A 66,301-nucleotide genomic window follows, 5' to 3' on the forward strand; every position below is an offset into this window, starting at 1 on the left:
CAATATGGCTTCAATGTGGCGTCCAGGATAACCTTCGATAGGGATTCTGCCGGCAGAAATTTGGCCTTTCGAATTGTTGCGGAGTGGCCGCAATGACTTGCCGTAGTCCGGCGGTCATGGTACCTTGAAGTCTTGGCGATCGAGGTCCAGCAAATGCTGCATGTTCACCCACCGACGATTGTCTAGACCGTGTTAGCACAGCTTAGCTTTCTATGCGAGATACGAGGGGTTGCTGCGACGCGCTGTACCTAGGTCCTCCATTTGCCAGACAACGACAAGCTTCCGTACCATGGCGCGGTGTTGTTCACTCGCGAGGACGAGGGTCTGGATGAGCGAGAAGACTCGCGCAATCCCGATATCCTCTACGATCAGTAGCACAATCCCGAAGCGGGCCAGATCTGGCGGTCGCCCGTACGGTCCCAGTACGAGCGCGCTGTGTCGAACGCTGTGGAGACGCTCGGCATTGTAGAGCGCGGCCATCAGGGCTGAAGACTGCGGGCGGACTAGCACACGCAGCGTTCGGTGGCCCCTCGCAGTATTCCACGAGGTCCCCTTTCTCGATCCATGCCGTTGACTCGTAGTGTGTGCGGCTGCATCGGGTCCTGCCGCTGTCTCATCCTGTCTCCATTCCTCCCCTTGTTTGGCAGAGCGCAGCGACGTATTTTCACTCAACGTGTCATCGTAACTGGCAGAGTGTGCAGACGCATCGATCTGTGCGTTCTGACCGGGCAGGTGTACTGGTCCAGGAGCCCGTGCGCCTGTGTCGTCGAGCCCCGGCGTATCATCCCAGCATGAGACATAAAAAAGCCAGTTGGCTAGCAATTCGCAGGCTTGCCTGTGGAAGCCAGAGGTACACATATTGACCGGGTTCGACTTTCCACCCAGAGGGAACGGTGATGTCCATACTGAGAAGCTCACCGTGCCGGGATATGACAACAGAAGGCCAGGAGTTTCCCCAGCGCCTTCGTAGGGGAACGGCCAGGGAAACCAGACTCAGGAACATCCACAGAGCCGCTGTCGCCACCAAGTACCAGCGGCATTTTGACCGGCGCGTCCAGACATGGTAGGACATCGCAGCCTGTCCGGTTGCTCCCAAGAGATAGTGACAGTTCATCGCCAGCTGCGGGTATCGGCGAACCACCGCATGCAGCGTCACGGGAACGATCAAGATCATCGAACATGCGGCCTGTTTCTGGTAAGCGGACGATCGATATTCGGGAACTGCACATTGAGGCCTCCAGGAGTAAGAGCGAGTGCCTCACCAGAAATGGAACGTAGTGCTGACGGATAGCTTGCACCGGTTGGCCGTCACCCAGGATCGCAATCGCTCCGTGGAGGACGGAGTGGATGATGACCATCCGGCCGATCCATCGATGCATCCATGCTACCGCCAACCAATCAATGGCTAGTAGATGCGCCGGAAACCCAAAGGTCCACCCCGTCCACAACGGAATGAAATTGATAACCGCGAGGTTGGCGGCGCGTCGGTGCACGGTGACCCAGGATGGAGCTCGCACGACCAGTGGCAGGGTGTTCACCATGAGCAGCAGTGCGACCATTGAGCCCTGTTGGACCGTGGCCATATCGAGGTGGCCGAATGGTCTCGGCACGGGATACGCAAGGAGTCGCCGTATCTGCTGCACGAGCCGTCGGATGGCCCACCGGCCACATTGGGAGGCCAGATGCCATACGAGCTAACTGCCCAGAGCGATTGCGGCGCATATTCCATACCAATCAGTCTGCGATATGTGGGAAATTCGGTCGTACCAGGGGGATGTCGTTGGAGGCATCCTGCAGGTCAGGGTCGATGGTTTGGGGAGGGGAGGAGTATTTGTATCCCGTCGGGTGTTATCTGGACCCTCATCTAGATGCTTGCCGCAGGGTATGAGTTAGATAAAGACGGTGGGTAGTAATATGGTCGATATAGCCCGTCTTAATCTATATTCGGATCCTGGCCTACGTACAACATGATGGTTGGGTGCTGGGTAAGTGAGAGGCAAGAAACTGAGGGCGCTCTTACCCGAGACCCGGTTCCGGTGGTCCTGCACAAAACAACTCACCTGTATTGTTGAAAGAAGCTGTCATTCCTGTTATGCTCAAGTGCACTCTCAGGCTAACATACTCTTGACTATATCTCTACAATTGTTTGGCCGGCGTTGTCCAGAGTCCTCATAATTCTCTAGCCACGAACTGCCCTCATCTTACTGTACCACGGGCTGGGCATCAATCCATTCATCATCTGAAGACAAATAGACTATAACCAGGCTACACCATTCCTGAGATGCATTTCTACCTATCTGGCAGCTTAGTTTTCACTGCCCAATATCAGGGCAATCCCCTTTTTTGAAAGACGTGTTTCTAGACCGGATAGAGCAGCGAGGAGCCTCTAGTTTCAGGATAGCCGGCCAATTTACATATATCGGCCCACCAGTTCATGAGTCAAGCCAACTGGTATCACTCATTTATCATAGAGCTCTGCTATTCTACAGCAGCATACCCGTATTCTGTCAGTCGTGTAGCCTCTAATTACTTTAACCTAGACTATCCCGAAGACCTTGTGGCCGCGTATGATCCAAGCGCCGTCATTCATAGGGTCCCTAGTCTCCAGCAGTTGAACCCTCTTACAAGAGGACCACGAGTACGTTCCTGCCTCTCTACTATACATGTTGGCCAACCTAAACCAAGAGTATGAACTGACTTGCTCCAGAATGACAGGCTCGATCTCTTGGGAGTGCGTCTCCAAAAAATGGATTTGTTCGTTTGTACCATATAGTCCTGGCACTACTCTAGAAGTTCTTATCTCCCGGTTCGTACCGAAGTAGCGTCGAGTTCATATATACACTCTATGCAGAGAGTGTTGTGACAGAATATCTGCGGAGGACCAAATATCTCTCATCACGAAGGGGTTCCGGTCAAGATCTACCAAATCATTGCCGTGGAAACGCTGGACTTGGAATTATGCTACAACAATGTTGAGTGCGAACGGATCATGAACAGTGAAAATATCCAACTCCACATGTTCTGTTCAGTTAACCTCTCTTACTAAAATTAAGGCCAATGAGCCGTATTTGCGACGGAGATATCTCTAGCACAACGGGGGCTATATACTTGCAGCATTAAATGCGTGTACTGTCTTAAAGCAACTGTTTACATGTATCTCCACTTTTGGCCATTGATTGAATAATTGTGCAATGTAAATATCCATAGATCAAGGGAGAAGAAGACATATAATAAGACTTAGGCTTTGTTTGCCTTAAACCTCCAGGAGGTTGGATTTGGAAGACACCATCTGGGTCGTATTCCGCTACTCTGTATCTCAGGCAAGTTGTGCTCGCCGCTGCTTCGTGATGGATTTTGTGACATTTCTGCATAATTAAAGTAAATAAATTTGTTTCCTACACCTAGTCTGTGAGAGAAGCTTCTAATATGTCCGATAAGTCTGTACAGTCCCTCAGATTGTGGAATGAGTAATCGTCTCATTTGTTGTCCCATGAGACCAACAGCACATACTGTATACTGCACAAGTTAGCTGGCTAATTCAAGGTTATTTGCTCCGCCGACTCTCACATATGATTACTGTCCATGTTTCCTAGACCAAGCACGTTCCCCAAGTTTTAGGTGCTGAGCTTGCCAAAGAGTGCAGGAAATGGCAGCAGGAAGCTAGCGAACTTCCATGCATCCCAATCACGCGTGCCTTTTGCTCTTCTATCATCTCCCCTGATTCTTCGAGTATTTTATGCATGAGACGTGCTTTATTCATGAACATCAAGGCCAGCAGCAACACCATCTGACATGGGGGTAGAGCCGTCTCCATCATGAGATAATACATGTCAGCAACGCGAGTTGTGTTCGAATCGCCAATGCGGCAATCTCACGGGAAGTCGATGGTTCTTCAACTGGCGGCGCATATCGGCTTCCCGCGGCTGTTTCCAGCCTTCCTACCTCCGACGAATACGGCCATATACCGCAAGGGATGAGGAGCGTCAACGAGTCGGTCGGTGAAGCTTACCAGAGCATCGATCTGCAAAGGTATGGAGGAGATGCGGCGACGAACGATGCCAACCTAGAGATCCCCCTTGTGGGAATGTGGTCATACCGTATCGATCTTCGTAACTATCCCGAAGTTATTGGATCATCCTTGAGAGCAATCCAGCCAATTCCTTGACAAGCAACTAAAATTGGAATCCCGAGCCCAGTGAGTTGACCAGCAGGGATCTAGTACGTCAACAGCAGGACCAGATGTGTCTTGTGCGAGAGTTGCGTAGCGACTTTCCCAGTGAGACAGAAATAAGTATGTTGTCTCCAATAGCAGACTCAGTCCCTACAACCGTTTAGTGAGATTCGGAGTTCCGCTCAAGACAATATGTGGACGGATTCGTTCGAGCCGACCATCTCACTCGCAAATAAAAAATAACATCTACATCCTATAACCCCTTCTATCGTCTTCCATCCCTTCCACCCCCATGCCCTTTACCGTAGCGGACGGAGGGCTCATGTCACTGGTCGTCTGAGTACACTGGTATGTACAGTAAATAATCGGCATATCCGTTTTGTTGGAGAGCCGACGCTCGTCCATCCGCACGTATATCCTTAATAGCTAAATATTCATGAACTAGCGTTTTCTGAGCCCTGACTTTCCGTGCGGAGGTGGTAGTCAATGTGGTGCCGCATCGCTTGGGCCAGAGTATGCATAATTTGATCGGTAATCTGATGCTAGATTTTCTTAGCACATCCTCAACTACCTCACCCGGGCGGCCGCTTACCTGTTCGGCAATGGCCACGTCTAATGCGTTGCAGCCGATGAGGCCACTCACAGCATCATGTGGCAGACTGAGATGGTCCAACCACCAATCCACCTCTATTATATTCCATTTTCCGGATGCTGACAGTAGATGAGGATACTCTCTGACGATGCCTTCCACCTTGCGTCTAACCGCAGCCACCGAGTGTCGGTAGCCTCGAACTTCGAGTACGTCCGCGACAGCGGCATCAGTGTATCCCCTTGAGGTAAAGTAGACGGTAACTATCAGCTCCTCATCCGCCCAGTAAATGCTCATTGTCGTTTAAAAGAAGCTCCTTCAGGTTTGAAGATGTAGGTTTGTTCCAATAGGTGTTCCTGGTAATTGAATATAAGTGGCACCCCGAAATCGAACAAGGACGCTGTTCTGATACGCTTGGATTTTATCGAATGACGACTACAGCAGAGCAGCAGCCCCGGTAGACAGGTAGATATGCCTGGGTATTATTCTTGCATATCTGGCCGGAAGGATCACCGATGGCCTTGATTTCACCAGCTTCGCCACATTGTAAGCATACGCATCGTCCTCGCCGTCTGCTAACGCACCTTGCTTTCGGTCAGCTATTCGCCCCATTCTGGATTCACATGGACCGACCGTCACACCGGGGAGCCACCAGTAACGCACTGCTGCACCTTTCTGTCCCAGCCCATGACCAGTAAATGACACATGCGATATTCCTGTCGGTTATGCAGCAGGTGGTTTATCTGATTCATTTTATAGTTAGGTGCTTCGTTAGGCAAAGGTCGCCGGTTTTCCTTGCCGTTTAAAAAACCTGGTCCCACAGTGTGGTCCGATTATGCGTTTTGAAGAGATGAGTAAAGGGGGTTCATAATTTGTTAAAGTGAGAACAGACTGGTTATTATTGGTCGGCTTAAGGGGTTATCTTTACATGGCGGGATGCCTCATATATATATCCACATCCGATCACTGCTGCAAGGTTCAGCCACCGTGATCCACAACACGTCCGGGGGGTGAGAGGTTTGGCCCCTCCACCCGCAAAATTGAGGGTGGAGGGTCACCCGTTGAGGACCCTCAGGGTCTGGCGAGGCCTACTTACGGGCTTGGCATACTTTATCCGGCCCATTATTAATTAATCTGTCCGAGGAAGTAAACGGTTGGCGGTGGATCGTGAAATTTCCGAGCTTTTCTGCCTCATTGACGCTTCTCAAACCTATATTGTTTTTGTCGAGTCTGTTATGGGTTGGGCTCATAACATACGCCACGTAGTGTACGCGGCTTGCAGTCGCGTGGTTCCTGTTCCTGTCTCCTGTTTTCCTTCACTAGTTTCCCCGCACTTCTTTGTTCTTTAGCTATTGCTTCTTGTTTGTACGGCACGTTTAGATAGGAAGATCCATCTCTGTTCGTCCCATAACAGAGTCGGTAGCCCCAGAGCCACTACAACCTTTGGTTGGTAACAATTATTGTGGCTATGTCGGCAGACCACCCACCCAAAGCGAAGAGAATCACTACTGGCCCAAAGAGAAGCCACTCCGACTGTACTTCTTATATGAAGGGCACGAGAACTATGGGTTATGCTGGTCTATCATTATTACCCATGTGATGGAACGTGCTTGCACAGGGTATTGGAATGACGAGGTTCCCAAGGAAAGTTCCCCCAGGACGAGCGGTGGAGATTCTCCGACACGGGGTGGAAAAGTTCCGGGCTGGGCTTCGGAGTCCCTCCAGATTATAAGGATGCCACGATGCCAGACACGACAAGCCAAGTCTAGAACCTCATCACTTCCACTGGCCATCCTCTCGAAAACTCCTCAAGTTTGTTTGCACTTCACAACTAATACCACCACCAAAAATGGGCTCAATCACCCCCAGCCAAGGGGACCAATTCCAACCTTACACCGTCCTCAACCCTTTCCGGAAGCGCATTCTCAACCACGAAATCACTCCCCTTATGTCCATCAAAATGATTACTAGCAATGAGATCCCAATGATGTGCAAAATGGCGGGGGTGCATGGCCTCTTCATCGACATGGAGCATTCTGCGCTGAATCTGCACAGCGTGGCGCAGCTGATCCTGGCGTGCAACTACGCCGGCGTGTCAGCGGTGGTGCGTAGCCCCAGCAAGTCGCACTGGCACATTAGCCGGATCCTCGACGCGGGGGCGTCGGCAGTCGTAGTGCCGCACATCGAAACCCTGGAGGAGGTGCACGCCCTCGTCAAGTACGCAAAGTACGCACCACTCGGCGCCCGCGGCTGCACTAATAATCTCCCTGCATTCAACTTCCAGCATGTGCCCACTTTGACGCAAAATGAGGTGCTGAATCGCGAGACGATGCTCATCCCCATGATCGAGACGCCTGCGGCGGTGGATATTGCCGAGGAGATTCTGGCGGTAGAGGGCGTGGATGGAGTTTTGATTGGGTCGAATGATCTGTGTGCAGATTTGGGGATTCCGGGCAAGTATGATAGTGAGAAATACCAAAATGCAGTGGCCATGGTGATCCAGGCAGCTAATAAGAGGGGCAAGCCGGTGGGAATTGGGGGAATTGGGGGGAGGCTGGATATTTTGGAGAGATGGTTCCGAATGGGCGCTTCGTGGTCGTTAAGTGGGCAGGATGCTTCGATGTTGCAGGCGGGATTGAAGCAGATGGCCAAAAATTATACAGACATCAGTGAGAGGATTGCGAAGTAGATTTGCTTTTTCCCCTATAGAAAAGAAGCACACTTGTTGTCATATTATACAGTCATACACCAAGTTTACAGAGTGTCACTAGGAACAACTGATGAAAATTGAAGTGGATCGCCATATGCGTACTCACCCAGTCCGTATTCCATATCCCAAAAGGCGTTGTCGCCGAAGATGTCAAGCGTGAAGGGAGATGGATCAAGCTCAGAGTCATGGTCGAGCGGGAGGTTGTTGTTGGACAGCAACGCGTGGTTGCACCCAGGATGTTGGGCTAGTGGGTCGCATGGGTAGGTAATATGGCCATTTTCCAGCACCTCCCTGTGGGGAGTCGATGGCTCATTGTGAGATAGTATGTGATATGGTCTATTGCCTTCTTCATCTCGTAGTCTCGGGGCTATCCGCAGTTTTCCCATTACATGCGACCATAACGCTTCATACACAGCAACATAGTGGACTGCATCAGAGAGCTCTTTTCCCATTCTTTTCAGGGCTATTCCACTAACCTCTACTGCCTCCGTCGCCCGCACATGCGTGGTAGAGGGCTGGCCCTTCATAGAGGATAGACAGAACATCACTGACAGGCCAGCAGTAAACAGCATTTGGAAATAGCTGCGGGTAAACGTAATCTTATTGTCGTCGAACAATGAACAGAATGTGGTTATTGTGCTTATCGCATACTCGAGGCAAAGCGATAGGAGATCCTCTGGCGGTGTATTGTACGACTTTGGCACCACATCGATTGCTTTCCGCACCAAAAGAAGCCTCTCCCTCACGTGGAGCAGGTCATACCACTCCTGCATTTGATATAAGCTTTGCGGACTGGCGAAAACGGGGGCCGAAAGCCGCCACTGCTGCAGCTCGTAAAGAAGCTCTCCCATATCAGCATATATCTTCCCTGATGCAGTGATTTGTTCCATGGTAGAGTGATCACCCGGCACCGATGCTTCCTGGTGCCGGAATTTGGCGTGGATTTTAGATGTGATCTTCCGTAGTCGCACACAGAGAAAGAACACAGACATCTCAGTCGTCTCTCCTGGGACACGACATGGGATGGTGCGGCAAAAGCAGTCAAGATCCTCGAACGATCCAGATGCTTCCGCAGCGTCAATCTCCTCGTCGCTGGCATCCGCGGGGAAGCCAATCTGGACATCATTTTCGGCGATGGCGAACGGCCGGTCCAAAGTGATGGAGCTGTACCGATCAATCATGTAGCATTCCCAGAAAACTCGACGTTGCAATTGTTGTCGAAGTAGACTCGTTCGAGCTCTCGCTTCCAAACGTGGGGGTTTATGCAGGTTTTGCTCGATGCATATCCGCATGCACATAGTTGTGAGTTCCCAGATAGATGTTCCTAGAACGTGACCAGCCTTTTTTAGCAGTTTGATCTTTGATAAACAGGAACTGCGTACCGATGTGATGATAAATACCAAATCTGACCACCAAGAGAAGGTCTTGGATCGAGTCCAGTCCGCGGGACAGCAGATTGCAATCCAAGTGTTCCATGGCAGTAAGGAAATACCCATACGGATGATACTTATGCCTGCCAGATCGATACAGAGGCACTGAGCCAATAGCGAGAAGCATGAAGACACGAAAATTCATCTGTCGTTGTACACAGGGTGGTAGGAGCGGCCGAGACCCAATCCTTCTGCTAGCTGAGAAGACAGAATGGTAGAGCTGTTGGATGTCGCGGCGAAGCAGGAATGGGTTTTGAACGTGGGAGCCGTCCAAGCTTGCCAAATTAGTCAGGTGTCTCTTCAAAGATAAAAGACACTACATACTATGTGTTGAAGAGCACCTGCGCTTCCTCTGGGGGTGGCAACGGGTTCGCTTGGAGGGTTGTTTCCAGTATCGCTGACGGTTTGGACAGGTTTTGCAACAGACTCACGTTCTGGTCCCTCCACCTGGTGTCCGCGAAGAGAGTGCTCATAAAGCTGAGATTTAACGATTAGATTCTGGAGTGTGTGTAAAGGCCGGTGCGTGATGATACTTGATCCCTGAGAATTCCACTACGCGAGGAGACGGGTCTGCTGAAAATATACACGTGCTTGATAGTTGGGCTGGGGAGTCGTGTGTTCTGGTATTGTCTCCATTCGATGCAAGTTGAATAACAGGTGAAGGCACGAACACTGGTGTACCTGCTTCACATTCATTCTCGGCCGCTTGCACTTCCTGCGTCCGCTGCTCTAGTTCCCAGATATATCTTCTCCCGTCAGCAATTGCATGGATTATAGCAAGGACTACCTACTCCCGCGAGACCGGCTCATTCCCGTCAAGATTCACGGTAAAGCAGCCAGCCCCTGTCCTGGCACAAGGACCACATTTAGGGCGCTCGTTATCGCACTATGCTGGCTGGTCAATTGGGCACTCTCTCCGTCTTCAGGAAGGAATGGGGACAGACATGCACAGTACCTTGATTTTCTTTGTATAGCATAGCTGACAAGCAGGAAGTTTGGGTAGGTTGCGCTTTGCATGGTCTGCTCCAAGCATGATGGGCGTACGAAGAGAAGCTACGATCTCCGCATGCAGCCAGTGTCGAGACTATAAGAGATTTTGAGCGGGGGATGCGGGGGACCCCGAATACGGTATCTTACGGTTCCGGCTTTACTTCCGAGAGCCCAACGATTACTCGGACCTCCCACTCTCGTGGTGCGCTGGAGATCTATAGGCCAAGACGCCTCAACAACATCTTCTGTGGCTAAGGCGTGGATTATCAGACAATATTACCCTTGATCCTACGTTAAGGCATACAGTACATGCCTCATCCGCCAATAACTAGCCTTCCAAGAACCCACGATAGACATCGCCAAGAGCATCGTTCGAGCTAGATAACATATCGGAAGTCATTCAGAATGGCTCGTCGAGAATCCTGATCTAGTCTCTGCATAGCCATGGCATCATTCACATCCACAATGGCCGCCAACTCTCCAAACCTCTTGTTAGCGCGACAGAGCAGGAAGCGCAGAGTCAAAATGCACGCCATCCCCAGACATTCGAAAGCCAGAATGCAGCCCCAAGAGACTCGGAACGTGGGTTCATATTTGTCAAGCCAAAAGTAATTGGCAAACAGAGACGCGATATTGGCGCATGTGTTCGCGATACCGATCGCCACAGCCCTTTTGGGGGGTGGTTGGACGATAGTCGACGACAGCCAAGCATAGGTAGTACTATAGACGCCATACGTACCACAACATAACAGAAAGGTGAAGGCATAGCGAGCCCATTGTACGGACTTGGGCACCGCAATTAAAAGGATAGCCGCGATGATTGCTACACTCTCGGACACAGCCGCTGGGATTGAGCGTGTCTGACGCTTGTCGGCCCACCAGCCCCAGCCCACCGCCCAGAAGAAGCCTACAACGTAGGGAGGGGAGGTGAGAAGGAGTACGACAGTGTTGTTGGTGAACCCAATCTCTTGTATGAGAGTGGGGAAGAAGTGAGAGAAGGAAATGGTGGCCGTGGTGGCCATCTGCATGCACGCGAAAATCCAGGTTCGGAAGTCCTTGGCCGCCCAGGCCAGTGCGCGTGATAGGGGCACTTTATCTTCTTCCAGGGCATTTTCCGACCCAGCGTCCTGGGCTAGTCGCGCCTGCGCCACAATGCGTTCTGCTTCCGTGAGCCATTTGGTCGTTGCTGGAAAGTCAGGGAGGACGACCATTGCGACAAGTGCCACGACGATTGTGGCAAGGCCTTCAAGGATGAAGAGCCATCTCCAGGATGCCAGGTGAGACTTGTGGTTCATTCCGGTCAGGATTCCTGCGGAGATCAGCCCGGCAAAAGCGTTCGACAGCAAAATTCCCGAAACGAGCAACGCTGTCCGAACTCCGAGCTCTTTCTTTGTATACCAGCAGCTGAGAAAGTAGATCGCGCCCGGGAAGAAGGGAGCTTCGACAAAACCTAGCAGGAACCTAACAGCCATAATACTGCCGACATTGTGGGTTGCTGCCGTGCATCCACTAACGATGGCCCAGACGATCATACATGAAGGCTGTACAAAGAAGGGTCAGCCATTCAATAGTAAAACTTCAAAGGATAACAGTGCAGAACCTACCAGGTAGATCGAGGGTCGAAGCTTGGTCATAATCATAGTTGAGGGAACTTGCATGAGGATATATCCGACCGAGAAGATAGAGATAACGGTCTGATATTCGGCTCCCTTCAGGCCAGTATCCTCTTCCAAGCCATAGACTCGAGCTTGTGTGATTGAGTTCCGGTCCAAATAGTTGAACAGGTAGATGAGCAGAACCAATGGCAAGATCCGACGGTCGATTTTCTTCAGTAGATCTCCCTCGGTCTTGCGGGCAAATTCTGGATCGTAAGCGCGATATGTGGTCATCACACCCGATTCTCCGCCGGTAACGCATTCTTCAACCCAGGCATTTTCAGGCTTAATATCGTGCTCCAACTCGTCCTTGCTGGTATCGTGTGCAGTCATCCCGAAGCTGGAGGGTGAAAGATGATAGACACAAGTCAGGACAGACAATGTCGGCAGATGGTGAACGGCTGAGATACAAATGGCGACGGGCAATGTCTGGAGCAGGACATGACAAGCTTCTGTTCTCCAGCACCACGTAGGTATTTAATGGATGGGAAACAATGTGCATTTCCGAAACGCACCGTAGCGGCAGGAATCTGGAGAAGCTGGGGTAACTAAACAACGGAGAATTGCCGACAGACACAAGCATTAGTAGGGTTTACTCCAGACCCTGGTTGACGGAGCTTGTCCGGCGACAAGCTTTTACTCCAGACACCAAGCAATCGGCGTTCTCCCTAGTCTGTGCTCAATGGGTGTGTTTTATTCGTTTCTATCAAATAAGGCTTGTGGATTATCAACAAGCATCTGACGCCATTCATCCCCAGTCAGCCATTCGCGCAGTGCGAGCAGCTCAGCATCGACATCTCCTACGTGCTGCTTCCCAACACTCGTGACCACATGTGGCCAGTCACTTCCCCAAAGTAGACGATCAGGTGCTTTCTTCTTCAATGCCTTGATGACTGGCTTCATTCGGGAAAAGACATCCGGGCTGCGACGGTATAGAGCGCCGATCTTAACGTACAGTCTTCCCGACCCGAGCATATCCAGGAAGGCGCAGAACTCCTGGGTGTCTATATCATTTGGCTGGGCACAGCCGTTGTGGTCTGCAATAAATATCGTGCTTTGCAGGCTATCGTCTTCCAGTATGAACGTCTTCATCGATGCCCAGACCTGTAAGGGCAGCTGCGCAGAAACGGTCCACCCCAACACGCGCACTCCATAAGAGGCTGACACTCTTCGGATTTGCTCCACCACAAGCTCGGCTCGATCCCTGCCTTCCCCATATACCCCGTGGATACGAACACAGCGCACACCGGCAGTATGTAAGCGTAAAAACTCGTCCTTTGCCAGTCGAGCTAACAGCTCCTGATCGTAGCAGATAGTTCCCCTGATGGTGATCGCCGGATAAAGACTGCGGCATTCTGAGAGATGAGTCAGGAGCCCTTGATAACCATCTTCTATCGATGCCTGCACCAGCATCAGTTTGTTGGCTTGTCTGTGCTGCACCATCGTCTCGAGAGTGGCCGGGGGTGGGGTATAGGCACGGGTCGACTTGAATGGGTAGCGCAGTGGGTCCAGGCAGTGGACGTGACTATCCCACGCTTCGGGAGGAAGAATTAAATTTGGCATGGCGCTGAACTGAGGTATGGAGTCATGCATCGTGAGTGTGTCATACTGTTAGCATCCGTAGACTTTTAAGGGGGATCCGAGGCCCGGAAAATACGCGATGTCCGTGAAGGCGTAATCACTAGTAACACCACAATACCTTAGTAGTGGATCGCTTGACGCACTCCCTCCGGTTCGCGCCCTTCGCTTGTGGTTTATTCGACATCCTCACTTAGGGACAGGCGGCCTATCTACACGTTATTAATTGTAGTAATCAAGTCAGAATCCAGGATGGAGCCCACTCCCAGAAAACGCCGGCTCCAGGCATGCGAGAGATGCGCCAAACGGAAACAAAAGGTGAGCCTCAGGGGGGAAGACGCATCCACAGAGGGGCTAACTGGCAATAGTGTGATCGACTGCTGCCAGCATGCACAGGCTGTGTAGAAGCGAACGCAGAATGCGAATCTCGACAGCTGTCAATAAGCCGCACAGCAGAGGAAGCAGGCGGAATATCCCATGCGGCCATGCCCAAGTAAGAAGACATGAGAACCTCTGCAAGTATTACTGATTGGTAATCGCCGTCTAGCTACGTAGAGACGTTGAAGCGAAAAGCGCAAGAGCTTCACAGTAATGTGCGAAGCCAACGTGCACGACTACAATCCGCACCATCTGCTCCCTTGCTACCAGAGCCCACCCCCCATGTACACGCCACCAGTCCAGGGATCTGCGAGCAGTCCCCGGCTACCGTTGTCTCTACTGGAACTCAGCAGTCGGTCCAAGCGACCATGGGAGACATCGACTTTCTCTCGCGGAGCGCCATGGCGGAGCCGCGCGAGGAGACCCATGGGTTCCCTCCACAGCTAGGCATGGAAAGCATGGTGAGAGCCGTGCTTCAAATCCCAGGGGAGAATGCACCTCACTCTTCGGGCTTAGTTGCGAGTCGACCCCGATTACCTGTCGTAGGTATGGCTAGTAAGATCAGCCGAGAAGTCGCCGAGCCATACCTTCAGCTCTTATTTCAGCACCGCGAGAGTATTTATTTGACGCTCAGTGAGGCAACTCTAAAACAAGACGCGAACATAGCTTTTGGGAGAGGGATGGAAGATCTAGCTGTACATGAGATCTCGTCAGTCTACCACGTCAGATGTTTCAGAGCTCGCATGGCGGTAGCTCTAGGAATGCTGATTTCTGGCGATCTCGACTGCAATGTATTCGCTGATGACTTGCATAAGCAAGCCATGGAGCATCTTCCTGCTGTTCTGCAGAGTAATGATGTTCTTAATGTGGTCTCTTGCTTGCTGTTTCTTATTTACTTCTCTATCCTAAGCGCTGGTGGTGGGGGGCCGACGTGGCATCTGGTTGGGCTTGCAATGAAGAAATGCATTGCCTTCAAGCTCCACAAAAAGCCGCAGCCAGAGCTGAGGTTGCCCCATCCTCAGGTTGAAAGACGAAAACAAGTATTCTGGAGTCTCTATGTGGTTGATCGGTTGGTTCACCTTCCCGCTCCTTCGGTAGAAACATCTGACCATGCCACAGAGCTATCAGCTGCGTTCTGGATAGGCCCTTTAGTATCGAAGACGTGGATATCACAGTGGAGGTAAGTCCACCAGCCGCAAGTGCTTGGCAACTACTCAAAATCAGCAGATTCCGAGAGAAACTGAGACTCCCGGAGATGATATACGACATCAGGTTCTGATACACTCAAGGCTCATGTCAAGTATGCGCACACTGGCATCACAGCCCGCTTCCTTCCATCATTACAATTTACGCCATTGGCGAGAATCAGCTCTTCGGTTCAATTCTCTCACAACACCAGATACCGGATGCTCAACCCTTGTTGCCCAGCTCACATGCAGGGGATATGCACAGATCTGGAAAGTTGCCAGCACCGCACAGCCTTCATATAATATCATTAAGAGCGATCGGTGGTTCGAAGGGGATGTAGCAGACGGATGTCGGGAGTTCATAGACCAGGAATTCAATCGCTCGCAGCAGGGATGCTTTACCGGGTCATTCTTGCATGGATATGATCTGTTTGCAGCGGCTGTACTTCTTGTCTGCCAGCCAACTGCCCCACACGCTCAAGATCTAAGCTTCATCAGTAAATGCACGGTTTTGCTAACTTTAATTGGGAAGAGATTCGCTTGCTTCAGGACGATGTGTAGGCTGCTCTGGGATCTTTCCAGGGTCGTCTCACACGGCGGTGCTAACGGACCTGTAGGTGTCAATACTGTCTGCACTCGGGCGAACACTAATCCGTTTTCAACATAGACAATCAAACATCTTCCGGAAGAGATTCCTGACGGGCTGTACAATCTGACTAAGCAGTTTCTGCAGAGAAAGAGGCAAATCGCCTGACAAGGAATATCGGGAATGCACCGGCGGAAGATTTCCGATGGCGCACTCCCGATGATGAAAGCCTTGCCGTCTTTAAAAGATACCTTCAGCATCAGCATACTATCGTATCATCATATTATTCTTATTGTTGTTGCTTTTGTTGATGTTGTTATTTTTGAGTTATCACAGTACGTTCACAATGGCGCCCAGCATCGCCGAGTCCTCATTGCCGGTTGGAAACTCCATCACCCCGAAGCCCACTTTGTACGTCGTCGACACCTTTCCTCCCAAAGCCATCGAACACGCCCGAACCCTCTTCAACCTCGTCCAGCCCAGTGACCCCGAGTTCAAGAACTGGCGTCAAAATGCTAGGGCAATATTAATCCGCGGCTCCTACGTCACCGCCGACGACATCGCCAACTGTCCCAACCTGGTTGCCATTGGCAAGCACGGCGTTGGAATTGACAAGATCGATCAAGCGGCCTGCAAGGAACGGGGCATTATGATCCTCAACACCCCCGGTGCAAACGCCCGCGATGTTGCCGAGCTGGTCGTGACGCTGGCCTTGGCCGTGGCGCGTGGGATCCGCTCTATCACAGTGCGGCAGATGGTCAAGCCCGTGCCAAAGGAGACATGCAACGGGCTGACCCTGTACGGCAAGACAATCGGGATAATTGGAATGGGCAACATCGGAAGGACGGTAGCGGAGATTTTCGAGCGAGGGTTCAACGCCCGGATCGTTGCGTATGATGCGTACATGCCCAACAGCGCAGTCTGGGAGCACATCCCGCATGTCCGTGCGAAAAGTATCGAAGAGGTGATTGTCGAGGCCGACGTGCTGTCGCTGCATATTCCACTCACAGACGAGACGAGAGGGATGCTTTCATATGCGGAGATCAAGAAGATGAAGCCGGATGCAATTCTCATCAACGCTGCCAGAGGTGGGATAGTCAATGAGGCGGGTCTGCAGCGCGCGCTGTCTGAAGGGCATCTTTGGGGTGCAGGGCTGGACTGTCACGAGCAGGAGCCCCCGAGCAGAGAGAAATATGGAGTACTCTGGGAGAACCTTAATGTCGTCAGTACGCCGCATATTGGGGCGGCCACCTCGAGGGCACAGCTCGCCAGTGCTATGGCTGCTGTGGACAATTTGTATGCGTATCTGTCTAGGTTGCAGTGTGAAAGAGATTTGTCCTCAGGATGATTTGTCGGAATTGTATGTGTTTGTTGCCTTGTTTTTCTGAGATCTAGGGTCGCTGTCCAACATTGGCACGATATAGCAACGAATGATCCTTTAGTAGACTTTACACACCACATGCCGCATAATGATTAAAACGGTAGCCATTTTTTTTTTTTTTTACATGGTTTGGATTATTTTGAAAACAAGCATCACACATGATCTTGTACACCTCGTACTATTTATCATGTCCGAGGCTGCAGAAGCTGCCTTACGGCAATCCTAGGCTCCGAGCCGTCGAACTTCGGTCGAAGGCCAGCCGCGACATCTGCTGTTGACACGACGATCCCGGACCAGGCGATGCCGACAGAAAATGGCCCCAACGGAGCTGTCCACACATCATACCAGGGGTTGAAGATCTTTCAGAAGAGATGAGCTCTCCTGTATTGCAGACAGGCTCAAGTCTTCCAGTTGTTGAACATACGACGTGTTCTTTCTCTTCACTCGCTTGTCAGTACATGCCAACAATGGGGTATATCGCCACAAGTACATATCGAGGCCGAATAACCCGAGCAAGAAAACGCTCTTCCTATGTTCTTATTCTTCGTTTCCCCAAGATGGACGGTCTACAATATGACTCCCAACCTCGGAGAGTATATAGACAGCGATAGGGGTGTAAAGGTGTGGCCGTAAGAAGCAAAGAAACGGCATCTTTATATTCCAGTACATTTGTGAAGCATGTGGGCGAAGATGACAATCCCACTTGTTGTAAAATCGTCTGCTGGCCTATTCTACAAAAATGCACCCATAGATCTTGATGTACCAGTATAACTCCACGTTATTGTCCAAGCCTCAGTGGCATCAGGAAGAACATCCGCCACTAAACCTCCAGCAACTAGCCAGGACAATAGTTAAGCTGTGCCAAAAGGTTCAACACTTACCAACAGGAGAAACTGGAAGAATTGTCTTGCCAGACAGCCGTACACCAGGGGTTCAAAATTTACTTCCTTGGAAGCACTATGATGAGAGTTCCTTGTCAAAAGGGCTCTCATCCAATTCAGCATCTCTTGTTGGTGAACAGATTTGGCACTTACTGTCATATTGGATTGGAACTACCTTCGTCTTCAGGTGGCCCGCAGGACTAACGTGATAAGAGGATATATATGGAGCAGGGCTTGCATAGATTTCCAATAACAAGTGCTTCGAAGGGCGGAAACCTTCCAGAAGAATGATTACGGAGATGCATCCTCTGGCAATGTTATATATGATGGACAGATATTCTAGTAACGCTAGGTCGTCTACCTTCCGTATCAGATAGAAAAGTTCTTATTGGACTTGCGCTGATGCGGCTAATGAGAGACTTGAAAAATGCGGCGAGGTCGGTCCCTTGCCGACCTAGATGCTTTCTATAGATTGCCTACCGCACAGTCCGCTGTAACCGAAATTAATCCGACCGAAGTATCTGTCTTCATTCCTTCTATGCCTGTGGCTACAGGAAATTTCTTCAAAAATCCACACAACCTTTCAACATAAAGCCACTAGCCACCGTGTGTAGCAACTCATATTGGTCACTAGCAACGGGCCAGCATATGCAGACATTGACGAATTACTTATTGAGCTAGACTGTTTGGAGCGTTCTACTCCCATTCTTTCTAGCCTCAAGTTATAGTTTTTATGAAGGGAGAAACTCCTTATACGAAAAGCGAACGATCTCGTGTCTAAACTACATAATGTACCATAACGGTATCTTCCCTGTCTGTGCCTTGAATACGCTGCGGGAAAAGTCATGACGTATCGTACTTTAACCTTAGCGCGCAGTTACTTTTCAAACACGAGTTACTGCAGAGCCATCTATCCTATCTCATATCCCTGCTATGAAGGACCTGGATCCACATGCTGTCAAGGGTGCGATGGATGCAGTCGAGAACTGTGAAAACTTGCTGGATTAAATGGCACATTATCTGCCCGATTCTATGCCATACCTCGCTATATAGAGCTCTAAGGGTGGGTATAATGAGCAAATTTACCTTCCAAAATCCCGATGGGAGGTCAGGCCACCATGCAACGTAAAATCCGTTCCAATCAATACAGATGGATGTCCTTTCTTTAGTTCTGTACTCCTACGTTGTCATGTGCGCACGCAGTTACCTCAACTGAAAATTAGGCGGCGGCCATAGAAAAGTCGCTGCTCTCATGGAATACATTCGGAGGTGAACATATTTTGCGCTATGGAGGCAGAAGTCGTAGGCTAATATATGTAATTTCGGCCTATCTACTTTAAATTTGCAAAAACTGACGCATCGCAAAATTGACGCATTCCGTCTACCAACTGGCTAGATAAGATGGCAGGCGAGGGGCCATGTGCTTGATCCACTCTCTACAACGAATATCAACTAAAAATCTGGTGCCAATTAGGAAAGCGTTAATATATCATTACCTGGGCAAGTATCGGCCACTGGATAAACAGGACCAGGCTTCTCTGTTAGGTTGCATATCTCCAGTCTGTTACATTACCGCTGGCTTCTTCAGCCCGATCAATGTCTCGGTTCTTCTTTCTGCACCAAAACATGGTGGCCAAACATAGAATTGTGGTGAGCCCACATCCCACAATTATAATACCACCTCCAGTCTCATATCGCGGCTCTTGTGACCTGAGGAAAAAATACGGAGTAAACCAGTGTGATACAGAAGAGACGCAGTTCGCGATTGCCACCAGGGCAGCTCGTTTTGTGCGTGGTCGTGGGACAACTGTGGTTTCCCAGGATATTTGAATCTAAAAATTTGTGAACGGTTTTGTCCATTTGTGAATTTTTTTACTTACGTTCAACCCAACAAAAGGCCCTGTGCAGAGTAATATAAGGCTGAAGTATCGTGCTCCAATATTCAATGTTGAGATCATTATCACTGCTCCCGCCAGCGTCACCAGAATAGGACCTATTATGTGCCAACAATGTTCCAGATGTCGACCGGACGACCATGAAACAACGAGTGTAACAACATATGCTATTAGGTACGGTGGTGCTTGCACAAGATATGTCACAACCTCAGTGAAATTTAGTGTTGCGACGATCTGTTCAACTAGGTCAGTAGTTATGCAACTGAGATATGCTTCCATTCTTACCGAAGGAAAGAAGTCCTTGAATGACTGAGCGATAATAAGAGAAAAATGTATCCCAGCAAATAACCATGTGAATGGATCTCTAACCGCGAGCCATACTCCAGCCCAACGACCACCTTCGTCATCCTCGCGCAACCCCCCTGCAGATATGTACTGCCTATATTGCGCCATTGCAGCCTGCTCATCAGTAAACCAGCGAGCGCCTGTGTTGTTTGGGAAATCCGGAATAAAATAGAATGCGACGCACGCCACCAAGATGCTAACTATGCCCTCCAGTAAGATGAACCACTGCCAGGCCATAAGGCCAGCAATGCCGTCCATATTTGTGAGGATAGCAGCGGCAAGAAGCCCTGAGAAGACATTAGAAATTATATTCCCGGCATGCCATATTCCCATGCGTAGCGGCGATTCAGCTCTTGTGTACCATGACGAAGTCATCAGCGAGACAGCAGGGACAAATGGCCCTTCGGCCACACCGACCAAAAAACGGCAGAGGCAGAAGCCCCAGGCAGATGTCAAAGCTGGCATGCATATTGTAACGAATGACCATGCTAGCATAATGCACGGGAAAAGAATACTTGGCCGGCCTTTAGCAATAAACACACTTGCTGGTACTTGTGAAATGATGTAGCCAACATAGAACAAAGAGATTCCGGCAGACCATTCAGTATCCGACATATTCAGATCTCTTTGCATGCCTGCCAGACGAGCATTAGAGACGTTAATTCTGTCTAGGTAGCTACGAACATATCAGTATGTCTTAGTTTTGAGTCAACGGAAGTAAACAAACCTCATGAGCAACATCATTGTCACACATGGTAGAAAGTAGTAATCCAACTTCCGTATAACAGATTTGTTTAGGGCTTCCAGTTGCTTAGGAGACTTGTGCTGAAGTAAGGGAAATAGATATAGTGATTGGTCAACGGATCCTACATTCTCGAGGTTCTCAAAGGCGATTTTCGGATTAGTATCGTCAAGTGATTTCTCGTCTTTTGCAGGGGCCATGATTTGGATAGGTAGAATGGTATGAGAAGAAGAAGCAACTTCATTGGATTGCTGGTGGCGAACCCTTTTATATACAGATGCAGATAGTGTGGTCTTGTGGAGATGAACCTACCCCAGACTTACGGCCCCCGCGTAGTGAATCCCCTGTCAGCACCCCGCAAAAGGGACTCGTCCGACTTGGCAGTAGCCCTCGGACAATTTCCGGAGCTTCCTCCCATACGCCAGCTCAGAAGGGGTTTTATTCGTTCATGCCTGATTTCCATAAGTGTCTTTATCGCCTAAAACGCTCCTAACGAAAGGAGCGCAGACTAAAGCACCTGATCTTAGTAACCCTCGTTAAATGCAGCCAGGTCTTCCTGGAAGTTGCTCCAAATAAATTCGATAAAGTATTCTATGCCAAGAGAACAACCTACAGATTGACCATTTGAGACTTATGTCGACATACATTCTGTATTTACTGTATCAAGTTGGTTATGTACTCTAATGTACGATAAGCCTACTAATTATCTAATGCTAGATAATTCGTTGCTATATGAGCGGTGAGACATGGAGGACTCGGAGACTGACAACTTTACGTGACAACATAATCGAGCTTTTTTTAAATTGCCCTCTTCCATCACACTTTGATCGCCTTGCATCCTGGAGTTGAGTGAATTAATGCCCTCACGCTACCAACCCACGAGATATTCTGTCAACCTTAAAATGTTCGGATACGCGTACGGTTCGAAGGAGGATATAGAGAACACTGACCAGGAAAATTGATATCATGGTTTTCCCCGCGGCCGGATTGACGTACTCTCTCAGTATGTCTGATCCCGTACGTTATAATTTCAAGGGAAGGTCTTGTAAAACTTGCCAATTTGACTGACCGTCAGTTGGGAGAAAATCGCAAGCGCTCGATCGCGGGGAAGTTAGAAATCAATTTAAATCCAGCGGACGGGCATTTTCGAGTCTGAGGCTTCATGTCATCCACCAGAATCCGAGCCGACTGCGCATAACGAAAGTAAAGAGAAGTGCAGAGGGGCAATACCATCAACCCTTAACCATGGCAAAATATTTCCGTTTATTATGATTGTATTCCAATACGATCATCACATATCGTGGATATATATTTGAGAGAGGTCACGCATTATCAGACATATGCTGGGTCTTAAGATGTGCAACTTCAACAGCAGAAGGGTTATACGACCTGTGAATCATGGGCGCTGTTTGCATTCCAAGATTACATAACAATATCCGATGTGTTTTTTCAGTGTTAAGTAGGCAAGGTTAAGTATCGGAAGGACACCGAGATTCCGCAAAGAGCACTCCTACGTCGGAAACTTTCCGCGTGGATGTTGCATATTCTCCCGCTCGCTTCTCTTAGGTCAACTTGTTTGCACCTATACGCCTTGTTCCACCATTGCAGTATGGACGAAAGCCGTTTGACACCCGATTCTTCACCCCAGACTATTAGAGCGAAACAAAGGCTCCAGGCCTGTGAGCGGTGCTGGAAGCGAAAGCAAACAGCAGAGCGATTTATTGCAGTCAATCCCGAGACATCTCACTGACGCGAATAAACAGTGCGATAGAGTATTACCTATGTGCACGCCTTGCGTCGAAGCCAAGACCAGATGTTCTCCTCTACGCGGGTCTTTAGGGTCTACTGCAGAAGATGCAAGCGGTTTATCGATACTGCACTGCCAGACGACGAACTCACCATCTTCCAACGCAAGGGGTTCGTGGATGGCACAAGTGCAGCTACATAGAAAATCTAAAGAAAAGGGTAGAAGAACTAGGGAATAGGCCCAGGCGGCGGCGAGTACGACTTGCAATGATGAAAATGTCCACATAGCGCAGTGTCCATCCATTTGCAGAGGATGTGCAAGGCAGCCCGCAAATATCTCACAGCGCTACACTCACTGATACAACGAACTTGACAGAAAGGTTCGTACATCATGCTATGTATGGGCGACATCGGATTTCTTTCCCGTAACGCAATGGCAGAACCGCAGGACAAAGCGGACGGTTTTCTGCAGGAGTTGGGTTTCGAAAGCATGGTCAAGCCTTCGCTGGCCATCTCATAACAGGAACAAACGCGATCCTCCCGCACCTCGCTTTATGGGTCGCAGTATATATACCTGTCGAAACAAAAGCCGGTTCTCAGCAGAGGTTTCATAAGCGATTGTCTATATCGCTTTCTTGACTGCAACAGTATCACCTATCCCTATCTCAATGAGACTGAGTTGATGAGATATTGTGACTCATTCTTCAGTAGCGGCGACCAACAAAATGGATGAACCAAAGGGTATCGTGGAAAAGTTCAATGTGCATATAATAGCCACGATGAAGTTGGTGTGTTAAACGGCATTTTGTTGCTGATTATATATTCCATGTTCACATCGACTTGCGGATCCACCTGGTATATTGCTTGGCTAGCCTTGATGAAAGCGATCTCTTATAGACTCCACAAAGAGCCACTTCAAGACAGTGGAGTTCCCCAAAAAATGCTCAGCAGGCGGAGGGGAATATTCTGGAACTTGTATATAAATGACCTGTCGGTTCATTCGACAGACTTAGCTGACAGATATACAGGGCAATACTCATTAAAGGAAGATACCATCAAGTGAAGCCGGCATGCAAGTGACGAAATGCCTTGACCTGGGGACAAAGGTTTTAATGAATGCCCGAACGATTTCCAACATGTGGTTTTCAAAGTTGAAATGGATTGGTTCCCATTACGGCAGTTTCTGTTACTAGAAGACATACAAAATTGTGCAAGGGACCAGAATAAGTTATTGATTGGCTCTCGCGCAATGGCAGCTATCGTGTAAAGCTAGAAATTTGTGCATGCAGGGAGTACACCAATACTGAGTACCACTCACTGGACAATGACCGCTTTTGTGGGACTTTTGTTATGCATTTGACATATTCTCCGAAGGTGTGATCCTTATCACGCTGAAACGATTCTCAGTTTGTGCACTCTTAGCTGAGGCTACTATGCTGAACAAGTACACTGCGTTATTGGCTGTAATGGGAGAAAGGATCTCGGGAATTAGGGCCCTTTGCCATGTAGTACTGCGCTTTCAGGAGCTGGATCTCGAGCAGGAGTTTTTGAACCAGTTACCGTATGTAGTTCCAGTATATAAACAAAAATCATTAGAGATCCTTCCCGGAAGGTGCAGGGGACGTATTGGCTTTTGAGTCCGCGTGGCCTTCGGAGGATATCGGGCGGACAGAGTCCGGGACTTTGAGCCATATATCACCCGCGTTACATATAATACATCCAAGACCAAAAGGCTGATATCTTGGTTTCTTGCTATAAAATGTTGAACATTTATAAACCACAAATGTCGCCCAACAGAACCAACAACCTTGGGGCCATATTTCTCTCAACGAGGCTCTCAGTATACGTGAGGTTCTGATGCAATCTGGTGTCGCCTCTCTCCATGTGCCACTTTACGATTGGAACGTAGGTCAATGGACACTCATTACCGGATCCGCAGAATGAAGCCGGATGCCGTTCTTGAACGCATCTCGGGAAGATATTGCCAAAGAGCAGGGCCTTACCAGAGCGTTTTCGGAAGGCTACCTTTAGAGTGCTGGCTTGGTTTGCCACGAGGTAGATCCATCCACTCGCAAGAAGTATGGCTTGCATTTGACAGATATGGGTATAACCAGCACGCCGTATATCGGACCTGCCTCATCCACGGCCCAGCTAGGAAGTGTGGCTGCAGACACCAACAGTTTGTATTTCTATTTGACGGCTATATAGTACATGATTGCGGATCGAATTTGAGACTGTGAGTAATGCTTTGGCTTACATTTTGGAGAAGATTCAGGGTGTTCTTATCAAATTTCATATCAATACGCAGAGGGGACTTTCCTAGCCGCGGGAACCCCTCTGCAGTGCCACCTCACGCACTGCACGTATCCCTTTAGACTATCAGTAATGAAAAGCGTTTTCCCGTCGGCACCTCCAAATGTACAATTTGTCAAATTCTTTCCCCCAGTAGGTGCTGTCACAATTCGTGCCTTCGGGATACCCTCGGCGTCAACAACGAAAACTGAACCTAAGCTAGGATGGCAAATAAACAGATTCCCCTCCTCGTCCATCGCCAAACCATCCGGGCCAGCACAGCCAAAGGATTGAAAGAACAATCCAACTTTAGATGTCGTTCCATCTAAGTGTAGCGGGAGTCTCCAGACAGAGTTGGATCGGGTCATGGCAACGTAGAGAAACCGTTCGTCGGGTGATAGGGCTAACCCGTTTGGCGAAACTCCATTCGACACAAGGCAGTCTAGCTTTCCGTTTGCTGAGAGCCGGTATACACATCCAGATTGGTCAGACATCCCGGTCTGTCCTTGATCGGTAAAGTAGATCTCATTTTGCGACGAAATAATTAGGTCATTTGGCCCCTTAAATCGTTCAAGGTTACGACGAGTTAATAATGGCGAGATCTTGCCGCTTCCTGGGTCGAACAAAAGAATACCCTGTAACTGTCAGAAACAGCAGAAAACACTAGTATACATTCACACCTGCTTGTAATCGGCAATAACCAGACAGCCATCTTCTCGTACCACCAAACCATTGGGTTCCCCGTCATACCGAACACTTTCGGTGACGTTTTTGTGGCTGTCAATCTTTAAGATCCTCCCGTATGGAACGTCCACAATGTAGAGATCCCCGTTTGCTGTATATGTTGGGGCCTCAAGAAAAATATCTGTCGATGGGAGCGCAGACCCACTACGCCACTCCGTAAGCTGGCCGGTGCATCTCAGACAATCAGGGATACGGACATATATTTCGGCCTGGATGACTGGAGGGGTGGGGTAAAAATTCATTTTGAAGACAGGACGCTCTAATTCAAGTGGGCGGTGTTGTTAATAGCGGCCAGTTTAGCAATTCAGCCAAGCCGGCTTATATATCCTTAGCGCCCATGGACAGATTCCGACGTCGCCGGACCTTTCCCGAAACGCTAATGATCTGATGGGTTGGTCACAGTGTTATAAATCCAAGACTTGCGTTCGGAACGCCAATGTCAAAGAGGCAAACTTCCATTGTCTGCAGCGACAGATATGGGTCTCATCGCCGACACCAAAAAAGCTATACAGGATGCGCCAAGTGGAATGTTTAATGCATACGTGCTAAGTTGCACGTTAATATTTGCATTTTCTGGTGTTGCCAAAGGCTTTGATGAAGGTGAGGTTCAATGTTTTAAGGCAAGTAAGACGCTCACCTTCGTTCTATAGGAAATATTGCGTCCCTTGTTACCCAATCACACTTCAAGTGGAAATTTGGACTCGGTAAATTACCAGAAACGGAATATTCTAACGTCAAGGGATGGATAGTCTCAATTACTACGGCTGGCGCTGTGTTTGGATGTCTCGGTGTAAGGTGCTATTCTAGTCACAGGCTTGTTACCGCTAATTTCAGATTCAGTGCTCCCGAATCAATGACAGACTTGGGAGAAGATGGACCCTCCGACTGGCAACACTCGTATATATGGCAGGCATTCTGGGGCAAGGTCTATGCGATGGCAATCTTTCAGGGCTGTACGCGTCGAGATTCGTCGCAGGATTAGGACTTGGGGTACTTACTGTAGTGCCACCTATATATATCACGGAGGTATTAGTACTGGCGTTCACGTCATCTACAGCACTGACATTATCAGATTGCACCCAAAATGTTACGTGGCCTGTTGACATTACAATATGCTGCGTGCCAACAGTTAGGTGTCGTGCTTGGTTTCTTCATAAACTACGGAGTCACAAAGAGTTATCCTGGGAGGGATAAGCAATGGATGCTTCCTACGCTCCTCCAGCTCTTTCCGGCCACCATGTGGCTAGTTGGGTCATTTATGTGTTGCGAATCACCTAGATGGCTTCTATATAAAGGCAAGAGGGATGAAGCCGCTACAACCATGTCAAAGATTCGTCAACTGCCAGTTAATGATCCAATATTATTGGCTGAGCTAGCAGGCATGGATTCTCAAATCCTTCTTGAGACTGAGTCTATTGGGGGAGCCACAGTCATAGATCTGATAAGAGAGACCATTGTGCCTGTTGAGAATAGGCGTCGGTTCTTTCTCATATTCTTGGCGACTCTATTAAGCCAGTGGTCAGGTTCGTTCAATAGATGGACTGCAACGGCGTGGATCTGATGTCAGTTTAGGTGCAAACGCTATCACTCAATACTCTCCTACAATCTTTGGGTACCTTGGAATTGTCGGCGATGAATCAACATTCCTTGCCACTGGGATATATGGGGTTGTCAAGTTTGCAAGCACCCTTGCGTTTGCTTTATTTATCGTCGACATCATAGGACGGCGAAGGTCCCTGATGACTGGTATTGTCCTACAACTGCTTACGCTCATATACGTTGGGGCTTATCTCGGTGTGACAAAGGATATGACCCCAAGTCACATCAGTAACGCCCCTAGTGCTTCACGGGCATCAACCGTGGCTATAGTTGCAATCTATATTCACGCGGTAGCATGGAGTATTGGGTGGTTCAGTATCCCCTATTTGGTTGGGTCGGAGATCTTCCCAATTCGAATCAGGGCACTGAATGTATCGATATCAATGGCCTTCCACTGGGCATTCTATTTTGGATGTTCCCGAGCGATGCCGAGCCTGCTGGCCGTCACTCAGAAATGGGGTGCATTCGTGTTCTTCGCTTGTATTTGCATGTTAAGTCTCATATACGTCTATGTTGCCATGCCTGTCAGAAAACTGATTCCCCTTCGTCAAGCCAAAAGCTAACATGAAACAGGATACAACAGGACGGTCTCTAGAAGCATTGGATAGTTTATTTCAGCGACCATGGTACACTGTCTACCAGGTTGCCTACCCGTCCCGTGATGCTGTTCAGGTAGAAAGGTATGACACAAAGGGCGGCGTTGCTCCACAGGAGGAGCATGTTGAAAGCGCCTAGTTAACGCATTATAAATGGAGATCAGTCGACTAGCTCTTACTGTTTCCTTACTCTGGCCACTTCCATCAGGGTCTATTACCTCAAAGATAAACAATGTTTCAGCTAGACCGCTATGGTTATGTGCCACGTTCCGCTCACCCAATCCCAATTAGCCAAACTGTAATAATTGACATGCTTATTGCATTGACTCAAGATTGCTTTGAACAAGTGAGGAAGGAAGACTAGTGCGAGTTTTCGCGCCTAAGAGTCGGACGTACCCAACAATTCTCAGACCGAGACGGACGCTTGTACACAATACGCACCAACGCCCTTGAATAATCCCACACAAACTAACAGAGGCGCTATAATATGTATCTGAGCTGAGCAGACCCTCCGTAGTGTGGTGAGATATAACCTCTGTGAATGTCTTCTTTCTGGCTAGACGGCCTATGTTGTTCTTTAAATACAATTATGTCATGGTAAGTTAATGTATCTCACCACCGAAGAGCGCCACATCACAAAAACATCTACTTTTTCAAACAGTCCTCATTCAACGTGTCTTATCGCTCCGCCATACTAAAATAAACCTCATCCTGAAGAATCTCGTATTCAAATGGCTGGTCTTGCATATTTCACAAGGCCAATTAAGTCCAAAAAACTCGCTGCACATATTTATGGACGTCCTGAAACGATATCCTGAAACTACCCTACGCGAGCGAATCAATGGTATACAAACACGATCACAAGCATGCGCCAATAGTCGCAAATTAAATGTGTTGGACAAAGCAATCCCTAGTAAAGAAGCTACTGGAGGCAGATCTACGTGGATTCCCAATTAGTCCCCGGTTTCTGCGTGAAAGGAGAGATATTTTGCTTCGGAACCATTCTCATGATCCTACTACAAGACTTAGACCTAACTGGTCTTCTCGATTTATTTAACGCCATCCTCAGTTGCGTATACAATATAATAGACGAATGACTTATCAACGTGCTGTACAGGAGGATTCTAGGGTTATAACACCTTGGTTTAATTTTGTACATGAAGCTATTCAAATACATGGTATTCATGAAGCATGAAGATGATATAAGGAACTTTGAAGAACCTGCCTTTGGTCTGTGTCTAGTGCGCTCAACATGCATATAGAAAGAATGTCATGCCCATAATCGATGCTACATTAGATGCCTCTCCCGTTACCACTGGGGGATACACAAAGCACCTTAAATGGGATGAGATGTGTCCAGTATATCCTTGTCTTCATAGTCCAACAATACAGTCTCAATTTAGAGCCGAAAAGCGGTCGACGACACGAAAAAAGGCTATATAAGCCCCCTGTTAAACTTGCTTGTCTCTCCTGGTATGACACAACGTCAGCAACCTTTGGGAAATCATTTACCAATCAAAACACAGTCGCGCCTCGCGGGTTCGTTGTGATGGTCAGGAGCCATGTTCCAATGTATGTGCCTTCTCACGGTTAATCACCAAAATGTAACCGCAAGCAAGCGCCTATCTAACCATAGATACCAAGAAATATAACAGTAATAAAAAAGGACTGAGAATTACGACATAAACAAATATAACCCAAGGGCAATGATGGCGACAGTTCGTCAGGCGGCAGACAACTCTGTACTTATTGCCAGACTTGGCAGCATTAGCCGGCCACCCAAGTCTGGCAGCCTCAACCGGCGCCCGTTCAAAGTTGTCTTTTGTGTGTCGGTTGTGTTCGCGGATCGTCCAGACTCTTAGAGACATTATGAGAAGCCGGTCCCCCGCGTAAGCGGCCCACCAAAGAGGCGTTTGTTCCATTTTCATCGGGCACGTCGGAGTCTGCAGTTGACTTGTTCAGTAGCTGGTGGGCCAGCGCTAGATTTCCCGCTTGAACCGCATGATGCAGGGAAGTCGACCGATCCGCCGGCTTGCTGGTCCCCATGGGATTTACTCCCACGTGTGCTTCAAGCAAATAGACGGCTTGCTACTTGGTCGTGACCACGGCGAGTCGCATTCCATAACGCCGTGCAGACTTTGTCGTCTTCCACATTGATATCAATCGTGCCTGCCATCAACAGACGGTTCACTGCTCCCAAATGCTCACCCGTCGCTGCAAGGTGGAGGACAGTTGATCGGTAACAGTCCCGTGTATTCACACCGATACGGCCATCAGCTAGGAGGAGGTCCACAATTTGCATGTCTCCGTCCTCTGCCGCGCAGTGGAGGGCGCTGCATCCACAAGCATCTCGGCACACGGGGTCAACCCTTGAGTCTCCCAGCAGTATTTCGACAATCTCCCCATGTCCCCGATCGGTGGCACAAAGCAGTGATGTCTGCATATTCTCTGCTGCGATGTTCGGATCAGCTCGTTCATCGGCAAGGATGACCTTGACAACCTCCGTGTTGTTCGGATTACCGCCTCGTTGAAGATGGTCAGGAGTTTCCCGTTCTTGGCCCGCAACGGACGGTTTATTCCCGGTTGGCAAAGCAGCCGTTGGGCAATTGCTGGGTCTTTTTGGGCGGTGCTATACCACAAAGCTCTATTTCCCTGGTTGAAGTGATTCAAGACGAGCTCACTCCGCAACAAGACATATTCCACCGCGGCAAGAGAGCCACTCATGACCGCTGTAATAAGGGGCGTTTTGTCTCCATGCGCGGCATTCACGTCGGCATGGTACTTATCGAGCGAGATATCCATAAGCGAAACGCGTCCCTGACCGGCTGCCCAACATAAGATGGAGCTTCCCTCATTTTCAACGTTGTGTCGATACAGAGCATGTCGAAACTTTTGCTGGAGAGCCGGAAAATTCGCCTCTGTTAGTTTGGAGACAGACATTTCAAACACAACATCGGGATAAGTCGGCTGGTTCGTACGGATTAGTACTGTCACTGCTTGTGCGTACTGTACAGACACGCTGACATACCATGTTGTAGCTGTTGTTGATGTGCAGGGTTGTCGCCAGTGGACACTGGCAGGCAAGAGAAGGGGGAGGAATGATTGTTCGTGGAGGTCAAACAGTCGACTACTGGAGATAATATAAGAGCTTTCTGAGACAAGTATGGGTGCCCCAGCACCACGTACCACACCTTATAGTACGAGTCTGCAGAGTTTTGGGTTAGGAGATTTTATCCCAGCTAGAAGTCGCACCTCTGTGGAGAAAATAAGTTTCGATGTATAGGTATCCGTTCAACTAGATTTTGTTGTCCATTACTGTAGGGGGCATGTGTTTGCCCTCTCCTGAAGGGGGAAACTTTCCGTAATTAGCCACTGACTTCAAATACAGTAGAATAGAGGCTAATGAAGGATCTTCATCCACCCAGTAACCAGCTTTCAAGTCAGCATCACGTAATCCCTGGGCCACATCCTGGTCTGAAACACTGTAAAGTTCCTGGGAGACTATAATATCAGATACCGCGATAAATATTTATCTCGAATTACTTTGGGATGGGATACGTACTTCACGCAGAATCCTGTTATAAACAGAGGGCTTTTTAGATGATTTATTGGTCGTCAAATCTTGTGAAGTACCACGAACGTCGACCAACCAGCTTTTGGCCGCAACAGCGCGAAGGTAGATCCTGTGCGCTTGGTGTCGACGAGCACTTGCATCTAAGATTATCCTGTATGTTCTGTTAGGTCATTGTTGGAGGACCACAAGGGAAAAAGAATTCTCTACTCGTACTTTCTTAACTGCGCTGTTTGACCATTTCCAACTGGGCCATGTCTGGAGGCAATTTCCGGATCGTAACTGGTAGCCGTCAGATTTTGGAGAGCGATATGGCTCTCAACGAGTACCTTATATCCACAACACTGTGCTTTTTCTGATGGTATATCCCCGATGAGTTCCACTATATGGACCAGTAGAGTCTGATAATCGTTTACCAGCTCGGCAATTCTTAAGGCTCGTGCTGTGTCAAGAGATAGATGAGCGGCTGAGACACCCTCGTAGTTCTTGTATTTCGAGCACATGCCGATTTTCTGGCGAAGCCTCCTGACTAAATCTCACTGATCCACGGACAGTACTCTATCCGTCGAAACAGAAGAACCATATATTTTTCTGGGGAGTCAGTGATGGACAGGGTACGATGTAGGTTTTGTATTACCTACTTACCGTGGCCGCAGGACTCCAACGTCAGCGTACAGCTAGCTGGGACGCACTTATTTATATATCGGGTAACCATTATGGGAGCCAAAAATCGCTGTAGAGTGAGCAGCCATTATGCGTTAGCTTTAGACTGGGATACTCAGCCTGCGCCAAGAAATAATACTTGCCTCTCGCCTATTATATCGCTCGAAATTGATAACCGCGATGTCACTCCCAAAAAATATTCTTCCTAGAGGTTGATCGGCTCGACTGTATTTGTCAGACATCCAACTAGTTATTCCTATAAAAGTTTAATACGAGCATCATTTCCCTAATTAGTTCACGATACCTGTGTGGTCTCAACTTCCTTACCCAGCTCTGAATCGTCTCGTCATATCCACGACCTCGATACCCACCTATTACTTCTAACTCCGCTTCTATTAGAAATTTCTTAAACATATCTGGCCTATGAATATTGGATTAGTTGACTTAGGGTCGATATATTGGATCGCGACATGTCTTGCTACAATTAGGTAATTGGATTTCAATTGCAGGCATTGGAGTTGATATCACGAAACGCATAGGGAGGATTAAGACCAGGATAACGGGACTCAGAAACCAGTTTTATTATAAGAGGCCACCTATACTGAGGAGGACGACTCATGAGACAAAACAAGCGTGTTGCTATTGTCCGGAGATATTATTATCCGCAGCATACTCGACTTCTCCACTTTTAGTAGTGGCTAATACTTTGAAAAAAAATTCAAGTACACTCAGTCTAGATCTACCACGGTCCTCACAATCTGCTTCTAACCCCTTCATCATTATAGACAAATCCTTCCTCCGCCAGACTCAGTTGGTGTCGTAAACGAGCCGTTGTATGGATCACAGCGGAATGTAAGTCCATGGCCTCTTCCATAATAAAGATAGCCATCGTTCGGGATCGTTCATCTCTATCTCGTGAGTTACAGTTGTATATCTTCGGCGGCAAAAGCCTCAATAATTTGAAAATCTGCACGCATAGTATAGAGAGCTGTAGTTATAACGGTTCAATTAGTCACCATAACACATCTGGATCTTTACACTTTCCGCTAATACCTTACTGTTGGTGCCCAGAGGAAAATTATCTATCATGTCCATCCTGTCTGGCTTGCACAAGTGAGAAAAATGGGGAACATGGGATGCAGCTGCAGGAGATGGTGGGCCGTACTTGACTTTCCCAAGATATTCAGTCATATTACCAGGCTGGGCTCAGAGATTGCCATCGGGAAAAGATACGAGTAGCAGAATGCAAGATTCGAAGACATATGGAGTTGTCCCCGGGCTTAAGTCTTGCTCAAGAATCAATACTTCCTTCTCAGTTTGATGTATCATGTAATCCCGCATAGCGCCTTTTTAGTTGCCTTTAGCGCTTTTCAGAGCGCCCTGCACTAAATTCATCACCAAGCTAGGCAACCTCTAAGTAAGGGGTAGGGATCTGTAATATACGTAGCGCTGTGGTGGATCATACGGTCAAACCTAATGAACCCTACTTGCGCATGTGCCTATAAGAACCGGGAAGGGATGCTGAGGACATTACACATCTAGGTAGCAATCATATTTCAACAATAAATTAGTCTGGGTAGGAAGCGATACCGGAGAATACTTTACGTGTAGCTAGCTCTACGATAAGCTGCATAACCGAAAACATTATATCAGCTGATCAATAAAAACAGTGGAACCCTGATCTAGAACAGACTGTAAATAATAACTCATAAATACCCCAAGCTGGCCATGGTTTGCATTACTATAGGTTGTAGTATCATGGTCCACACAAATAGGGCAGGAATTTGGCCAGCGGGGACGCGATACAGATCTCTACGGCTATCCTGCAAGAGGTGATAACATCGATTGGAGCTAAGGGTAGCAGGGGGCTTATCCGCTTCTTTAAGCCTGGACACTGTAAGCAATAATATCGACCAATGAAAAGAGGCACAGATAGTGGAAGGATACACGACATCTACTACTGGAGAGGGATGAGATAGACACACAGATCGATCCATACGAATATTCCATCATCTGAGGCGGTGTTGGCTCTTTTAGTGGGCGGTAATACCCCATCGATTGTGCGTCAGCCAGTATTGCGATGATCTCGTATTTCTATTGCTAGAATTTGCGTGGGCACTTCTGTTTGTAACCATTACCGTGGCTTGACACCAAGGTGTTTCCGGATGGCCTAAGATGGAACTTTCATCTCCATTTCCGGTCACAGAATGACCTGGAATGAGCAACGTCATGGAACTCTGACTGGGAAAATCTTGAAAACCGAACATGACTAAGGGCTGCCGCTAACTTTATGTTTGGGTTTGGCTTTTCCGGTTCCGACCTATAGCGATCTTTACACCAAAGGTCCCGCAAAGAACTCCGTCTCCTTCGCAACATAGACTCGAATTTCTTGATTGGATGAGCTATAACGTATCCCTGATTAGAAGTATTCTATGCTCAGCCTTGCTACTGTATGAAGGACAAACTTAGTTCCCGACGCAAGGCATTGGTGTAGATATCGAAAAGATTTGCGCCCCCTGAACCGATTGATCTGCATTCGTTTTCTCTGCATGGGTCAGGAAATTGGCTACACACCTGCACAAGATGCATCAGTTACGACCACAGTTCCGATAACCTCACCTTGAACCGCTACCTTCCATAACTGAATTACTACGAAATGGTATGTCCGCAGTGTCTAATCCATTCTGGGGAATCATGTGCTGAATTGGATTCTAGAATCATGGCCTACGCCTCCAATGAAGCAAGACAACTTAGTTAGATCGAACCCTTACGGGTCCTCGGCGAGACATACGTATCCACTAAAGCCACTGAACATGTCTCCGTATAATTCTTGCTGTTCAATGGAGCAATCAGACGTGATATCTCAGAAATGGCAATCCAATGTCATACAGGAGGACGCAAAAGTTGGGATGAGCGGAGGTGCCAGCCACGCCATAAATGGATATTGCCCCCGTGGCCTGGAACAATCGGATATTGGCTCTGCTCAAACGTTACTTGAGAAGGTCTGTCCTCAATTAATATTCATTCGAGGTTTCTCTGATAATACTGTCTAAGATCAGCTCTGCAAGCCAAGAACTGGCTATATGCACTCAGCAATACCGAGCAACACGTGGGACAGAAGCCCTATCCATATCGCCTCCGTTACCATCCGTCCACGAAATCGATGCAATGGTTCGCCTCGAATGTTTTATCCAATTTGCGCTCTCGCGCTTAAAGGATATTGTGACGGAAGAATGTGACCTTAGTAAAAAAGAAGAGTTAATCCACACTATCCAGAGGTAGGGTACCTGGTAATACATTTACTGGGGCATGCTGACCTGGTCAAGAAGGCCGGTCGTACTACAAACACGAAAGCGCCGGACAGGTGAGACTCCGACTTGTCGTATATTCACCATTTCCATCTTCTAACGAATTCCAGCCCTTAATCGTTGTCATATCTGTGGAACAGGTGAGACACCCGAGTGGCGACGAGACCCTGATGGTCCCAGCACGCTGTGTAACGCGTGTGGTTTGAAATTTGCGAAAGCAGAGGGTAACAAGCTTACCAAAACCGCGTGCGACGGATTCCCCGCTGGCCAGGGATTGGTTGGGCATACGTAATAGTATTACACTGACTGTACTGTAGTCCCGTTAATGTCGCTTTCCTCTATAGCGGACTGAATGTGACGAAATCGGTCCATGTATGTTTTATTTGTAATCCTATTTAATCGTTATTGTATTATTATAATACACTTCCATTCTTCCAAGTTACTGGTTCAGCCTTTCGGCCCATGACCAATATTTCTCACTGCTGTACTAATATGCATGGGGTTTTCTTAAAGGGCAAAGTTTAGCAGCAACCAACGTGTACCGGCACAATACCACAGCGGGGTCGAAGGTTTGTCAAGTGGAATCGACAGCGTTGCTTCCAGCCCCGTTCACCGTATGGGATTTGGGCGCAGAGGTAGTAAAACTGTACAACAGCTCGGTCCACACGACGACGGGCTCTTTTGCCATCTTGATAACACTGTTAATAGGGTGTGCCATTTAATAGAACAGAACTTCGTGAGAATTTACGTGGGGATTCGTCTATGCACGAAAGGGAATACCCGTGTAAATTAAACGACGAATGAGGTACAATGGCATATACCTAGTACCTTCTCGGAGTACTTCCGCCTCGGCAAGGCATTATGCGCATAACAACGGTTGAACCGAAAAAGAACCCATTCACGCCAGGACTGTCTGCACTTAATGTCTGCAATCGTGACCTCAAACTGGAACTGAAATGTTATCCCTTGCAGAGACAATATGATACGGGTGGGCCTCTGTCCTGGATATCTTTCCTCCCAGATAAACCTGATCTGCAACTTTTGCATATCATACACACAAGCAAGACATCTAAACCTCGAACTGGGAGTCGCTTACGGTAGCCATCGTCTTGCTAAAATCTCATGGTCGATGTTTTAGTATTACCAAATCCATCATTCCTTGTGATGAGCGATCAAACATTAGCAAGTACGGTGCGGGCATGCAGTAGAGATCATTATACTTATAACATGCCTCTGAGAACGAATATATTTGAACAATTGTTCTATGTGACCAGAGCTGTGGGTTTCTTAATATCGCCTTGTCGCCTACTCTGGGTTTCAGGACTCGTCACGCGTATTTGTGGTGTCGATCGATCCTTGCGCCTTCGAAACTGCTGAACTTGGCAGAATAAGACATTGTAAGACTTGCAGACTGTGGGTATTCAGCTGACTAACTACCCCAACTATGAGATGCCGGGAAGAGATTTTAGTACGTAGATGCATAACCTATATTGCGTTTTACTACTGGGCCACTGGCAGTGTTATTAGGCCTCGATTCTTCTAAGCAGGGCCAGTAGGTGTATCAGGTTTTGCGGAACAAGACTGATAGGGGACACTCATTACTACTCGTTCGGCGTGTCCGTAACAGTCAGCCATGGTTTCCGACACTCGGCCATTGCTGGAACCTACTTTCGCAGGATTCGTCGCAACTACTGAAGACGCGCTGATTTTGTTCGAAGCGTGCTTACAAGGAGTGCTTCCCTTTGCTCACCGTCGACCTTCTCAACACGAGCGCTCCCACTTGATTCGCAGTGGTAGAGTGTTTATCTTCAAAACAGATTCTTCGGGTATCAGGAGGTGGAGGGATGGAGTTTCTTGGAGTCCCAGTAGGATACTGGATGATTTTCTGATCTACCGTGAGGTGGAGAAAGTGCCCAGCTCCTCAGTTAATAGGCGGGTGACAAAGAACGCATACACATATAACGGAGGCCAAGATGCGAAACATGACAACAGCAGCTCCTGGCAGTTCACTACTGAATCCACGTCTTTGGTGGATTTTATTGGTCGAGCTGACCAGGACAGCCGGGGTAGGCTTCTGATGGGCTCCCTACTGCACTCCTACGATTTTAAGAGGTCAGGCTTGATGAAAAAGTCTATCAGCGCTACTATTAGGGGACTTACCATCCGCCTCGTGTCATATTATTCTGTGGAAGACGTGGTGCTAGGACGCTTGGTGCGACCTTCAGAAACTGAGTGGCTACGACCCATTTGTCCCCGTTTAGAGCTAGTACAGGGGCGAAGGTTCCGGAAATGTGGCCGTAATTTCAAAGCCAGAAGAAAAAGCGACGTTCACTATGGGATTTGTGCCTATGGAGACAAGGAGCCGAAAATAGAGGCCAGCCTTTCGCTTATGCCAACAACCTCTCTATGTTCAGTGACAATGCTTGATCTGTTATACCAAGTCACGAATAACCATCCCCAGACCGCCTCGCCACCTAATGATCTGAGCCTTCCTATGTGTTATAATGCCCCTCTCCAAGCGCCCGACATTTGTTGACGCTGACGTCACCCCCTTTCCATTTTCAGGATGGCCAGCTACGCAGTATCCGCCGTCTATAAAATCCGCATCTCTCACTGTGTTCCTGCACAGATAACGGTAGTCTGTCCAACGTGGAGGAAAGAAAAATGTGCAGACATGTGGATTGCCACCTGATCCAGGTTCGGATATACATACACTTCCTAGTTCAAACTCATATTCTGCTATTTCGAGGTTAAAGAGCACTATAATTTCTTTGCTTTTATTTAGTAGCAGATTCCGAGAACTTTCGCCCAGACTATAAAGAAAGCAATATAAGAAATATAAATGGCAACCATGGGTAAGTTGCCTAAGGCCAATGAGATTGAATTGCATCTCTTGTATCAGTTCAGTAATAAGAACACGTACATGGTTGTTCCGCAGTATTCAGACTACTTCCAGCATGAATGGCAGTGGTTAAATCAATCTCACCTAACGTCACCCAGCGTTGTTTGTGGTGAGGAAGCAGTGGGGTTGAATATATGAACTATTGTACGGAACCGCAAACACCATTGGCGTGGTGAGATAATTTTCAATACTCTGCATATGTGAATGCGATCTTGGGGTATTCCGGCTTGAAGTGGTCTCTCACTGCACGGAGCCTGGTGCGGAAGAAAGGGATATTAGGATGTGTGGACAGTACAGTGGGTCTGGAAGGCTTTTCATTGCCTCGACCGAGTTTCCAAAAGGTGCCGCCCCGCAGGAGCTGACAGGTTTTTGTACCCACCGTTATACTTGGTAGCATGGGTCGTGATAGCTCTGGTTACTCTGAGCGCCGAGTTACGCCCCGTCAAAAGTGAATTTTATGACGATCTGCATCAGCGGGAAGCAGACGTTATGTTTGAGCATCTCGGACGAGCGCTTTATTAAGAGGCAATCAAGGCGTACCAAACGCTAGGTTTCGTTTGAACTATATAATAAAACTGACGTATCATTTCTAACTGTAAGATAGTGAATTATTTCTGGAAGACCTTCAGGACTCCGAGGCGGAAGCAAGCTTCTATTCTTATTTCCGGACAAAGTGGATTTCATCCTTTCCACTTGGCGGGGTGGGGGAAAGCCATAATTCCTTTTTTTGCAGATCTCTGTTCGCGTCGGTATCGTGGAAATGAACATGTGGGTCTGGACGTAATTATAGATACTCGGCCATTCGAATATGCAGCAGCTCTTGGAGGATTGTATAGGAGGCTACAAGTACAGTCACAACCCGCTAAGTCTCTAGGAGAGGTAAGGCGTGTAATGGAGACAAAGAGAACTTGTCCACGCAAGGTACCACTTGTAGGGGAGAAAAGGGGAAGAAGACATCTCTTTGACAGTCCTTTGGAGATGCGGGATCGTGTACGAAGTTAACAACTAGCTAATTCAGCTTGATCACAATGGGAAGCAAAGACATCTAGTGAACTGTAGACTTGTCAGGGGTAATTTGGCAACCAAAAAAACCTAGCATTGAAGACAACGGATACCAGCAGCAACTATAATAGAGCGTGTATGGGTCGTTTTTAGAAATCAACCACCTTCCACGCCTATATGGCAGCAGCAAAACTCCGCGCACGATACCTATTCAGAATACATATGCCTCACGAAGATAGTTTGCTGCGCTGGCTAGCATACTGGCTAGTATGCCAAGCTTAATCTCAGTTTAGTGTTCTGTACTTGTAGCGGAGGACTCGCCTTTTCTAGATGCACAGCCTCCGCCACAACTTAATTTTGAAGTTAAATCCGAGCGTCTCGATTGGTCATGCAGAAATTTTGACTACTAGCTTCCTGAGAACACCTAAAATCATGCCACCGCCGTAGGGTTAAGAAACGTGTAGATCCGCATACATTGTCACGGTATTGCGGGTCAGACTCCAACATTACATATTCTAGATTCTATTTGCCATCTCCAGTCCTTGATGATATGATAGTGATTCCTGACGCTTAGAAGCCACTCGTTCCTAGGAGTTCCCGCTTACTCAATCTAGCTGTAATGGATAAACTTGAATGTCAAATATCAGCAGACTCTTAATCATCTCCCATATATGTCGTGCTGTTTGGGTTTCAGGCTTAATATGTGATATTTGGATTTACTGCCGATCTTCCCCTTCAGACCATGTGGCAAGGTGGCTAAATGCTTAATCTAAAAAATCCTTAGGACAATATTCGCTTTGACCTCAAATTTAAGTTTTTGCCAGACGATCGAAATGAAATAGAACGACCGTATTCATTGCTTCGAAACCCCGCAGGGTGTAAGGATATCGTAATGTAGAAGCGCTTGTGAATTTGTGTACGATAAGTGCGTGGTGTTAGTCGAGAGACCGAGTTCTTCGTTGCCAGATATCGCGGGCGAATCTCGCCTGTCAAAGCGACTTATGAGAAAGCAAATGTAAGAAGATAGATTCTAGAGTGTAGGTGGCGTGTCACTTTAGTGTCTGCAGCACCGTGGTCATACGGATGATCTCACGAAACGGACGGAGGCTTCCATTTAATGCCGTCCCAGCTGACTTCACGTGCTGTGAACTGCGTTTCACGAACTCTACTGTGGCTTAGGAAGCCCGCAATTGCCAACGGAGCGTGGTTCCACGCTGACCATGAGGTAGGATAATTTGCGTGGGCCTCCGGCCATGCTACAGACTGAAGGCTAAGGCCCTTGATGTGCGTTAAACACTCGGCGTTCACGACCCCATATCTGGGCCGGCGTGAAAGAATAGGGGATTTTTCAGTCTATTTGTACCTGGACGTTGAACTTCCACGACCATAACTCACATTTTTCCCTTAAAACTGTGATTCGTGAAAAGTACTCCTCTGCCACAGAGAGACTGGAAGGCATTACGGTAGGTGACAGAGGAATGTCCCTTCAATAAACATCCTAACACATACACAGAATTTCCAGCACCATCCCTACGGGATATCCCAGAATCCACTGTCAGAGATGTCTCTTGAGGACCGTAAGCCTGCGTCGGCTGTCGGTCACCTAGAGAAAGCCATTTCGCCACCTCAAGACAACCCACCGAAACAAGCGCACTGCAATAGCCACAAAAAAGATGAAAAAATGGCTCATCTACATGTTTCACGAGGTTTACCTTACTCTCCGAAGATCCACCAGTGGCCTTCTGACCAGGGTCTATCCGAAAACACAACGTGCAACTATAACCGGGAACGTGAATACCCCTCTGGAGGACCTGCTACTAGAAGCGGTGGCACATTGCAGTCCGTGAGCCACGAGTCATGTCAAGTGAATATTGTAATGAGCCTCGAACATTCAGCAGTCTATAAACCATGTCCACCGTACTGGGGAAAAGAGGCTTTGCCTACTAAAAATACTCTTTTCCGGAGCTGGTGCCGCTTCTTGACAAAGTATAGTCCCCTCACAACAGCTCCATATTCGCTGGACGGCGTTAGTGAGCGACTGTCAGTAACGAAGCGGAGAACAAAAGGATCGGGAAGCGACAGGTCTTCGCACCCTTCCTCGTTACAGGATGGAGATCGCTCGATGAATAATATAGCTCCATTCGTCAAACATGTGGAATCTGGCATTATGCCAGTGGTTGTCACAACAATCTCAGGCGGCGAACCGAATGCAGCGACTTTTAATAATAATGCCCCTAGCAAAAAGGTGAACCAGGCAGAGCGATATCTCGGTTCAGCTACTATTGATGGCGACTTGCCGGCTCTGTTCTATGATGAATTAGATATGGCAGAACCTAACTCTAAGATTATATCGCGTGTCTATGGAGTGACGAATGTTGGGGTCGGCCATCCAGATTACAGCTCAAGCACCAACAATTGCAAACCATCTCCGTGGCATACAGAGTATTTATTGGACAGTATCCGGGCTCTACCTACACCTGTCTTCTCCACAGGGCGGGGAAACCCCCCATTGTCTTGCCTGGCAATCCCTAAAAAAGAAGACTCCAATGCTCCTTCACAATCATCTGCGAAACCTCTAGAAGATCCACGGGGAACACGAAGGCCAGATCGCATTGAGCTATTGGAAATGAGGCGCAACATCCTACGACGCAGTATAACAAGTGTCTCCGCCGCTATCGATAGGTTGACTCGGGTTGGTAATCCGAGTCCTGTCGTTCATGATGTGGCCGCCGGAGAAAACATCAAAATATCCGTTGCGAGGTTGGAGTCTGAGCTTGCGGGACTCAGAAGAGATGAGCATGAGGTTGGCATCAAACTTATCAGAGCACGGAAAAGACGTGATGAGAATGATTTCTGTGGAGCTGGAAGCACAAGCTTGTGGGTCAAACGAGTCACTAGCTGACAGGGCCAGCGATGCACTGTTCATGTACTTCGTGACTTTGTGATTCTATTCTCTTCACTGATACTTCCCTTTGCTCCACTTCTTTCTTCTTTCCCAATTTACAAACACCACCCCCCCCAGCCGCATTATTTCCTTGACGTGTATGCCAATACCTCTTTCCTGGTTGGTCCAGATTATATCATACTCTTTCGTTTCCCTTTTTCATCTCCTTGGCTTTTCTTTTATTTTTTACCTCCCAAAGTCGTATATTTCTTAATCATTAATGCTAATATACTACAGTATGTCCAGATATATGTATATAAGAATTGGATAGTTGGGTCCTGCATATCGCCTAGGCGAGGGGTTAGCGTATGAATTCACTCACACACACACACACACACACACAGAGAGAGAGAGAGAGAGAGAGAGTATCGCAAGCATTATGTACCACAACCCATTCATCCCGTCGACAAAAATCGCTCAGAAATGTTCTTCTTCTTTTGATCGGTCGTTTTTCTTGTTTCTTGGTGCAAGACAGTTAATGCAAACAGAGTCGCCTATATACAGCAGCAACATATCCCCTACAAAGTACTACAGCAGACAACCAAGTATACTACAGGATCCTTGTTCAAAAGTAGTGAAACTCTTCACTCTCGATACTCGCATTTGAATCTTCTGCTCGTCATGATGTATTTGAATCCATTGAACGTGCTCTTTATCTCGACAGCCTTGGCAGTGTTCTAGTACCGACCACGAGACTATATCGCCCTACGCATCCACCCGAACGCTGTCTCTGCTTTTGAAGCGACGGCACCTCAATCGGTCATTTCCGTTCCCTCTAGTCGGCAGTTTGCAGCCACGACTGTTCGACCTTCTCACCGGCACCCCCATAGCAGAACGAAGAAATACGAGGCATCAACAACCCCCAGCAAGCCAACTCGGCGCTTCCGACTATCAGGGCATTGACGTCCTTGCGTGTTGCCAAAGTCTTAAAGAACACCCCCAAAATAAAAGGAGAGACAAATTAGCTCCGGACATCCGAAACCGAAAACTTAAGGGTATTCATAAAGCTTATGTGGAAATAATCCAAACATTGAAGTTTAGGTACGTGTTAGTTGATTTGGTACAGTCGTGGTGGTGGTGGTGGTGGTGGTGAATCCATACGCTGACCTCTCGCCTAGGCGATATGCAGGATCCAACTATCTAGTCCTTATAGATATCTCTAAGTACATGAACCATTACTTCCCAACGAATTTAGAGCCTCGTCACGGCCTGTGGTGGCCTACATGCCTGGTGTTATGTTCTGCGGCCCGACGGCACGCGGCTTTGAAACCTCTGCGATGCCTCTGCGAAGTCCAGTATTGCGCCTAAAACGCTACCGTCTTGCATATCATCCTGCTTACCTTGCTTACCTTGACCTCTTCCTCCTAACATATCTGATATATCATTGAATGCATTCCCAATTTTCCCCCGTAGCGTCTGGCGTAGACTATTCAACCTTGGGCAATCTATTAGGACATGGGTGACTGTTTCCGCTGCTCCACATTCACATTTGTCGTCATCCCAGAAGCGGTGAAGTTTGGCGTGTGCTGTTAGCCACGAGTGGCCCGTCCGGAGTTGGGTGAGCAGGTAGGTTCGATTCCGTTGCAGCGAGCCATAGAGCCTGCGAGTGTGGATTGAGGGTAGGTCCTTATCTATCCGGCAGAGATGGCCACCTTTCGGTGAGGTCTTCCATCCATTTTCCCACTGTTTCTGAATTCTCTTGCGGATGAATCCCTTTTCTCGCGACAGAAGGTGCTGGAATGGGTGCTTCTTGTTGGGACCAACTGCTTCCTTGGCCAATCGGTCTGCTGCTTCATTGCCGGGGTCGCCGCAGTGCCCTGGGACCCATTGGAGGCGAAGAGGAATCCCGCGTGCATCTAACTCTCTAGCTGAGTGGGTAATAGCATGGATGATTCGTTGCCCTGATTTATTCCCTGAGTTCGCTATGGCTTGTAGCGCTGACATGCTGTCGCTTAGGATGGTTGCCGGCTCGAGTTGCGTGAGTGGGGGATCGTTGTTTGCCATAGCCAGATGAAGCACCAGGCTGATGGCATAGTAGATTGCCATCAGCTCGGCGGCATATACAGACCAGTATTCCACAGGTCCAACGCAGATCTGTCGAGATCGTGTGATGTTTTGGTTTTGGTCCAGGGCTATCGCTGCCGCACCTAGGTTTTGCTCTTGGCCGGATGCATCCGAGTAAACGGTAATGCCAGGTCCTGTTGTCTAATTAGGGAATCTTTCTGCGCTTTCTCGCGATCGGGTTCTATGTCGATTTCCATGAATGCTGGTTTTTGCCACGGCGCTTGAGGCTTTGGATCAATGATTTCCAGGTCTCGTAGTCGGTCTAGGTCCATTGTCTTGAGGGTTTCTGCTAGCGGAAATCGGTGACCCAGTCCTACATGTCTGCTGCGTATTTTTGCTCTCTCCACTACTGCGCGGGCTGGGTGGTCGTTTGGTAGCGTACTGAGGTGGGCCGCTAATATCTGCGCGCGTTGCTTAAGACGTAGGTGGGTTGGTAGCATGTGGGCTTCCACCTCCAATGCTGTGGTTGACACAGTCTTAAAGGCAGAGAGGATGCGGATTAAAGCTGTCCGTTGTACCGTTCCGAGCGATCTCAGGTGAATTTTGTCCCTTAATGGTTTGTGCCACACCGTAGATGCGTAATCAATTATGGGTGACACACATGCTTGGTATAGTTGCCTCATCTGCTCTGGACGGAGGTGCCTTAATCCACCTAGTGCAATGTTGACCTGGGTCGCTCGTTTCACGGCCTGTTGTACGTGTTCCTTCCATCGCATCTCTTTATCAAAGATCACACCCAGGAGCTTTGCGGTGTTAGAGGGTTTGATGGTCTTTCCACTCATGATAATCTGTCCGACCTCATGCTGCTTTTTAGACCTCGTTAGATGTATGAGTTCTGTCTTCTCTGCTGCAAAGCAAGACCCGGTTCTGTGGGCCCACGTCTCTATCCGTGGGATGTCTTCCTCCTGGATCTTTTTGATATTGTCTTCTGCTGAGGGTCCGGCGCGCCATCGAAAGTAGTCATCAATATAGGCCGACGATCCTCCGTGATAGTCGATTGGTTGATCAACCAGATCAGAGTTAAAGAATCCAAAAAGGATAGGGGACAGTGGAGATCCTTGAGCTAGGCCTGCGTTTTCTAGAGGGGCCACCTCTGTCTGGAAGTCATCAAAGGTGATGTTGGCGTATCGGTTCTCCATAAAGCTGTAAATCCATTGTCGGGCGATTGTTGGAATGCCTTTAGCCTGTAAACGGGCATTAAGGCTCAGTTTATTAACCCCATTAAAGGCGCCTTTCAGATCGAATGCGATTAGCGTAACCACTTTGGATCGTAGCCATGCTCGGTATACTGCGTTCGCCAGGACCAGAAGCGCCTGTTCTGTATTGCGTCCTGGTCTGCCTCCGAACTGTGTGTCTGGGAGTAGCTTGTATGTCTCAGCCCAGTAAGATAGTCTTCGAGCCATGACAGCTTCTAGTATCTTTCCCAGTGTGTTAAGCAGCGAGATTGGTCGATATGCTCCTGGTACTGAGTAGTCTGGCTTGCCTGGCTTCCTTAGCACCACAATCCGGGCTCGTTTCCATCTATCTGGGTAGTATCCGAGCTCTATTGACCTCAGTGAAGAGGTGGGTGATAGTACCCCGCAGATATGTCCACAGGTGTTTCCATACTAAGGTTGAGATTCCATCTTCTCCTGGGGCTGTTGTTCCTTTAGCTGCTTTAAGAGATCGGTATATCTCTAGTTCGGAGATTGGCTCCCATTTAATCTCATCTTGGCATGGTGAAATCGTTTCTTCTTTAGCATCTGCCATCTTCGGGAAGAATGCTTCTAGGAATGCCTTGGCTTTATCTTGGTTGTCGTTGACCTCTTCTGATCCCACCTTGAGGGAAGGGATGTTTGAGTAAGGGTCTCGTGGGCGCATATATGTTGCTGTTTTCCATAGGTGGCCCTCCTGGGCCTTGTCTAGGAAGTCTTTCCAGTGGGTGGCTTTAACCTTCTCAATAGTCCGGGTCCATTGCCGTCGTTTATGGCGCATATCGTTGAAGAGATCTGTCGTAATGGAATGACTGGCGCCTAACGTGGTGCAGCTCTCTTGCCATCTTCTGCGTGTCTGGTTTACGATAACCTGCTGGGCTTTAAGCTCTGGAGTAAACCATCGCTTTGAGTATGGTGATGGTCTCTGGGCCGGAACATGCCGGTCTAGGACAGTGTTTGTTGTGTTAACTAGCCGGTTGACTTCCTGGTTCAGGTCTATCGCAGAGCAGATGGTGGGTGGCTGCCCAAGAATATTGACTAATTCCTGTCCAATTTTGGCCCAGTCAGCTCGGTCGTATGCCCGCTTAGGTTTCGGGGGTTTAGTATGTTCTGCCTGGAGATCCCATTCTGAGTAGGTTCCCCGGTGGTCGGATCCATAATTATCGTGGTATAGTTCGCATTTGATGATCCTTGTAGGATCATTTGTGAGTGTTAGGTCCAGCACAGATGCCTTTTCTGGGTGGTTTTGTGACCAATATGTTGGTTTACCTCGCGGCAGGCACCACTGTAATTGGTATTTCTGAAAGAAGTTGACTAGCCCTTCTGCTTGGGCGGTAAAGACGTGGTGTACTGGGCGGTGACTCCATGCCGGGTGATGTCGGTTAAAATCTCCTGCTAGGATGAGTCTTGTGATTCTTTCGGTAGTTTGAGAGTGTCGGTCAATGCAGCCTTGGATCTCCTCCAAAGCCGACTCTGCAGAGGTAATATCGGTTGCGTAGTGTGTATTTAATGGTGGGATGTAAACTGAGAAGACAAGGTATTGTATCTCGGCGGTCCATAGTTTAATCGCTACTAGGTCTGGGTGATTGCAGCGGATTTGGCGGTGTGAGGAGGTTGAAATCCTTTTATTCACGTAGAGGAGGCTGCGGAATCGGACTGTTTCGTCGGCGTATGTCGGCCGGTAAAGTCGCCATGCGCTGTGGTTCACATGGGTACGATAGGTGGTGATAGACGGTTCTTGAATGAGGAGTAGGTCCAGGCTTTGGCTCTGGTGGTCATTTATAAGGGCTTCCATTCCTGCCCTGGATTTCCAAATGTTCAACTGTAGTAGGCGTAGGTTTGTCGACATTACTGAGAGGAGCTTGGGTTAAGAGGCGTTGGGCATCTCCGATCTCCTGTAGGGTGTTCTCCGTTGCAGTCGGCACATCTTGGCCTAATCCCTGGGTGGCAATGGCGTTGGTCGTGTTGACCACTGCAGTGGCCGCATTTTACCTGTTCTTTGCATGACCATGCTAGGTGGCCAAATTGTTGGCAGCGATGGCATCTCTTGAGTTCCACCCTGTAGGGTTCTATGCTTCCGATGTATCTTTGGCCTACTAGGAGACCATTATTGATGATTGCCTCTGCTGCCTGCGGTGTATTCAACCAAATACCCATCGATGCGGACCTCCCTAGGGGTCTATCCTTCTTCTTTAGCCATGCGATGTCCTCAATCTCGAACCCCTTCTCGCTAAGCTCGTTCTCCTCTAGGATCTTCTGAATTCCTTGTGTCTTCCCTTGGTCTAGGTCGAAGTCTTCTGTCGGTACTCGGTGTACCACGATACCGAATCGGGGCTTCACTAGTTTGGTCTCGCTTCCTAGCTCATCTAGCCAAGCGGTATTGCTCCGCGCTGTCTCGGCTGACTGGGCATCTTTGAATCGGATCACATATCCAGTCTTTGTTGTGCCAACGCCAGCTACTTGGGCGTCCTTAGTGTGGGCTGTCTTTGATAGGGCCGTTCTGATGTGTCGGTTGGCGGTGTCTATGGGTAAGAAACGGGTGAAGTTGGTGCCGTCATTAGTCTCACTGTTGTCCCCAGTTTCCGGTCGCGTGGTACTGATTCGGACACAGTTGGCTTCTCTCCGGGGTTGCGGGGTTATGGTGTTGGCATGCGATTGGGGGTTTCCTGCGGCAACTTCGGACCATAGTCTTGGGTGAGGGTTGGCTGCCTGGTTTTCGATCTGCTTGCTGAGCGCCTGGATTTCATGCTGTAGTTGGGTGTTCTGTTCCTTGAGGACTTGCTGCTCTGATTTGATTTCGCGGATTTCTTCTCGAGCGGTCTGGATCGTGCTGGTCTGCTGGGCAATGACTTTGTTCAGGTTGCCAATCAGGCCAGCGATCATCGAGTATGATATCCGTTTTCCATCCTCGAGGGAGGGGAATTCGACCACTGGGATCTGAGTAGGTTCCGTTTGGGTGTTCTTTCGCCGACCCCTGCGGTCTGCTTGGAATGCTGGAATAGCTTCATCCCTTGCAGAATTTTCAGGGGTTCGTGGGGTCTCCTCCGGGATCGCCATCGGGCCGCGTTTAGCTCCCGTTCGGCACACTACCTCAACCACGGGATCGCTATTCAGCACTCGGGATCGTTCAACGCTTCAACTCCGTCGTCGTTCCGCTTGGTGGGTTCAATACAGTTGGTTCCACGTATACAGTTGGTTCCCAACAATCTTACTGTACCGAGTTGTTACAGTTGTTTGCATAACCAGTGTCACCCCTAGGGATTATTCTCTTCTCTCCCGAACCATGCCAAGCCATGCGCTAGTACGCAATAATATTTCTCGCGAATTAATGATATTCCAATACTTATCATATATATTACGGTATTATAAATGACGTCATTGTGGATCTCTGTATGGTTCCATGCGCGTGACCTGCATAGCCTGGAATCTTAGGCTTTCAGTGGAAGCTAGTGCAACCCGCGGAACGGCTGAAGCAAGCTTCCCTGGCACGGCAAACTGTCAACAACACCTTCCCTGTTCCTATCTTGCCTCTGGCGACAATGCACATGCTAGGGCTGTACAGAACGCAAAACCAACCAAACGGTGTACTGTAATATTAATGACCTTGCTTACCATACTATTCAGCTTGTCGGGAACCAGTATTCCTGTGGTGGCAACTTGGTGGGTTTAGGCGAACATCTGAAACATTAATTGTAAGATACTGTTGCATCTGATTTCTCAGACAAAGAGTTCACCGCGTTCTGGGTTTTGAATTTTGTACCGTAGGACAGTAGCTAATCGAGAAGAGAAGAAAGGATCTCTAACATGGAGATATGGCCCTCCTGTGTATTACACACATGACGGGTCAAGACCTCTCAATTGCCCTAATTACTTGGAGGATTCCCGTCCCAGCTTGAATGAGACCAAAGACAAGCGCCAGGGCTACAGTAACGCCGTGGCTGCAATCCAAAATTTGTATCTCTGATTTGGTTGCCTCTTGTCCACCGCCCACTGTTTTAGTGATGTTGGCTCTGTTCTGTCGTACTCATCGATAATTGCGAGAAGCCTGGGTCGCCAGAATCCGTATCAGCTGAGATCTCGAGTGACTACAGCAGTGGTACTACCTGCCTCAAGGTCTAGGCTGTTCTCCTCCCGGGCCTTTCGGACCCATTTTCGCCACTGGATATTTGTTGAAGGCAAAATAAGGGAGATTGTCCGCTCGGTTTCCTCGAGAAAACCGGAGGGGTATATGTGACTAAACAGGACCACCAAGTTAGAATAGTTAAAGATTACAGGGTTAATTTAACCTTACCTTTCGGAAGAATATTTGTAGATCATTCTTAGCTCTTTTCGCCTATGGTTTATAAAAAATGACAAATGATCGTATATGTTATCAGTCCATACAATGTCAAAGCCACCAATGCGCTCCAGTGCATATGCATTAATCGCCGTTGGGAACATCACGCTGAAAGTAGCGCTGCTATCTCGTGAGAATAAAATGTAAAAGCTCACAAGGAAGGGTCTTATTATTCTTGAGGAATTGTATGAGGTGCACTACATGTTCATGGGTTCGTAGGTTCAGGTTGTATCCCTCCATCAGATTCAGCTCCTCAAAGTAATGGTCTAAAAGGGCACTAGACGACCGATAATCACATTCTGCTGGGCGCAAGTCCCATAGAGCTTTAAAAAGTGGAGGCTTGAGCATTTCTTGCTCATGATTCGAAAGAGGTTTTTTAAAATCCCACAAAAGGAGTTCCATGCCTTGAGGGATGTATATGGTTTTGCTTTTGTCGGACAGTCGACTGTACGTCTGACAGTAGTAGCTACTAATTTTATAGGAAAGCTAGTTTATTAAAATTATAGATATTCTCGAGTGCAATACTATATTATATTATAGTAATTTGTACCATCGAACTAAAACGCAATTCACTCAAAACCCCTCTTGACCATCCGCCATGAAGCTCCAAAGACGAGAAGTCTGTGCTACCTCGAGGTTAGGGACATAAATCTGTCACATTGTATACGTCCTATGCCGTTCCCTGACATCGTGACGCCGTAATGGTTATTGTTGCTGCATACTCAAGCACGCCGCTTGGAATACTCCATCACCCACTCATTCTTCCTCTTCCTGGGACATTCAGCCCAATCCTCCAGTGCCCTCACTCGAGATAAAAGCACCTTTGCATATGCAGCAGCAGCAGCCGCAGCGTAGTTCTGCCACAGTTCATTCTTGTGCGAGTCGGCGTAGTCACAAATCCCCCGGATCACTAGACAAGGAAACGTATCCATAATCCCGGCCCCTTCCATCTCGAAACAGAGAACATCGTACTTCTGGCTTATTTGATCTCGAATTTTAGCAGACCGCATAAGCTGATTTCCTGAAGCCACCAGTCCATAATGGATCCGAGGCTGGGTAAATCCTCGGGGGTTTCGCTCAACCTGATATTCCAAGTCGCATCGATCGCAGGTTTCACATGTACTCGTGTCCTCATGTATATATCCAGAGGCAAATAGAATGTCTTTAGCCGGTCCCGGGTGCTCATATTCAGGACACGATGTCTTGATATGGTCTAAACATCCTTGAACCTCCAAGAATTGTAGCTCCGATTCTGAAGTCAGTGTGGTGATGGCAGACAGTAAGCTCTCAGCCGGCCGGGAGAGACAACCATTTAATTGGACCTGGCCAGACTCATAGATCTTGACCATATCGTACGCTAGGACCCCTGAATACGGCCCAGTGGGGGTACTCACAACCACATCTCCCAGGCGAATGTCATGTTTGCTTGATGACACACCTCCTCCAATCCCCACCAGCAAACAGACTTTGATGGCGGAAAAGCTGCGCCTCATATCAGATGCCACAGCTGCAGCAGAGATGGTACCATAACGCCCCTTGGGCAGGCCAGCGGCGACAACATGGTGCTTTCCCATCCGCCCGAGAGCGTAAGCATGTGTATCTGCGTCTGGAATGATCACTGGATGTATCTCATCAAATAGGATGCGAACGGCTCTGAACTCCAAAGGTAGAGCACAGACAATGCCAATCGTGTAGTCTTTTGTCGATGTGGAAGTGAATGAAGGATTCGTGGATGGGACATCTGCGAGGGAGCTTGATTTTCGGGCAGTCATTCCGAAATTGCCATTCAACTCGGAAGGAGTTGTCTCTGCACTTCCAAATCCACTGTCTGCTGCGTGCATCAGGACTTTCTCCGGAGGTATGGAACCATTTCGGCTTCCTTCCTGTTCCACTAATGATGGATCTCCTTTGTCCTTCCACAACCATTTGTGGTTGCTATTGGATCCAAAAAAAACGGCACCTTTATCCACTTCATATGTCGTACAGGTGCCATCTCCGCGAGACAACTCTGAGGGGAGAATTACTTGCGCTAGGTCAGAATGGCTGCTATCTCCAAGCTCTACACATCGACATTCCACCGCAGTTGACTGTGACGTATACCAGACAATGTTGTTAGTAAGTCTCACGGGGGTGTCATACGGATCTCCGCCGCATGCCCGCATAATGTTTCGCAGATCAGCCACGGAGGCTGCGAGGTATGATTTCCCTTTCGGTAGTGACGCCCAGAATGGGCATATCGAAGTAGATGGTCGGATGATCTCACCGAAGTTCCGCCCCAGTAGTGGAAGAGCGTGGATTGACCTAGTGAAATCTACCCAAGATCTTCCCTCCGGCTCAATGATTGCCCGACGAGGATAAACTGGATCTAGCTCGCTTGCTAGGTTGCTGAAGTCCCAGCCATCCAACCAAGAGCGAGGAATGTGACTATAATCAGACCGCAACTCATAGTCGAAGATCTTCTCAAGAATGTCATAGAAGTCCTCGATCCGATCTTCAAGATACACGAAGCCGTTCTTGTCCGAATAGACCTTTAGTCTTATGTTGCTCTCATCCAAAAGGACTTCCAGGGCTGATTCGTGCTGATGGGGATCTGAAGCCTCGTGCAATTCTTTGGGGTCGAACAGCAATCGGCGCCCAAACTTGCTCTGTTTCTCCTGCTCCAGTGATGCTCGAAGAAGGTGAAGTAACGCACTCGCTCCGTTTACCAGCCATCCACGTTTCGTCTCAATATCCCACAGAACCAAGAATTTTTGAAAAATCCATTTGATCTTTTTAGCGTAGCAATTCCGGCGTGGATGGATATCCTTAGCGCCAATGCTGAACGGCATCCCCTGGCTTATGAGATGTCCGGTCGAGATGGAGACATTCGCAAATGCACTTTCTCCGCTTGGATACCGGAGTCTTGTTTCTTGCACCCCATAGCATGCTTCTGCTGTCCCTGCGCAATGTCAATGTCTAACTTTATTCCGTGTTTTCTAAGCGGCGCACCTGCATAAAGCTGCATATCTGAACACCAGCCCAGGATGTGTCTTGATTTCTCGAGAACTGAGCCAGAAATATCAATTGAAGGAAACGATTCCGTCTCAGCGTATGAAATACGTTCGTCATCATTGCGGTATATAAGATGCCACATGACTATATCCTGGTAAAATTTCGTCGGAATGAGGATGAAGGAATAGCCTTTTAAAACCAATTTGCCATCAAAGGTATTCACCCGGCGAGTTCGCGTTAGCCCAGATAGTATTGGAAGTGGAATTTCCAGTCCTGCATCCGGTTCTGGTCTGCGGGCCGTAGGATATCCTTCCACAACGACGGGATTTTTGAACAATCCATGCCAGCAAGATCCGTCAAAATTCTCTATGTTTTCCTCAGCGTGGAAAACAAAATCGATCCCAAACACATGTGGAGTGTCGGATCCAAATCCTTCGGACCTGGGCCCCTCACACAGGCGGTCGACAAAGGGCCGACAATAGGTGATTCCGGTTTCAGCAGGGGATGAGCGAAGGGCACATCCGAGCCATGCAACTTGTTCTCCAACTTCTGCGACGGATTCAGCCAGTCCACAGATCTTCAACCACATAGAAGTGCAACCGTTGGAAAGATCCTGAGGAGCTTCTCTAAAGGCCCGCAGGCTGGTTCCATCCGGTAGGGTCACCATTTGATGGTCGGCCTCATCTCTGTTTCTGGTGTCAGAGCTTGCATTGTGGATACCGGAGACAAAGTTTGTAATCAACCGGAGGATTTTGGTTCCTGTTGATGGCCACGTCTGCTCCATGTACTGACTGCAAGTAAGCGCTTGCGTCGCACCGCGCCAACCAGTCAAAGTTATTGCTCGCTCAAGAGCTTGCCTAGGACTCTCCGTATAGTTTTGCTCGTTGTAGAAAGCAGCCGGGTCCCAGTTCACCCGAATCAAGACTTCCAATGTGCCCTCGGGCCTTCTCTTACTGACCTCCAAATTGAGAGGGAGGAGCGCGAGGATCGTATCTCGAATCTCCTCCATCGTGTTCGGCTCTGATGGTGCGAGTACGCACTCCCTTTGAAGTTTGTCCACAAGCCAACGGTACCATGGGCTGTTCAGTATGAGATTTCGGTAAGCCTCTAGCTGAGGCAGATTGCTATCTGTGCTGCTACCTGCCCTCTCAGAGGCCACCAGCCCTTTTTCTCGATACTCCGTGATATTGGGCTGTGGATACACCCCTGATACGGGCTCAGGAGAACCTTTACTATGCCAAAACGACATAATTTCATCCAACTGCATTTTCTCTTTGTTTCGGGGATTGTGGTCATCATCCTCTTGCTTGTCGGCTAGACGATCCACCAGCTCAGCACCAATATCACTGGGGAAATCAAGGAAAATCAGTCCACGCCCATAATACGGTCTTCTGACGTCCTCTACTCACGTTCTATATTTATGGAGGAAAACCATAACATTGAGATGCATCTGACTTGACTCACTGTGGCCTAACCCTAGGGAAAAAGTCCTCAGGAGGTCTGGCAGATTTTCGGACAATCTTTTCAAAACCTCCCCGGTCGGCTGGAAGGGCCTCGTGGCCTTAGCAAGCTCCTCGGCTAACTCCATGATATAGTTGTCTTTCACTGGCTCTGGAATGCTCGAGCTGTCTGAGTAGATCGTGGACATGTCATCGTCATAGCCACTTTGGATGTTTTGGGTTATGTTGCGTGCTCCACCTGTCGATGAAGGATGTTGCGACTGCCCATTCATTTTCCCAATACTGTCAAATGCAACACTGGCTTCACTGGCTTGTAAGCTCCTTTGGTCTTTGTTGGTTGATGCGGCATAGCCTGAATCCGTAAATTCGACCCCGGGAAATGACCTTGGTTCAGGATGCGCGGGGTTTGCAGCTCCGTAAGCCTCAGCGAATCGAACGTCTTGTGGCGTCACTCCGTTCCCACTGTTGGGCGGTCTCTGAGTCCCCGAGGATGGACATTCATAGAAGGCTGCAACTTCATTGTTTGTGTTGGCAATTGGTGCAGAGGGAGCAACCGATCCGTGGTTTCCTTCCAAGGAGGAGCCGGAAGACAATAGACGACAGTGATCGAGAAGGCAATTAAAATACTGGTCCCAAGTGTCGAAAGCTCTGTGACACACTTCACAATTGAAAGGAGAAAGCTCATCAAACTCTATGGAGGATAATTCGTCTTTAGCTAACTGTGTGTTGTGTAACTGACGGATATGGATAAGTATCTTATCCCTTCGACGACCTTCGAGACCACACACAGGGCACTTATAGAGGTTACTTGACCTATGATTGTCGCGGACATGGCGCGAAAATGCACCCTTGCTAAGTGGTGGTGTCAGACACATTATGCATTTATAGTCTTTTCTCAGTCGATAACCCGGTGGTGGGGTTGGTGGATGAACTGGTTGCTCCGTTGCTGTCAACATAGTATCGATCGTCCTGATCACTGAATTAAGTCTCTCCTTTATCGCTTGCAGATCCAGTCTCTCCAGTCTCTCTCGACTAACACGAGTGATGGTAGTTTCCAGTTCGTCCAAATGGGACCGCACTCGAGCTTCTGTGGAGTCTGTTCGAGGTCGTCTTTCGCCATGGCTCTCTTGGTCAAAAATGATTTTCGTGGGTGGCACTTGCTCGTCACCGTAAGTCGGTGTTATATAAGGATTAAATGGAGGAGGATGCGTTCCGAAAGGCGAAGGGACAGCAGGAACTTCGTAGGAATCATCTTGCATAAATTGCATAAACGCGTTGTCCAGGTCGACGTCGTCAGTGACCTCCAAGAAATCCTCCCACGAAGGAACCTCCGGCGGCGGACTGTGCTCATTTGACATTCTATCACTATGGCTCTTCTTCAACAAGGAGACTCACAAAACGAAGACTTGAATGCGGGGATCTGTGCCTCCCCTGTGCCTCCAGGTGTGCAGTGAGGCTGAGCAGCACATGATACGGCTGATCTAGCGGTGACGCGGCCGAGCGAGCGTGAACAACCAAAAGGGGGGTGGAGCTGCTGACCTAAAGAGACGGCTACTTGGAGACCTGAAGCGCTGGAGTGGGTACCAAAATAAGCCGTAAGCCAACAATTGCTACCTAGCCAGGGTTTGCGCTGAAGGCCCTAGTCGCCGCAGCGGCTTCACAAATGTGAGCGGGGATAAAAATAATGAGCCAACTAACACCAAGGCCACTATTCCTATCTTGAAAATACAAAATATGGCACACGGCGTAATGCTCGCTCCCAATATCCGGGTTATTGAACCTCCTCAAACTGCGTACGAATGATGAAAACCATCCGGAGTAGGGGATTGTTCACAAATCGCCACCTCAAGTCATTCCTTTATCGCCCAGAGCAGCAGCATTAACTCTTCCTGATTGGTATCGTTCGGATCAAGCGCATTTCCCGCCGTTGCTGGCGCTTGGCTCTCTGTTCAACGGCATGGAGAAGGGATGACTGACCTTCAATGATGCCGTCGGGTTCCAGATCGCTCTCCGCCAGCAGCCGAGTAGCGACCGAAGGATGTCCATTCTTGATTGCCCACCAGAGTGGAGTTCTCCCTTCCGCATCTTTTTGGCATTGACATTGATATCCGCCTGACCAAGTAATGTGTCAAGGAGACAACCGTCATAAGCTGCTTGATGAAGAGCGGTAAATCCGTGCCGGCTTCGTCCTTTTAGATTAACGTTGACATGCTGGTGGCTGAGAAACAAGTTGACCATGGACAAATCTCTCCTTTGCACTGCCAATCGAAGGGGACGATAGCCACGATAACTGTAGGTATCCACCTCCACACCGCGACAAAGTAACATTCTGAGGATTTCTGTATCTCCTGCACAAACCGCAGCAGTCAACAGTGGTTGAGCACGCTCTATGCTTCCAATATACGGTGACACATTAATATCGCTCTGGCCCAGTAGCAGGCTCATCATGACTCTGTCTCGTTTCCAAACAGCATTATGCAACGGGGTGATCAGGTTTGACCCGGGAGTGTTAGGATTGGCTCCGTCTATTATGAGCAGTTGAGCCGCGTCCAAATTTCCACACCCAGCAGCGTACCAGAATGGCGTGCGGTTGTTCTCGTCCTGCATATGGATGTCAATTTGCCACCTGGAGAGAAGAAGTAACGTCGACTCTTTTTGTTTCGAGAAAACCGCATGATAGAGCGGAGTCCTCCCCTGATTGTCTCGAGCATTGACATCCGCCCTGCCAGAGTTGAGAAGAGCTTTAGAAACATCCAAATGCCCATGTGCTATTGCGAGAGCGAACGGCGTCATTCCAAAGAAAGTGTCGGGGACATCAATATCAAGATCCCGATGTTGCAGTAGCTTAGCAACGGCGCACATCCTTCCAGCATACGCAGCATGCCACAATGCGGTCTCTCCATGCACATTCCGGGCATTTACATCAATATCTTCCCTGGCCAGAAGTAGGACGATCACGGTCTCTGACCCGAATGCCGCGGCGACTAGAAGTGCAGTGCTTGATTTGAGCGTGGAGTTGATATTAACCCCGTATCGTAAAAGTGACCTTGCAGCATCATGGTTATCGTTCTTTGCGGCGTAGTGTAGAGCCGCACAGTTTCTCTGTCGGGCACATGATTGATAGACCAGGTCTTGCAGGATGCTGTAGGTTGTGCGCGTGATGCATGCAAACGGAAAAATATCTCGCCGGTCATTGCATTGTTCCGCGATGGCGAGCAAGATCTCGCAAGGTAAATTGAGAAGGGCCATTTGATCTAATGAGAGGTATATAAAAGGAGACATCCATGATAGAGGACGGCCTTTGTGTGGTGCAGCAAAATGGGTTATTATAGGAGGACAAACGGCCTGATCCGGGTCGATAAGCATTGATTTTCGACTAAAGAACCGCTGAACTCCAACACTGGGAACTTCCGGTCCTATTGGATGCTGGAGAGCCACCTGTTCTGCTGAAAGGACAGTGTTCTCAGCGAAGCACCGAGTAAACCCCAAAGAGCGAAGGCCAAGTCTGCCACCGTACGTATGGGGTCACATGTTACTGAATCCACAGCATGTCTCGCGTTCTGAGGTTGACATAGATCCATATGCTATTGACAAGGTAGACCTGAGGATAGAGGAGATCTATTAATTATCCGACATACAGTAATTCCATCTCACTACATAAGAATAGAAGACCGAAAATGCATCGTCGAGATTGCAAGAATAAGTCCTTCCAAACCTTCGTTCACCTCGCAGTCTTTTTGATCGATGTGGCGGAGGTCGCCCCCAGCAGAATCTTGGGATTTCAGAAGGCATGGATCGATGTTCGTGAATCGCAAATCTGCTGGGGATGCTCGCTAAATACAAATGGCAAAGCACGGGCCTTAAGCCCTAATGAATAGCCAGGTAGGTATAGGTCAACACGAGAGAATGTCTATGCCTTGCGTATGACTCTCCAAGAGCATGACAATATGTGCTGTTACAGTGTAGTCTAGAACTCATGCATAGAGCTGCGGGAGTAGCACCCTGTAATTGGTCTGCTGAGACGAGAACAGGCACATGGGGCTTTGGAGGAACCTTTTCAAAGGGTTGGCAGGTAGGCTGTTCACATCATTGATCTCCATGGCCGATATCCTCACCGTGAGCTAGCGCACGGTACACAATTAGCTAGGTTATATAGAGTAGGCTATGGGTAGAGGAGGTTGACTTTCGGCATCACTCCAGTGCTTTTGGTCCGTCTCCAGTGGCCTTTCTCATACCACACGCACCCGTTTTGGGTGACGTTCTTCACGACCACACCGTAATCGTTTGAGTGCACCTGGCCGTCTGTCCAGCGGTGGACGATCCAAGGTGCACAGGTGAAAATCAATGATGAGAGCTCGCTGGAGCTCCGCATTCCACAAGATGTTGTCCGGACGAAGATCCTGGTGGACAACGCCGAAACGGCGGATTTCATTAACTGACCGGTGAATCGCCCGTTGGATAGCCTTGTCCAGAGTAGTATGGCCTACGCTCTCGCCACCCCAGCCCATCAGAAGCATATGACGGATCCTTCCCGCGCCGTGGAGGAAGTAGGTTTGGGCCAAGTTAATCGCCCCGAGAAAGACGGGAACGGCCGATCCTTGGGCACACTTGAGGACCCCGTAGGCCTCGGCTTCGCGTGAGACCATACGCCAGCGTTTCGAAGTCGTCCCTTTCCCGACAACAGTATATCCGAAGGTGGAACATGTAATCCTGAACGGTGCGCCGGACTTCCCACAAGACCCACAAGGGCCCATGGGAGTGCAGTTATGATCTAGATCTTGATCGAGCTGCGCCTTAAGCATCTTCACCAGGTCAGCTGCGCTGATCGGATGGCGGTCCTCCCTTCTGCCAAGTATATGTAGGCCCGTATTGGGGCACGCAGGGTCAACCGGGCCGCCTTGCTGTAGCCCGAGAAGGCACCTTTGCGTGCAAAATGGAGCATCATGGGAGCGAGATTGCCCGCTTTGGTTCCCATGGCAATCTGCTCGGGGTGCGGGCCGTTGGGTTGGAGGGGACGATGGGATCAGGCTGAACCTCCGCTTCCGTCCAGCAGGCGCGGCAGGATCAGCCTCAGAATCAGAAGAATCCCCTCGAGAATGTTGGTCGGATGGTGGCGCGCAGCTAGCGGCCGCTCGTGTGGTCACCCGAGGCCCGGTGACGGGAGACGATGATGTGAGGTATTCAGAGGTCGTCTGCTCAGGGCTAGCGAAATCGGAGCTAGCATCGTCTAGTGGTAAATCCACCACTACGACCTGGGAGCGATCGCTATCATAACTCGTGTGCCATTTCGGTAGATTGTCTTTGGCGGCATTGCGCCATGCCTGATCACGAAGAAACGTGCGAAAACTCATCAGACAGAGGCAGAGCGTCCTCTCAATTCGAGTCATGGGAGCCCGCCCAGGCGTGCCGACGCCTGCATTTCCGTACATACCGGGGTCACTCAGGTCGTAATAAAGGGTAGTTGGGTCGTCGTGGGGCACCCAGAGCTGCACGTCCATCAGCCCGTTCGTTAAATATGAATATTCCAGGCCCTCTTGAATCATCACATGAAATTCTTGGACAATGGCGGATCCGACCAGTCGCGCGCCGTTATATCTCGATTTCTCCGGCTCTTCCGTCGGAACACGATCAGGTCGGACAATTTCTTGCCAAAAATTCATCGGTCGGAGGCCCTCCCGCAGGTTTGCAATGGAGAGCTTGTGGGGCGGTTTGTACTCGACCGTGGTGAGCAAGGTACTCCTGTTACCGTCCCTTCGATGGATGCAAAATTGATCCGGCCTCGAAGGCTTTGTGGCCGATGGCTGGCTAGCATCGACTTCTTCATCTTCGTCCTCGTCCAGAGCATTGGGGTGATTATCGAACCATATCCCATTGCCTAACCGGAACTCCTCACGAGCATCTGGTATTTTGCACAACTCCGCGATGATCTCGTGTACATGGTCTTCGACGGCGAGTCGCTCGTAGGTCTCAAGATCCTGTTCGCTGCTAATCGGCCGGCGCGCGAATCGTCGCCCAAGCCCCTCTAACTCCACCAAAGACGCAAACAGCTGCGGCGCATCTTCTCCTGCTGGTTGCAGGTAACGGCACACCGATTCGTAAATTTCCCGCTGTTTCTCCTCACAGTCAGTCCATGGAATCAGCCGTATGGGACAGTGTTTTCCGATAGGAGCGGGAATTTTGCCTGTCGTGGAGCGAGACGGTGTTTGGGCTCGAAGCGGTCTCCAAAGGAGCTCGTGGCAATGTCGGATGAACTCTGGAAAAGTCGTCGGTCGGTTGCGCTCCCTTTCCTTGAGGAAAAGCGCCTTGTAGTCTGGGGAGCTGCTTCCACTCATTGCCACCGTGAATAAGGAAGGGAAGAGAGAGAAAGTTCCAAGGCGACTTTGGTGATCTGACCCTTTGTCGTCACTGTCGGCTGGGCGGCATCTCGGTGAAAGCATTTATCCGTCAAATACTAATTCGCTCGCGAACCCCCGGCCCTTACAATCGACAAATCGTGGGGAACAGGGGTGCCCCACGGTTTTGACAGCCCCATATGTCTGCACCAAAATACATAGCTCTCCCAATCCATGTCGGTGCCGCAAGCAGAAGTGCATCCAAGCTACAAGAATAAATCCCGAGATGTGCAATCCTAGGACTCCCCATCCTGGGAGCCTCTCTTTCCTGGGCACGTTCCTTGCCTGAAATTGACCATCCCATGATCAATTCTATCACAGAATTGACTATCCCAGGATTGACTCTCCCGGGATTCGTCTGCTCCCGGAATTGATATTTCCAGGATATGGTCAACCTGGGACCCGTCAAGCCGCACGACCCTTAGCGACTGAAGCCCGCCCTGGAGATATATCTGGGGGTGTAGGTCCCTGGCGGGCCTAGGCACGTGGTCTGGACACCTACGAGGTCGGGGGCCTTAGAGCAGAAGGCCGGGGCGGCGTGCCCAGGTACTGATGGTCAGTGTTGTAAGGTCGGATACAGCAGCCCTGGGCCATCAGACTAGGTATTGCCAGACCGGGTACCCCCGACCGACTCGATCATCAGACGCTGGTCGTACGACCAGCTCGACTGAAGGACCGCCAACTGGCGACCCCATCAGATGTGAGTCCCCAGCGGTCGTCTATCTACATGCTGGCGGCCCCGTTGGTCTACCGATCGCGTATCCCGGACGCGCTACAACTCCTCTTCCTCTATGACTGCCCCCGCGGTTCCAACATTCTCGAGCAATTGTGTCACCGAGGCCACCAGGTTCCGCGTTACAGCGAGGCCCCTTCCCAAACCCATGACGACCGTGAAACTTCCGTCGTCGATCGCCGCGCGGACACACTGGTCCACAGCAACTTTCCGTAGTGAACGATCATAGAAATGGGCCTCCTGCTCCGGGTCTCGTGCATACCGGTCGGCGATGGCCTGCGCCTCAACTGGATTAACGGAATCCACAGAGACCGCGTCCGTCACTATCCATTCGCCCCGCTGGTAAGCGCGAAAGGTGATGGTCACCCGCCCTCCTGGTGACGAACCGCCAGCAGGACCACTATTGATATCACACACCGCGAAGGGAGCCGGATCATTGGCTTCGTCGTGCACCACATCCCTCACACCTGTGCTGACGGGGTTTGTTATGTCCCGCTGAGTGGCATCGAGCTGTGTGACTTCTCCCTGCACTGGAGCCTCGAAATTGACCGCCCGTCGCCGGGAGGACAAACCGGCTCGTAACGCCTTGGACGATCCTCCCGGCCGGGCCTGTTTTGGCTTGGATATCTTGGGCGGTTTCGTGGCCGTCCGGTTGGGCCGGGCAGCGACCGCAAGAGTGCGGTCTTCTTCAGAATCTTCCATTTCCATGTCCTCTGCCTCTTGCATCGTATGCGGGGTATCAAAGAGGAGATCCTCGCCCTCTTGTCTTGCAATGGCCTCCCGTTGGGCCTGCTCCGGATCGGGCAGAACGGCGGGATATCGCTCAACATCCTGTTGCGAAAACCCAGTAGTCCCCGCCATAATGCCACCAGCCTCGTCACCGTCCTCGTCGCTACCCCACAACTCATCGGCGACGGCAGCATCTCGAGTACCTGCCCGATTGATCTCTCGACGTGTGGCCTAATTCTTCCTCAGTTGACCTACTAAGTCGCAGTCAGCAGCTCAGCGCGGAACGGGCTCGTAGGATTTGGGGTGGCGAGCGAGAAGCAGCCACTTCGATATCGAAATCCGAAGCTGAAGACCTTTTCCATGACACTGGGCGCCAGAACAGAACAGAATCCATACTCCGGAGAGCTGGGAGCAATGGCATATGCGTTGGACACGCTGTCGGGGCTGAAACAGTACAGAGTCACACTGCTCACGAGCAACAAACCGGCAGCTCTCACGCTACGGAACCCGCGACAACAATCTGGCCAAGAATACATCTGCCAGATATACTAGCTGATCAAGAGACTACGGAGACATGAGAACGAAATCAACATTCGGTGGGCCCCAAGCAGCGAGGATAATCAACTGCTGGGCCTGGCAAAAGAGCAGGCTAGGGCCGCGACCCAAGAAGACTCTACCCCGCAAGAATCGGTTTCCAGGATGAAGTCGACCACACTGAATATCGCTCGGTCCCAAGCAGTTGCCAGCAATGACTTGCCGGAGAACGTAGGGAGACACGTGAAACGGGTGGATGCAACACTTCCAGGGAAACACACTCGACAGCTGTATGATCGATTATCGTGGAAAGAAGCGAGCGTACTGGCCCAGCTCCGGACTGGCATGACCAGACTCAATGGCTATCTCTATCGGATCAACGTTGCAGAGACGGATCAGTGCGTGTGTGGGCAAGCAAGAGAGACCGTGGAACACTTCCTCTTTCGATGTCGGAAGTGGACCACATCGGATGGAAATGCTACGATATACCCATACTCACCGAGGCTATATATCCTTTTTCTTAGGCGGGAAACCGCCTTCGAATAACCAGGATTGGACGCCGAACTTGGAAGCCGTGCGAGCCTCAATACGATTCGCAATCGCCACGGGTCAACTCGACGCCGCCTAATCATGTCTCCTAACAATAATAACACCCTTCCGCTAACTAACCGACACCAACCACCTTGTGCCAAAACGGTGGACACGCTTCAGCTGCCGAGGATAGGATGTTGAACACTTGAAGAAGCGCCTTCAAGCCAGTCTAGTAACCAAATTACTAACCCACAAGGATTCCCACGAAATTGACAGCTGAGAGGACATATGCGGCAAGGTTCTATGTATGGGCTCGAAGGAGATACGGCATAGGCACATTAGGACCTGTATCGATAGATCAGTGATAGTTGCCCTTTCGGCTTAGCCGCCGGGCGTCAATGAATTTTGTGTGTGTGTGTGTATACTAGTCACGGCCGATTATTACCTTGCCAGTAGACATTATCCGCCTAGACTTAGAACCCCAACAACATCGGTCTGCCTTAAAACTTTGCCTAAATAGGTAATTGCCAATGCATAATCGCGTCATTAATTTATTTTTTCAATATCTCTTCGGGTTCTCTTGGAATTGTCGCTCAAAGTTGGTGAGTTTTTGAGATTTTTCGGGAACCGATTACTTAATCATCCCGCTCGAATTAAATCCTCAAAACTAAACCCGTTTGGATTAATTTCCTCAAAACTAAACTCGTTTCGGATTTTGTCCTCAGCACTAAGCCTATTTAGATATCCTCAACACTTAACACCTTCAGCTGGCATTATTGTACTGGAAGACGCGCGCTGCGCACGCAGCGGCCCTGAAACGACAAGAAGGGGAGGAAATATAAGATACGTGAGGTTACTGAGATAGATTGAGAGGCCTTGGTGGACTAAGGAAGGCTAAACCATGCAGGAAAGAACATTGCGGGTAATGATAAAGCAACCTAGCCCGGAAGACCTATTTTGATTGGCCAAGAACATCTGCATACGAGGTTTTCCGCATCCTCTGGGAGCGTCGCTCGGGTGTAGGGGAGGTGACTTGGGTAAATTCTCAGCTTCATCGGCCGTCTCTGTCCACGTGAACTGAGTTTCTGTATCATCATCTTGTTCATTCCTTTCCCTTTGTCCGGGTACGTCCTGGGACTGAGCGTTCTGATGGCTGTGATACAGAGGGGACGAATCTAGGTCCAGACTGTGAGCGGACTTGGACGGAGTGCTTTGGGTAGCTCGTTGAGTCCACCGGTCTGACCGTTGTCGCTTACCGAGTGTAGACGAAGGAGTCGCGGGCAGAGGTTGAGGTAGCGCTGGTAGAAAGTGTACATCCTCCGTCATAATCGCCAATTGCTGGTCTTCTTTGGTTAGTCAGAAAATGCGGCCGGTGATGAATATCTGGGCGTTAATAGACAGGGACGGGAAGTTGACCCAGCGCTGGCCGTTCTTGAAGTAGGCGGTTAGCGGGAAGGCATGATGGGTTCGATTGGAGGTATGGTAAACTGTTGATTGAAGACGATAATGCAATAGCGTTGACCCGTGGTTTAGCTGGCCTACACGCTCGCAGACAGTGCCGAGGAATGTAACGGTCGGTTGCGCGGCCTCTGGGTAGTGCTTGAAGTATGAATCTGCATCTTCATAGTTGCCCGGATGACTAGAGACGTTTAAAAGAGTTATGTCAAGGAGGGTGGCGGTTCTTACCAGTCTACAGCATGAGCATGTAAAAGAATATGGAAGCCGTCCTCTTGGGTAGTAGCCGTTAGAAAGGAAGCCCAAGCGTAGATGAACACATTGGGCTGGTAGATTTCAGATCTAGTCGTTTGACTGAAGAATCGAATCAGAGTCGGTATATCTCCTTGGGTAACATCGTCTGATTGTTCGTCCTTATCCGGGGTGTTCAGGGAAAGGCGTAACTGCAGCGCCAGGCTTTTACCGGGGCGTGTCGGGTCGGGTTCAACGCCATCGATAAAGTCTCGAATATGGATAGTAGCTGGACAGGTCTTATTTGGCGGCATTGGAGGCAGTGGTATTGGACCGTTGTTATATTAATGGATGACTCTGCGTATATAGGGGATGGAGACAATTAGAAATTTTTTTTGCACGTAGGCAGGTGTTGGTCGTTGGTCGATATCAAACATTTATCATTGGTAGCTAGCTTAGTGATCGAGGCAGTAGCGTTGTCTAGTGAAATAAAATCATAGATCAGAAAGATCTTTCAGCTCTCTCGTTCTAGGTGAGGGTAAATGGATGGAGATGCTTGGTTAGTGTACTTTGACATCAGCGGGCGTTCGTATTCATGCATGCTGGAGATCTATCTAACAGAGAGACTATTGTGTGGGCCTAGGTCATTGGCGGGTTGCTTAGAAGGGTCTGCCACTCATGCAAAGTACTTTGCTCTAGGGCCTGTAAACGTCGCATCTCCTCCAGCAGACAGGGATCTGGTTGACGATCGAGGTCTCTTATCTCAACTGGCTGCAAGAGATGAAGCCCATTAAGGGACCGAAGCCGCGAAAGCTGTACATACATAGAGCAGTATTTTCGGTGCGAATGTTGGCCTCGACCGATGCGATTGTCTTTGAGATCAAGAATGGCGGACGTAAGCGTTCTTCCCTGGACTTTATGGTCGGTCAGACAGAAGGCCGGGCAGATTGGGATCTGTCTTCGTCGAACGGAGTAGCCTTTTAGAGATATGGACGCTTCAAGCGGGAAGATAGGCAATATGTTGCAGTCGAGCGATTCGAGTGAAATCAACTTTGGGCGGTCCGGTTTGAACAGAATGCACGCCGGAGGTTTGTTGCAGAAAACATAGTGATCATTCAAAGTATAGAGCTCAGCTAGCCTTGTTAAAGATATGATATATAAGTGGGTTTCGTGTGGTAACTTGCCTGTGGGATCCAAAACCACTCCTACAGCTGTGCCTGTTGCACCGTTGACCAAACCAGCGGGCGTGTTGATATTTGTCAACAGCATGACTGGCATGGAGTAGGTATAGAGGAGAAGACCGGGGAACGGAACTGTCGTACCCTGGTCAGGAACGTGAAGAAGGTCATCTGCACGGAGTTTCAAGTTCCCTTGGCCGGATGATCTCGCTCGAGAATGAAGAGCAGGGAAAACGAAGATAGTCTGGTGTCGGATCAAGGCGAAGTTCTCGGTTTGGTGGCGATTGATGACATGTCGAAGACTATTTAGGGTAACTACGGCAGTTGTATCCTGCGGACAGGAATCCGCCAGCGAAGTAATGGTTCTCCCGTTCAACAGCAGAACGTCGTTGGATGTCAAGTTGCCAGTTCGTGCACGTTTGAGTAGTCATTGGTACGGCTCATCCTCCGTCTGACGCATCTGCTCATCTAGGATGATGACTTGACTGAACCGGTGCCAGATGAGTCTGCCATCGGTGTCTGCATCATTCTGTGGTAGGTTTCCATAACGGTTGACCCCGAACGGGAGGAAACTGGTAAAAGTCTCCCA

At 49.1% G+C, this 66,301-nt stretch overlaps 19 protein-coding genes across 19 annotated transcripts in view; 4 read left to right on the forward strand and 15 right to left on the reverse strand.

Moving 5' to 3' along the window:
• Positions 1-164: 164 nt before the first annotated feature.
• On the reverse strand, positions 165-1,358 carry BDV59DRAFT_196779 (uncharacterized protein; the record flags this gene model as incomplete). The annotated part of the gene is made up of 4 exons (XM_073692771.1): positions 165-182; positions 289-758; positions 799-1,186; positions 1,263-1,358. The coding sequence occupies 4 exons, from the start codon at positions 1,356-1,358 to the stop codon at positions 165-167; spliced, it is 972 nt and encodes a 323-aa protein (XP_073542791.1).
• Positions 1,359-4,605: 3,247 nt separating this feature from the next.
• On the reverse strand, positions 4,606-5,057 carry BDV59DRAFT_206424 (uncharacterized protein; the record flags this gene model as incomplete). The annotated part of the gene is made up of 2 exons (XM_073694791.1): positions 4,606-4,713; positions 4,764-5,057. The coding sequence occupies 2 exons, from the start codon at positions 5,055-5,057 to the stop codon at positions 4,606-4,608; spliced, it is 402 nt and encodes a 133-aa protein (XP_073542792.1).
• A 1,378-nt stretch (positions 5,058-6,435) lies between these two features.
• BDV59DRAFT_211548 (HpcH/HpaI aldolase family protein) lies at positions 6,436-7,482 on the forward strand. The gene has a single exon (XM_073695825.1). The coding sequence runs from the start codon at positions 6,610-6,612 to the stop codon at positions 7,447-7,449; it is 840 nt and encodes a 279-aa protein (XP_073542793.1). The 5' UTR covers positions 6,436-6,609; the 3' UTR covers positions 7,450-7,482.
• Positions 7,355-9,965, reverse strand: BDV59DRAFT_189396 (fungal specific transcription factor domain-containing protein). Its single transcript, XM_073691603.1, has 6 exons — positions 9,849-9,965; positions 9,692-9,792; positions 9,434-9,646; positions 9,225-9,377; positions 8,853-9,175; positions 7,355-8,794 (listed from the first exon to the last, which is right to left on the reverse strand). The coding sequence occupies exons 4-6, from the start codon at positions 9,371-9,373 to the stop codon at positions 7,515-7,517; spliced, it is 1,752 nt and encodes a 583-aa protein (XP_073542794.1). The 5' UTR covers positions 9,374-9,377; positions 9,434-9,646; positions 9,692-9,792; positions 9,849-9,965; the 3' UTR covers positions 7,355-7,514.
• On the reverse strand, positions 9,624-9,965 carry BDV59DRAFT_189400 (uncharacterized protein). The gene is made up of 2 exons (XM_073691604.1): positions 9,856-9,965; positions 9,624-9,786 (listed from the first exon to the last, which is right to left on the reverse strand). Exons 1-2 carry the CDS (start codon positions 9,931-9,933, stop codon positions 9,688-9,690), a joined length of 177 nt encoding a protein of 58 aa, XP_073542795.1. The 5' UTR covers positions 9,934-9,965; the 3' UTR covers positions 9,624-9,687.
• Positions 9,966-10,267: 302 nt separating this feature from the next.
• BDV59DRAFT_196782 (MFS general substrate transporter) lies at positions 10,268-13,108 on the reverse strand (the record flags this gene model as incomplete). The annotated part of the gene is made up of 3 exons (XM_073692772.1): positions 10,268-11,431; positions 11,495-11,854; positions 12,278-13,108. 3 exons carry the CDS (start codon positions 13,106-13,108, stop codon positions 10,268-10,270), a joined length of 2,355 nt encoding a protein of 784 aa, XP_073542796.1.
• A 183-nt stretch (positions 13,109-13,291) lies between these two features.
• Positions 13,292-15,621, forward strand: BDV59DRAFT_149896 (uncharacterized protein). The gene is made up of 6 exons (XM_073687346.1): positions 13,292-13,441; positions 13,492-13,616; positions 13,671-14,570; positions 14,621-14,681; positions 14,729-15,301; positions 15,356-15,621. Exons 1-6 carry the CDS (start codon positions 13,376-13,378, stop codon positions 15,440-15,442), a joined length of 1,812 nt encoding a protein of 603 aa, XP_073542797.1. The 5' UTR covers positions 13,292-13,375; the 3' UTR covers positions 15,443-15,621.
• Positions 15,621-16,622, forward strand: BDV59DRAFT_206430 (D-isomer specific 2-hydroxyacid dehydrogenase; the record flags this gene model as incomplete). Its single annotated transcript, XM_073694792.1, has 1 exon — positions 15,621-16,622. One exon carries the CDS (start codon positions 15,621-15,623, stop codon positions 16,620-16,622), a length of 1,002 nt encoding a protein of 333 aa, XP_073542798.1.
• A 2,245-nt stretch (positions 16,623-18,867) lies between these two features.
• BDV59DRAFT_211550 (major facilitator superfamily domain-containing protein) lies at positions 18,868-20,730 on the reverse strand (the record flags this gene model as incomplete). The annotated part of the gene is made up of 5 exons (XM_073695826.1): positions 20,504-20,730; positions 19,717-20,452; positions 19,417-19,665; positions 19,105-19,368; positions 18,868-18,972 (listed from the first exon to the last, which is right to left on the reverse strand). Exons 1-5 carry the CDS (start codon positions 20,716-20,718, stop codon positions 18,868-18,870), a joined length of 1,569 nt encoding a protein of 522 aa, XP_073542799.1. The 5' UTR covers positions 20,719-20,730.
• Positions 20,731-24,561: 3,831 nt separating this feature from the next.
• On the reverse strand, positions 24,562-25,561 carry BDV59DRAFT_211552 (SMP-30/gluconolactonase/LRE family protein; the record flags this gene model as incomplete). The annotated part of the gene is made up of 2 exons (XM_073695827.1): positions 25,237-25,561; positions 24,562-25,191 (listed from the first exon to the last, which is right to left on the reverse strand). The coding sequence occupies exons 1-2, from the start codon at positions 25,540-25,542 to the stop codon at positions 24,562-24,564; spliced, it is 936 nt and encodes a 311-aa protein (XP_073542800.1). The 5' UTR covers positions 25,543-25,561.
• A 215-nt stretch (positions 25,562-25,776) lies between these two features.
• Positions 25,777-28,313, forward strand: BDV59DRAFT_211554 (general substrate transporter; the record flags this gene model as incomplete). The annotated part of the gene is made up of 7 exons (XM_073695828.1): positions 25,777-25,900; positions 25,951-26,090; positions 26,141-26,326; positions 26,373-26,823; positions 26,873-27,423; positions 27,473-27,579; positions 28,253-28,313. The coding sequence occupies 7 exons, from the start codon at positions 25,777-25,779 to the stop codon at positions 28,311-28,313; spliced, it is 1,620 nt and encodes a 539-aa protein (XP_073542801.1).
• Positions 28,314-29,597: 1,284 nt separating this feature from the next.
• Positions 29,598-30,795, reverse strand: BDV59DRAFT_149913 (uncharacterized protein). The gene is made up of 2 exons (XM_073687347.1): positions 30,524-30,795; positions 29,598-30,462 (listed from the first exon to the last, which is right to left on the reverse strand). Exons 1-2 carry the CDS (start codon positions 30,524-30,526, stop codon positions 29,773-29,775), a joined length of 693 nt encoding a protein of 230 aa, XP_073542802.1. The 5' UTR covers positions 30,527-30,795; the 3' UTR covers positions 29,598-29,772.
• A 1-nt stretch (position 30,796) lies between these two features.
• BDV59DRAFT_149927 (uncharacterized protein) lies at positions 30,797-31,714 on the reverse strand. Its single transcript, XM_073687348.1, has 3 exons — positions 31,283-31,714; positions 31,058-31,220; positions 30,797-30,996 (listed from the first exon to the last, which is right to left on the reverse strand). The coding sequence occupies exons 1-3, from the start codon at positions 31,567-31,569 to the stop codon at positions 30,931-30,933; spliced, it is 516 nt and encodes a 171-aa protein (XP_073542803.1). The 5' UTR covers positions 31,570-31,714; the 3' UTR covers positions 30,797-30,930.
• A 250-nt stretch (positions 31,715-31,964) lies between these two features.
• On the reverse strand, positions 31,965-32,214 carry BDV59DRAFT_189408 (uncharacterized protein; the record flags this gene model as incomplete). The annotated part of the gene is made up of 1 exon (XM_073691605.1): positions 31,965-32,214. A coding segment is annotated over exon 1 (164 nt), but the record flags the coding sequence as incomplete, so codon positions are not given.
• A 17,775-nt stretch (positions 32,215-49,989) lies between these two features.
• BDV59DRAFT_189417 (uncharacterized protein) lies at positions 49,990-55,445 on the reverse strand. Its single transcript, XM_073691606.1, has 3 exons — positions 53,879-55,445; positions 52,467-53,815; positions 49,990-52,416 (listed from the first exon to the last, which is right to left on the reverse strand). The coding sequence occupies exons 1-3, from the start codon at positions 55,285-55,287 to the stop codon at positions 50,201-50,203; spliced, it is 4,974 nt and encodes a 1,657-aa protein (XP_073542805.1). The 5' UTR covers positions 55,288-55,445; the 3' UTR covers positions 49,990-50,200.
• Positions 55,446-58,158: 2,713 nt separating this feature from the next.
• On the reverse strand, positions 58,159-60,951 carry BDV59DRAFT_211562 (uncharacterized protein; the record flags this gene model as incomplete). The annotated part of the gene is made up of 2 exons (XM_073695829.1): positions 60,411-60,951; positions 58,159-60,216 (listed from the first exon to the last, which is right to left on the reverse strand). The coding sequence occupies exons 1-2, from the start codon at positions 60,495-60,497 to the stop codon at positions 58,159-58,161; spliced, it is 2,145 nt and encodes a 714-aa protein (XP_073542806.1). The 5' UTR covers positions 60,498-60,951.
• Position 60,952: 1 nt separating this feature from the next.
• Positions 60,953-62,198, reverse strand: BDV59DRAFT_149994 (uncharacterized protein). Its single transcript, XM_073687349.1, has one exon. The coding sequence runs from the start codon at positions 61,913-61,915 to the stop codon at positions 61,094-61,096; it is 822 nt and encodes a 273-aa protein (XP_073542807.1). The 5' UTR covers positions 61,916-62,198; the 3' UTR covers positions 60,953-61,093.
• Positions 62,199-64,204: 2,006 nt separating this feature from the next.
• On the reverse strand, positions 64,205-64,848 carry BDV59DRAFT_206438 (uncharacterized protein; the record flags this gene model as incomplete). The annotated part of the gene is made up of 3 exons (XM_073694793.1): positions 64,205-64,279; positions 64,391-64,487; positions 64,535-64,848. The coding sequence occupies 3 exons, from the start codon at positions 64,846-64,848 to the stop codon at positions 64,205-64,207; spliced, it is 486 nt and encodes a 161-aa protein (XP_073542808.1).
• A 444-nt stretch (positions 64,849-65,292) lies between these two features.
• BDV59DRAFT_196793 (uncharacterized protein) overlaps positions 65,293-66,301 on the reverse strand; it is a gene marked incomplete at both ends in the record, with an annotated part of 1,139 nt that continues 130 nt past the window's right edge. Inside the window, 4 exons of the mRNA XM_073692773.1 lie at positions 65,293-65,347; positions 65,616-65,805; positions 65,857-66,014; positions 66,262-66,301. The exon at positions 66,262-66,301 is cut by the window's right edge and continues 130 nt beyond it. Of these exons, the coding sequence (XP_073542809.1) occupies positions 65,293-65,347; positions 65,616-65,805; positions 65,857-66,014; positions 66,262-66,301 (443 nt within the window). The remainder of the gene's footprint in view (positions 65,348-65,615; positions 65,806-65,856; positions 66,015-66,261) is intronic.

The sequence above is a fragment of the Aspergillus ambiguus genome, assembly GCF_047715705.1.
Source record: "Aspergillus ambiguus strain CBS 117.58 unplaced genomic scaffold BDV59scaffold_66, whole genome shotgun sequence".
Lineage (NCBI taxonomy): Eukaryota > Fungi > Ascomycota > Eurotiomycetes > Eurotiales > Aspergillaceae > Aspergillus > Aspergillus ambiguus.

Coding starts and splice junctions, on each gene's coding strand:
- BDV59DRAFT_189396 (XM_073691603.1), bottom strand. CDS start 9,373: ATGAGCACTCTCTTCGCGGACACCAGGTGGAGGGACCAGAACGTGAGT. Junction 9,176..9,224: donor CAGGTGCTCTTCAACACATA/GTATGTAGTGTC, acceptor TAATTTGGCAAG/CTTGGACGGCTCCCACGTTC. Junction 8,795..8,852: donor TGGTATTTATCATCACATCG/GTACGCAGTTCC, acceptor GTCACGTTCTAG/GAACATCTATCTGGGAACTC.
- BDV59DRAFT_149994 (XM_073687349.1), bottom strand. CDS start 61,915: ATGGCGGGGACTACTGGGTTTTCGCAACAGGATGTTGAGCGATATCCC.
- BDV59DRAFT_149896 (XM_073687346.1), top strand. CDS start 13,376: ATGGAGCCCACTCCCAGAAAACGCCGGCTCCAGGCATGCGAGAGATGC. Junction 13,442..13,491: donor GCGCCAAACGGAAACAAAAG/GTGAGCCTCAGG, acceptor AACTGGCAATAG/TGTGATCGACTGCTGCCAGC. Junction 13,617..13,670: donor TCCCATGCGGCCATGCCCAA/GTAAGAAGACAT, acceptor ATCGCCGTCTAG/CTACGTAGAGACGTTGAAGC.
- BDV59DRAFT_211548 (XM_073695825.1), top strand. CDS start 6,610: ATGGGCTCAATCACCCCCAGCCAAGGGGACCAATTCCAACCTTACACC.
- BDV59DRAFT_189417 (XM_073691606.1), bottom strand. CDS start 55,287: ATGTCAAATGAGCACAGTCCGCCGCCGGAGGTTCCTTCGTGGGAGGAT. Junction 53,816..53,878: donor TTCCTCCATAAATATAGAAC/GTGAGTAGAGGA, acceptor TGATTTCCCCAG/TGATATTGGTGCTGAGCTGG. Junction 52,417..52,466: donor AGATATGCAGCTTTATGCAG/GTGCGCCGCTTA, acceptor GACATTGCGCAG/GGACAGCAGAAGCATGCTAT.
- BDV59DRAFT_149927 (XM_073687348.1), bottom strand. CDS start 31,569: ATGTGCTCGAAATACAAGAACTACGAGGGTGTCTCAGCCGCTCATCTA. Junction 31,221..31,282: donor CAAACAGCGCAGTTAAGAAA/GTACGAGTAGAG, acceptor CAGAACATACAG/GATAATCTTAGATGCAAGTG. Junction 30,997..31,057: donor ATAACAGGATTCTGCGTGAA/GTACGTATCCCA, acceptor CTGATATTATAG/TCTCCCAGGAACTTTACAGT.
- BDV59DRAFT_189400 (XM_073691604.1), bottom strand. CDS start 9,933: ATGCTTGGAGCAGACCATGCAAAGCGCAACCTACCCAAACTTCCTGCT. Junction 9,787..9,855: donor GCTATACAAAGAAAATCAAG/GTACTGTGCATG, acceptor CAGCCAGCATAG/TGCGATAACGAGCGCCCTAA.